This window comes from Nelumbo lutea, chromosome 3 (assembly GCF_056320005.1).
Source record: "Nelumbo lutea isolate HS-2025 chromosome 3, American lotus-T2T, whole genome shotgun sequence".
In the NCBI taxonomy this organism is placed as follows: domain Eukaryota; kingdom Viridiplantae; phylum Streptophyta; class Magnoliopsida; order Proteales; family Nelumbonaceae; genus Nelumbo; species Nelumbo lutea.
Genome location: NC_142686.1, coordinates 111,172,167 through 111,244,255, shown reverse-complemented (window position 1 = coordinate 111,244,255; position 72,089 = coordinate 111,172,167). Strand labels below are relative to the sequence as shown.

The following is a 72,089-nucleotide window of genomic DNA, read 5'->3' as shown; positions in this document are numbered from 1 at the left end:
TGTAAATAAATTCTAATTTATATTGATTATTGAATAGGGAAAATTTCTAATTTTTTTATTAGGTCAGGCTTCGGGCTTTTTATCAAGGTGGGGCTCGGGCCCAAGTTGTAGGCTCGTTGTTCAGGCTAGGCTTGGGCTCGGGCCTAACATATTTCCATTAATGAAGAGTAAAAGCCTGGCCCGAGCCCGGCCCAGCTCGACCCATGAACAGGTCTATTTATCACTAATACAAACTTGATTATGGTACCATACTTAACATCATGTTTTTTAAAACCAACCCGGTGATCGAATTGGTCAGGGGTTCGAATGGTCTGACCATCAAACCGAACGCTTGGCCTGTTTTGACAAAAAATAAAAAAAATCAGAAAAATAAAAAATGGTCAAAACAATTCGAACAGTTAACCACCCGATTCAGCGGTTTGCTGACCAAAATCAATGGTTTTAGGGGGGAATCCGGTTTTGGGGGAAAATGGAACTAGTCACCTGATCGGTTCCTGATTTTTCGATCCAACTGTCTGATTCGGTCCGGTTTTGAAAACCATGCTTAACATGTGTTCCATATATCATACAGGACCAACATGTTGTTCGTTTTGTGTGAAAACATGTCCTCAATGACCCATATAAATCGTCTTCTTTACCCGTTCAATCAAAACATGTTTCTTACAACCCGAATACCCACAACAACCATATCCTCAATGGCCCATATAAATCGTCTTCTTCCACTTGCCAAGTCATGGTTGTTGTGAGGACTATTTCTATCTTTATCTTTGATTAGATCTCTGGTTAGCTTTGAGAGATAAAAGAACGCATTAGAATGGGCATGCATGCACAACCCAATTCCAACAAGCTTTTCACATCTTTTGACAAAAAATTATGCATCTTTAATTAAAAGCTAAAAAGTATCAGCATGCTCTGGGGTTGGTGCCTTGGTTGGAGTCTAAGAGGTTTTAAAAGCCATCAAAACACACTATGTGGAATTATGTAGAATTTATAAAATAAAAAATAAAAAAAGGAAAAAAAAAGATAGATGCCATGTCACACCATTCCGTTTTAATATATAGATATAAATGACATAAAGAGAGAGAGAGAGAGAGAGAGAGAGAGAGAGAGAGAGAGGACTAATATTGAGTTAATGTAAAGTGTTAAAAGCTTTAAAAGTGATTGGTTACTTAGTTAATCTATTCAATTCTAAAATTAGAAAATTAAAAAAAAAAAAAAGATAAACATTTTTTAGAAAAAAAAATATAAAAAAGAAAAGAAAAATGCCAAGAAAAAACTATGAAGTAGGGAAGTGCCAGTTTGGCACATTGCCTTTCAGTGTGTGTATATATAGATATAGATATAGATATATAAGATATGCACATGTGTGAAAAATGAGAGGAGGAAGAGGTATGTATGAGGTCTTTGGTGAAAGGACCCCTCGCCTCCCCCTCTTTCCTTTTTTCTATATATATAGATTATGGGAAAATTGTAGGTTAGTGCTTTCATTAGATAGGATTCAATGCTCATAAGACTGTTCTCACAACCTTTTATAATTGTGCATTGGGAATATCTTCGTATTTTGTATGCTTTTTTCATGAGTAGATGTTCCCAATGCAAGGCTACAAGGGACTGTGTGGTGTGAGCATGGTCTTGTGAGGATCAAATTTGATTATGCTTTTGATTAAGTGTAATCGATATTGGATGGCATGTTAAAGGATACAAATATCCTTCTAATTTGAATAGTTAAGAAATGTATAATTTTGAAATGGTCAAAATAGCCATATTTAGATATCTTTTCCCAATGATCAAGCACCACTCTTCACTTTATGCCTTAAACTTTTTGCCAAAGAATTGGTACTTCTTACCAAAGAAGTTGCATGAAAAAATGACATTGGAGAAGACCACACATTCCTAGAGAAGAGGGATTTAGATTGTCGTCATTGGAATCCCTTTTTAGTTATTCAATCCATAACAAAGAGGGATTAAACTTTTGTTGTTGCTGGAGAAGCGAGTAATTCTTTCCATTGTCGGGGAAAACAATCAAGGTAAAATGGTCTCAAAAATATTAAAAAGGATAATTTTGACATTTTAAAAATTTAAGTCACACATATCATCATGTAATACAAATAATTAATAGACTACTAACGATAGGTATTAAATTGATAGTTTTCCAAAGTCAGGTACTAATTTGAAATTCACCCTTTATAAATGAAAAGGGAACTATTTATAAGAGATCAAAAATGGAAATGGGGCAGATTTGGGGAAGATTTTATAAATTCCAAATCATAATTGCCTTACCCCCACCTCATTGGACCTCTTAACTTGTATCCTCTAAACTTGTAACAATTGGATTTTCACAATCTAAACCCTTTCCACACATGAAAATGCAAAACCTTTCCTCATCCTACTCTCTCTGCATTTGAGCGTGGGTGGGTCGAGTTGGCAAGTAAGGTTAAAAACCCACATCTAATTTCCTTTTATATAAGAATAAACAAATAAAGTAACATGAACAAACATCAAAATTTTCAATTATTTGATTAAAAAATGTATACAACAGATAAACTATCAATTATCTTTCACATAAAATTCAAAATATTATTAAATTTAACACTAAACACATAAGTTCATATTGCCTTCAAAGAATAAATTAATACCATATCCTATCCGTACTCGTATGAATTGTAAAATATCAAGACCCATTCTACCCCAAAATCCATTTACAAGAAAAAAAAAATGATCAATTGAGGTGGGTAGGGGCAATACTGGGAAGGATAGAAATTGCATTCTTACCATGAAACAAGTGACATTATAAGCTTCCTTAGAATAAGTAATTACTATTGGTTTGACCTTCTTAGTTAGTCCAAAATTGTCTCATTTAAATTGTTCATATTCTTAGAACATACAAAGTAAGAAATTTATACTATATATAAAAGTGTGGATGTAGAGTAAAAAATTTTTTAGACTAAAATTACCCTCTTTTTTTTTATAAAAGGTATAAAAGTCATCTTATTACAACTTTAATGTCAGTTTTAATGGTTATTAAAATGTTCATATTTGTCTATTTATTCCATCTCAAATTGTAGGGGTTGAAAATGTAACTTCAATTACTATTACTTTCCACCTCATTTAATCCCCTCTCGTTAAGTCTTATACTTAAAGGTATTGATGTAGGGTGATTTGGCCCAACCTCGTAGCATGGGAACACGTGGACATGACCTGGCATAAGTGACAACTCAGCGTGAGTGGCCCGATAGCTTGGCCACAACTTGGTGTAGCGAACTCGCCAAGGCCCGACCAAACGACTCGGCGAGTGCGACAGCTCGCCGAGAAGCAAGGCCCAGCTCGCCCCGAGCCTAAGGGTGGAGCACCCCGAACTCCCCCTGTGCAAAGGGACCCGAGCTCCTCCTAAAGGACTCCGAACTCCCCCCATGCAAAGGGACCCGAGCCTTCAGTACGAGCACCTCGGCGTACCTCAGCACCTCGGTGCAAGGCAAACTTGCCCCGACAGGTTCGGTAGCTCGACAAACTACAGGGGAGATCTGCCTGACATCCATACCTGTCAGATCCAATGGCAGTGCTCGCATGCCTTGCCAGGCGGCGTTTCGCCTGCCGTCTCTGAAAAGCATGGAACGCCTAACGAGTTTGTACCTACAGCAGCAGCTTGTGCCTGCCACCCCAACCCTGGCAGTAACGGCTAGGGCAGTGGCGGTTACGCCTGATGTGGCCGAGCTCCGGTATAAAAGGACCACGATCCTCATGAAGCAAAGGTATTGAAGCTAGCACTTTCAGAATCGATACTATACAGAGTTTTTCCAGAGTTCTAACTTAACCATCGGAGTGTTCTCATCGGGAGAGTTCCCCAAGAACCCTTCACATTCCTCTTCATCTCAGGTGCCGTTGGTTACAGTTAAGAGCTGAGTTTCAGCTAGCTAGGAGTGCCCAGATCGCGCAACATCAGGTATTAACCCCCATATTCTCTTATTAAATCCTATATTAAAATTATTTTTCACTAATAAATGCTATTAATTATATCCAAGGTTCAAAGAATCGATACGATACGCTCGATACAAGGCGTATTGTATCATATCTTTTAGCATACGATACAAGATACGGTATGAAATCGAAAATGCTATATCTTTTCGCCCATATCGGTACCGTATCAATACGATACAATGCCTTGTCGTGCATTTTTGTGCCGATAAGGTGCCGCATCAACCGATATGGCGCTAAAATGATACAGGTGGAAATATAATTCTTTGAACTCAAGAGAGAAGGCTTCTTTCTCTCAAAAAAAGCCTTCTCTCCCTCCCAAACAACTCCAAATCGCTCTTATACTTGTCTACACTACTAGGTCTGAAAAAAAAATCAAAAACACATCAAACTTGAAGATTTTGAAAGATTTTTGAGGTCTTAGAAAATATTGCGAAAATAGGTGAGCTTTCCAATTTTTTTTTCATCTAATCTCTCTGATTTGTTGTTTCTTTCTTGTTTAAATGCTTTAAAATGCTCTAAACCTACCTGATCTACATTTTCCATGTCAAAAATCACATTTTTTCATTGTATGTGTGGATCTATGGATTTTTATGAAGAAATATGGAAAAATAAAAATAAAGAAAAAAATTTAAACAATTTTTTATTTTTTATTTGAATGTAAGCACTTAATATGTTAGAAACCTATGGGTGATCTACCATATCCATGTAAGATTTGAAATTTTCTATGTAATATTTATTTTTTTTATTTAAAAAAATTGGAAATAAAAAATAACTATTAATTAATTATTTTTATTATTTTTTGTCCATAAAAATTGAATATATTGTAGATATATAGATGATCTATCATATCCATAGATCATTTGGCATTTTGGCATTTATTCTTTAAATATATGATTTTTTTGATTTTTTTTTGTAATTTTCAGAATTAAAAATAACTATAAATTAATTATTTTTTAATATTATTTGTCCATAAACACTGAACGTATTTTTAATATATGGCTGATCTATCATATCCATAGATTATTTGACATTTATCATTCAAATATGATTTTTTTGACTTTTCTTTTGTAATTTTCAGAATAAAAATAAATATTAATTAATTAATTTTTAATATGATTTGTCCATAAACACTGAATATATTCTTAATATATGCCTGATCTATCATATCCATAGATTATTTGACCTTTATCATTCAAATATAATTTCTTTTAATTTTCTTTTGTAATTTTCAGAGTTAAAAATAAATATTAATTAATTGTTTTTAATATGATTTGTCCATAAGCACTGAAAATATTCTTAATATATGGCTGATCTATCATATCCATAGATGATTTGACATTTATCATTCAAATATGATTTTTTTGAATTTTTTTTTTGTAATTTTCATAATTAAAAATAAATATTAATTAATTAATTTTTAATATGATTTGTCCATAAAAACTGAATATATTCTTAATATATGGCTGATATATCGGTTTTAAAATTAAAAATGAATAATAATTATTTATCTCTTATTGTAATTTTTCATAAACACTGAATATATCCTTAATATATGGCTAATTTATCTTTTCCATAGATCATTTGTTTTTTTTTATTTAAATTTGAATAATAATTTGGAAATGTGGATTATGAATAAATATGACATTTATATTAAATAAATATGAATATGATTATGAAGTATTTTCTAATTTATTTTTATGGTTTATGTGAATTATGAAGTGCTCTCTACCGAGTATTCGATATGGCACTTAAAAGGGAAGAAGACCCAGATATTGGATGGAGATATGGTATTAGAGTAAATAATAGTAAACTCTATACCAAATGTAATTTTTGTGGGCAAATTATGAAAGGTGGTGGTGTAACTCGTCTTAAACATCACTTGGCTAGAGGGTATCTGAACATTTTTTGTTCTGATTGTCCAAAGTGCCCAATGGAAATTTCCAAGGCAATGAAAGAACATCTCAAAAAATAGGAGATGTTGAAGAAACAAAACCGAAGAGAGAAAAAAATTATAGGAAGAACATTGAGGCCCAGAGGGGATGATGAGGATGAGGAAGAAGAAGAAGATAATGATGATGAAGAAAGGTCTGGGTGCAGAAAATGTTGTACAAGTTATGACTGGTAATGGAAGTGCTTATAAAGCAGCTGGTAGAATGTTAAAACAAAAAAGAGAGCACTTGTATTGGATACCGTGTGCAGCTCATTGCCTTGATTTAATGTTAGAAGACATTGCTAAATTTTCTATGGTGTCTAGAGTGAGTAAAAGATGAAAAATGATTATCAATTTCATTTATAATCACTCAATTGTTCTCAACTTGATGAGGAGCTTCACAAACAATAGAGAATTAATACATCCAGGGCCAACTCGCTTTGCTACTCACTATATTGAGACACATGATTGACTAAGATGAATGGAAATCACTGCCACAAGCAAGAACAAAAATGAGAGAAGAAGTTGAGAAAATTATCAATAACAACAATTTTTAAAAATTAGTTCAACAATATGCTTTGATGACTGAGCCCTTTGTAAAAATGCTTCGAATTGTTGATGGTGAAAAAAGAGCAACAATGGGAATTGTATATGAGGCAATGCGTAGAGTGAAAAAGATTATTGAAGATAAATTTCCAAATTCAAATAAATACATCTTGGACATTATAAACAAGAGATGGAATGCACAACTCGTTCACCATTTACATAAAGCATGTATTTTTTTACTCTATTTAATTATATCATTAATTTCTAATATTTTATATTTTTATGCTAATTGCTAAATGAGTTTTCAATATGATCATGATCTTGTTATGAATGATGATTTATTGTCATTTTTGAGAAAAGTCATTACAAGGTTAGAGCCAAATGAAACCAGAACTAGCCTTGCCTTACAAGAGGTAAAGTGAAAATGATTGTGTAAGTTGATAAATTATATAATAAATATATTTTGATAATATAATACTAATATATTTTATTTTTAATTTAGGCAAAAATATCTTGTAAAGTAGTAAATGGTTTTGTAGATCCTATGGCCGTTAAAGCAAGAACAAGAATTGACCTAGGTAAATTAAAGTTTTAATATATTCTTGATTTGTCTATTTTTTAATGTTAATTATCAAGTTGTTAACTAATTAATTTTATTTTTAATGTTATACATTATATATATATATATATATATATATATATTCAGCTGAATGGTGGTTGATTTATGGCCGAGATGCCCCACATATTCGTAAAATAGAAATAAGGGTATTATCATAAATGGCTTCTTCTAGTTGTTGTGAACGAAATTGGAATACCTTCGACCTTATTCATACAAAACAGAGGAATCGTATATCATATGACACTTTGGAGAAATTGGTATATGTCCACTATAATATGAGACTGAGAGTTAGACATCTCATTAGAGATACAAGGTATCCAGAATGTTACTTCAACCCAATTGATCTTGATGATATATATATATATATAATGAAGAAAATCCAGTGATATCTTGGTTAGAAGATAAAGACATAGAAGCAAAGGTCCTAGATGAACCAAGTAATCCTCCAAGACCTGATCCCTATATTGCAAATCAAATGGAGATAAATGTTGATGATTGGGTCAAAGAACAGACCGACAATAGTGGGATAGGTAATGGGAATGAGTCTACTAATGATGATGGTGGTAATGGTGGTGGGACAGGTAATGGGAATGAGTCTACTAATGATGATGGTGGTAATGGTGGTGATGGTGATGGTGATGGTGGTGAATATGATAGAGGTGGCTATGATAGAACAGGTGGTCACAATGAAAGTGATGCTATTAGTAGTTTTGTCAAATATATACCACCTATGGATGATTCAATGCCACTTAATCAACAACAATACCATTTATATCACAATGACATGCAATTAATGAATAGTTCCAGTTATGGTTCTTATGATTATGGAACATCAAATGAATGTAACCAACATTATGGAAGATCCATGGAAAGTAATGAAATAATGCATGGATTAAATCGGATGAGTTTGAGTTCAACTTCTAATTATGGCTACAACTCTTCTTAGTATGGATATGAATCATATGACACGGGTCATACAGCTACAACCCCTAGAATTACAATGAGTTATTGGCTTTCTGGTGATTTTGCTGAAGGATATGGATCAAATTATCAAACTCAACTTTATTATCAACAATGTTGCACTAATGAGCAATTTGAGCATTTTAGATAGATATATATAACATCATACACTAATAGAATGAGTTTGGGCAAATATTGTGCTTTGGTTAGAGATCAATACAATGTATATATAAGCAATCATGAGCCTAGAAGAAACTCCCTATGGTACTAAATTATTGCTTGTCATCACATGATTTCATGTATATAAGTAAATAATTTATCAAATAATTAGTTTTTATTATGATTTTAATATTTGTTTATTAATTATTTTTCAATTATATGTTATATAGGTTATTCACAGACACCATCATTCATAAAGGTACGTTTTACACTTCTATTACTAGATGCTTTTTCTTTAATTGTAGACAATATTTTGTATTGAATTAGGTTATATGTGTTGAAATTGAATTATTAAATACTGATGTGATTATAATTTTAATAAACATTGTTTAGATGTTTCACATATGTTGAGTGCTCAAGTATGATGTGGTTACTTATAAATTTTATTAAAATTTATTAATTTAATGTATATATCTTATTAAATCCTTATATTTAGTGTTATTGGTGTATTTTTATGTTATATTGAAGTTTTTATAATATTTCTATGCGTATCTTAATTTTTCTCTAATACGCATGTGTATCTCAAGCATAACTCGATACGTATCTTAAAATTGCCTTCCCGATACGCTAAGCTATCCGATACTTTGAACCTTGATTATATCTATGTCAATATTTTTTAACAAGTTGATTAATAATAAAAAATAGGGTAAAATACAAAAAACCTCCCCTAACTTTTCTTATAATCATAAAAAGCTCCCTATAGTTTCACTTTAGCAAAAACCTTCCTTGAATTTTTAAAGAATTCAACAAAAACCTCCTTTCCAGTAATGACCTAGACGGAAAACATCAGATCGGTGCATCAATTTTGTTCCAAATTCTCATTTTACCCTTTTACAAATTAGTTTGCATACATTTTTACTGAAATACCCCTACCAACCTATTATCCTCTTTACCTCTCCCGTCAACCTCTTTTATTCTCTGTCTTATCCCTGAACTCTATCATCTAAAGAGGAGGAAAGCGGCAACTCTTTCAATCTTTCATCCAAACCCAAACAGAACATAACTCTTTCCTTTTCTCCCTGAAATTTCTTTGTCGATTTCTTCCTCCTCTTTTAATCTCCCATGAATCTGTAATTTTGTGTTCAATTATATTTCTTTTGTTTATTGCCCTACTTGAGTTAGAAAAAAAAAATTATTTAATGAAGCATAAAATTTAATGTATTTTGGAGGTATGGACCTGTTGAATGATATGGAGTAATTTTCTTATAAAAAATCTTCAAACCAGCAGTTGTTTGTGCTAATGGAATGTTGTTTTCAGCACAAAATTAATTAATGTTCACCATTCATTGGCCTGGCCGCCTGACATTGACAGATCCAAGGTGATGCAAGATACTTATGGTGGGGAACATGATGATATTGATCATCCGTATGAGGTTCCTATAGCTAACGATCCACCATTACCAGTCAAGGAAGCTAATGGGAATGAGGGCCCATTCTCATGAGTTTTTTGTACACAGGTTTCCAAATCATAAAGCACACAATGTGTGGTATATTTTTAGCCCTAGAATTTTCTATATACAGGTTTCCAAATCATTCTTTTGTATAAATGCACCACTATAAGTCATTTGTATATAGACTTCACTTCTAGGAAGGAAATTATTTCCAAAATTGGGTCCTTTAAATCGAAAAACATCTCATATAGCCATAATCCACTCTCACAACTGAAGCGTCTCTCTTCCAAAGTTCTGTGATTCCAGGTTTCAACTAAGATAGAGGAAAACAGAGCAAGATGAACAATTTGATAACAAAACCCTTAGCTACGTGGATCTAAAGAAAGAAGCCATGAAAGATCCAGAAGCTGGCAATGTCAACTTGGAGATGGTAGTGATGGCGACGCAAAATCAAATAGACCATAGGAGGCCGATATGGTGAAAGAGATTAGTTTAATCAGAGACATCCTTGGCCGACTACAGCAAGCCAGCGAAGAGAGCAAGTGCCTCCACAAATCGAAGGCCCTAAAAGCCCTGTACACACGGACCAATGCCAATATCGTGTCCGTGCTTAAAAGGTGAGAAGCATAAAGTCTCAACTCGATGATATGGAATGTTCCAACGCTGCCAATAGGAGGCTCTTTGGATACAGAGAAGGGATGCTGGTGGACCGCACAAGGACTTCGGTCACCATCGGGCTGCGGAAGAAACTAAAGTAGCTAATGGACTTCCAAGAGTTGAGGTAGTGGATGATGGTGGAGTATAAAGAGATGGTGGGCCATCAATATTTCATGGTAACAGGGGAGTACCTGAAAGAAGAGGTGATATAGAAGATTATATCAAGTGAGGCAGGAACGAGAGGGGGAGGAGCTACTGCTAGGGGTGGCAATGAGCCGAGTTTTTCCCGAGCTGTTCAAGCTCAGCTCGACTCAGTTTCAATCGAGTTTGAGCTCGAGCTCAAGCCTAATTAACTGGCTTGATTATTAAACAAGCCAAGCTCAAGCTTACTAGAGCTCATCTCGTGAGTATATATATATCATAAAAATATTATAATTATTATGATTCTTAATTTTTTAAATATCAAATAAAAAATATTTTTATATATAAATTTTTATTTTTATAAAATATTTTTCTCAAAATCGAGCTCGAACTCAAGCTACTGCAGAGAGCGGTGTAGGAGCATGGGAGGGGAAGGTTCTTGAGACGGTGTTGGAGATACAAAACAGGCATGACACGATGAAGGAGATTGAGGGCAAATATGTTACTTTATAAATTAATTGGCGAAAGGGAGATTTTTGTTGAATTCTTTAAAAATCCAGGGGAGGTTTTTGCTAAAATGAAACTATAGGGAAGGTTTTTATGATTGCCATAAACTTCAGGGGAGGTTTTTGTATTTTTCCCTAAAAAATATAATAAAAATATAACAAGGTGATTTATGTAATCAGATTTGGATTTTGCAATCTACATTTGATTAATAATAAATAATAAAAAAATACATAGTCATAGAAATTTTTAGATACATTGTTATTATCATTATCATCATCTAGAATTGTCACATGTACCTAAGGGTGTGGAACTCCCATTTTCCTTTTTTTTTACAAAAAAAAAAGAGAGAAAACTTTCATTCTTTCTCATTAAATCTTGTATTGAAGTTTTTTTCCTCACAAATAAGTTCTACTGATTATATCTATATCCAATACATTCGTTTTTTGGGCAAATTTCTTAAACTACCCCTACTATTTAGCTAATTGACAAACTATACATAGGGGTGTCAATTGGACTAGATTTGGTCCAATCCGATTCAGTCCAATGTGAGTCCATTATAAACGGACTAGGTCCAATCCAGTCCAATGAATATTTTGGACCATTTTGGACCAATCCAATTTGTTCAAATTCATTTTGATTTAGATTGGTTTCAACCCAAACCTGGTCCATTGACACATGTATTATTATCTTATATCAATGGACCAATCCAACCCAATCCAATATAAATTTATTACGGACGAACCGGGTCCAATCCAATCTAATAAATATTATGGACCGGATCGGTCCAATCAAATATGTCTTGGTGATCCGTCCAATCTATCCAAATTGATTTGGGATTGGACCAAAACCGGTCCATTGACACCCTTAATTGTACCCTTATTGTTTAACTATTGTCTTAAACCACCCCTATAGTTTTTAACAATTAACTAATTCTATCATTGTCATTAGTGTCCGTTAATATCCTGCTAAAATCCGTACGCATGTGACATCGTGTATAATTTTTTTTAAAACCCAATATTACCCTTCAACTGAAACCAAAGTTCGTCTGAAAATAGGTTCCAAAGGTCGCCTAAAACTTGTTTGAAATAGGGTGTCAAAGCTCATCTGAAACTCATTTGAAATTAGAGATCACTTGAAACCACACATTCTCTTCACAAACCCATCTTAGATTGGATATGGGTAAGGCTTATTTGGGAATCTCGAAAGGAAGAAGCAGAGACGGGTTTGGCTTCACATCCAACCTTCTCAAGGGAGAATCTTGCATATTAGCGGCGTCGGACACCTGAAACCACACATTCTCTTCACAAACCCATCTTAGACCAAACATGCATAGGGCTTATTTAGGGAATCTCGAAGAAAGAAGCAGAGATGGGTTTGACTTTAAACTCGACCTTCTTAGGGGAAAATCCTACAAACTAGCGGTACCATATGTAACTACTGTGAAAAGGAAAAATAGGGGAGTTAAGCTATGAGTTGAAGAAGAAAATAAAGAAGAGAGAGAGAAAGAGAGAAAGAGAGAGAGAGAGAGAGAGAGAGAGAGAGAGAGAGAGAGAGAGAGAGAATGGTCTGGTGAGGGAGGTTTGCTACGAGTTGCAGCAGCGATGGTAGGGGAGGAAAGAAGGTTTGGATTGCCACTAGTCTCCATGATTATCAAGATGACAGTTCGATCACTGCAAAAATTGCATCATTGGGTTGGGGGAAGACGACCGTCGGCTGGGTTGCTAACGGCAAAAGGTAATTTGGGTGATTTTGGTTGGAGGGGGAGATTGGATGACAAAAACAAACTTGTCAAACAAAACAAATAGAACGCCAACAATGTTCTCCAAAACTCGTCTCACCTTTACTATTGTGGTTTTCAGCCCCTTCACCAATAATGGTGGCGGCGATGCTGCCTTCATAGGCGAGGGGAGGGGGAATTAGAGGAAGTGGAACCGCCGACAGTTTTGTGGTGGTTACCATTGGCATTTTGATTTCTTTGATAACAACAAGGAAGCTGACAAGGAAGGTCTCGGCAGGGGTTCTGCATACAATGTTCTAGTCGTAGAATTGGAGAACGGAGAGAGACCAAAGGCAGAGGGGTTGTTGTTGCCATCACTCAGGAAACCAGATAAAAATGCTGATTCACAACCATCTCAAGACCTTTAAGATGAAACCTTTAAGACCCATATCAATCCCTGGTTCATAGCCATCACCAGGAAAGGAAGATGTGCTATAGGACGCAGAGAGAAATAAGAGAGAAGAGAGGAAGAAGAATAAGAATAAGAAGAAGAAGGAGAATGAGAAGAGAGAGAAAGAGAGAGAGAGAGAGAGGTCGGAAAGAGACTAGAGGCAAAGGGGGTTGTTGTTGCCACTCGGGATCATGAATTCAAAGAAGATGAATAGTGATTTTGTTCGAATTTAGGGTTACTTTAAGATAATATGTAAACAACAATGGTAGAGTTAGTCAATTAGCTAAACCATAAGGATAATTTAAGAAAATTGCCCTTTATTTTTTTTTAATTTATAGTCCCTCTCTAATTGCAAGGGTTGAAAATATAATTTGAATTACCACTTTCACATCATTTAGTAGTTTAATCTCCACTCATTAGGTCTTATATTTAAGATATTAATTCTCATTCTCTTTCATTCAAATCTATACTCAAGGTATTATTTTCACCAATAAACTATACTAATTAGATCCATATCCAATACTTCTAATAATATAAAACTCATGTTTTTTTAAAGCTAACTTAAAAATGAAACCCTTATTTTGTTCAAGTGGCAAATAAGCAATTCAATCATACAAATCAACCCATAATGTCATAATTAAATAATAATTTTTAAAAATAGAAATAAATACACAAATTACAAAAGAAAAGAACACATGTACAATGTTCTATGTAGGTATTGTAGGCTCCATGTTCACCATGGCTTGGTCAAGCCTCCAAAGGTCTGGAGAAGGCGACGGGAAAGAGAGAGGACGTGGGGAAGAGAGGAGAAGAGGGGACAGAAAGGAGAGTCCTTATGAGAAAACCCTAGGTCTCAGTTATATTGTCCCCCTCTGCCCAGTTGCTCTCCCCTTTTATGGAGAGAAAGCTATGGCTATATGGAGAAGGACTTAAAAGAAGATTTTTCCTGTTAAGAAATGAGATATTTCCTTTTCATTTGATTATTAAGGGAGCATTATTGGGGTTTCGCTATGTGTCCAACGACATCCTTCAAAACAAGGTTTTATTTCCCTTAAGGATTTTCTATGTATGCTACATCTTTTTGTGACCCTTTTATACTAACGTGGCACAAGTGACGACATCATTCGGCAGACGCGCTTTTACTAAACCCATGTGGCGTCTTATCACACGTAATTTAAAGACACACGTGTAACTGGCATTTATTTCCGGTTTTTTACAATAGTTCGGCATTTGAACTATTACTTTTCACCCCACTCAACTAAATCTTAGATTTAAGGTATTAAGTCCAAATCTCTCTCTCTTTAAGTCTTATATTTAAAGTATCCTTTTTTACCAACAAATTGTATTAATAATATTTATATAAAATACTTTTAACAATATAAAACATTTTTTTTTTCTTTAAACTAACTAAAATACAGTTATTTTGTGTAGGTGGTAGATAAATAATTTAACCATTTAGGTCAAATTGGTCCGATGTCTCAATTAAATATTAAAATTTAAAAAATATAATTATAAATAATACATAAAATTTATAAATATCTAATATTATATATTCACCATATTAAACTAAAATAACTATAATAAATAAAAATTATTTGTATACACATAAAAATATAAAAAAATATTACAAAAAATCAAGCTGAAATTGCCACGTACAAGGCATATGAACATTTGTTAGTTGTTCATAAGGATATCGACAACAATTAGAAGTTAGACAAATTTTTTCCAAAGCATGTTAATTATATCATTATTTATAATAATGTTAATATTAAATTGATCTCAACCCTTATTGTTGGAAAAAAAAAAGATTAACTTTGACTGATGAGTAGAGAAGTTGGACCAACACGATTCCGACCCGACCAGTCGGATCGGGTTAGAGTTGGGGGTTCAACACTTCGGTTTGGGTTAGGTTGACCTCAATCCGATCTAACCCGATTCGACTTGCACCACCATCTGGGACTTTCGTCATTCATTTTCTCTTCACAAAGTCCGTGCGTTGCACGGGTCCGGACTAGTGAAAAAGAGCCTCTGAGAGCGAAGGTTGCTGGAGCTTTCTTTCACAGCGACTTCTGTGTTCTTGGTCATTTTTTGAGGAGAAAATCAGGGAAAAAGATTGTGAAAAGTTAGAAAACAGTTTTCTCCTTCACTCGTTTTTCTCTTTTCATTTTCGTTTTTCTCTTTTTTTCCCCATCTATATTTCTAGGGTTCCTATTTGCTCAGTCAAGCGGGGAGAGGTTTGGAACCAAACATTGCTCCTGCTCAGTGATAAAAAGTCAGTGGCTAGGGTTTCTAAAAAATCTTAAATTTCAAAGCCAAAATTCATGGAGGCCGATTCGTGGAGTGGTCGTGTTTCTACTTCCTTTAGGCGCTATCAATCAGCTCTTCAATCCCGTTCGGGTAAGTAAAAAAAAATGTATTCTTCACTCGACAAAAAGATCTTCTGGGTTTCATTTTGGTTCTGTAGCAGTTCAGACTTTTGATCATAAATTTGTTCTGATCGAATATGGGGAAATTTATTGATCAGATCTTTACTTCGGGATTGAAGAAATCGACGGCGATGGTGACACGCGAGAGGAATTTCCTTGCCCCTTTTGTTCAGAGGATTTCGATATCGTTGGACTATGCTGCCATATCGATGATGAGCATCCTGTCGAAGCTAAAAATGGGGTATCTACCCGCTCTCTCTCTCTCTCTCTAAAACTTTTTGACGTAGCCTGTGTGATAAAGAATCGCCTTATAAGAACGTCTGGTAATGCTTTTGATGTTTTTGACTTGTTGAGTGCTATTGGATCATAAAATTCGCTAGTTAAATTCCTCTTACCTTCCATTAAGTGCGTCAATGGTTTCGGGATTTTTTCCCCCTCCAGCTATACGTTAGGCACAGTGAGGTTATAGGAAATACCCCCACCCCGGCTCGATCTGCTTATGGGCGGAAGAGTGTGTGCCCAAACGCAAAGGAAGTATTGCCTTCTTCATTTAGTAGGAGCTCGTCTGGAGATGTATTTTTAACGTATATCATCGGCAACTTGGTTGTATTTGCAGGTATGCCCAGTATGTGCAATGTGGGTGGGGATGGACATGGTTGGACACATAACCATGCAACATGGAAACTTCTTCAAGATATCCTTTTTCGCCCAAGTCGACAATAGATATATTTGGAAATTGCACCGAGTTTTAGTTCTCCTCATTGTTTTGAACACCTAATAGTTAGAAACCATGCATGTTTTTTTGGTAAGTGAAACCATACATGTTCCACGGCCATTTGTCTTCATATGCTTGATCTTAATCATGAGCTGTTGAATAGATACTCTTCTTATTGCAATAGTAGAAATAACTGAAAAGAAAAATAGAACTTAAAAAAAAAAAGAAATTTCAGGCTGTTGAACTTTTTTTTTTTCCCTTTCATATCCTCTACACGTTTTACTCTTATTTTTTGTCACCTTTTATTCCTTTTAATATTTTGATCAATACCTCCCCCCTCCCCTCTGAAAGTCCTCTTGTTTGTTTCTGCTTGATAAGTGACTAAAATTTTGCCATTTATATGATATGGCTATAATGCAAAGCTGATCTTACACACTGGATTTCTTGACTGGAGGTTACATGCAACGTAGAAGGAAATTCCGGAAAGGTGGATCCCATTCAACCCTTTCTTTATTGAGAAAGGAACTTCGTGAAGGAAATTTACAATCCCTTCTTGGGGGGTCTTCCTATGTAGTTTCTTCCTCCAATACTGCACCTGATCCATTGTTATCCTCATTTATCTACAATTTGCCCATGATTGATGAGCCAAGGACTGTACCATCTAATTCTTCTGCTGAAGCAAGCTCGGTCAAAAAAAGTTTAGATGAGTCGGTATTAGAAAGGTATGTGGTTGTCATGTTTCTTTTTATGACATTTCTGGAACTAGAATTCTATTGTTCATAGAAATGAACAGTATTTTCATTTGCTGCACAAATTTTATCTAGTTCTTGTGATGATCCTCAGACAAATCAAGAAAATTTTCCTACTTGATTTGTTTGACAAGAAAATGGGCTAAATGTCTAAAGAATAAATTTATGACAAACAACTAGAACTTGGGCTGTTGAGTAAGTAAACTAGTTGTATTTCACTGTCAATCTTTATCGCCCTTGACAAATAGTTAAATTTTATTCTTTTTATTTGGATGTTTTGTATTGAAGGGTTTAACGCATATGCTTGCCCTTGGAATATGTATTATTACTATAGAAAAATACATGGATTGGATTAAAAAAAATGAAGTGTCACATGTCTTAACTCTTAATTACAGTGGGCTGGCTTCTTGAGGGGGATGGTTGGCTGGGTCCTTCCTTCAATACGAAGTGTTTTATGATATGAAGCATCAAGGTTGCTTGTGATCATATTCTTTTTCCCAGTGTTAGCATTCTTATGATCATGCAATTTTAGATACTTTACTTTTTTTCCAGTAATAAAGGCAGTAGTTAGTGGTATTGAAACCTTGAGCGGTTGATATTTTATTTACACATTCAATTTGCTAAAGATAGAACTAAATATGCGCCAAAATTCTATGTTTTGAGTTAAAGAATGAACAGGCAATATAATATAAAATCTTCTGAAAGAAATGCTTTAATCATCAAGAAAGGGTTTCTTTGGTTATGTATATTGAGGGAAAAAAAGTGAAAATGAATGACATACATTGGTTAAGCTATGGATGAATTTTACTTGGTTTTATTAGTTTCCTTTCTTACATGTGCATCAACAAAGTGAAGGCAGAACGCTTTTTACTTGGAGTAAATAATTTATATGTTGTTTAGTAACTGGTAGATTGATACTGTGGTTTGATGAAGAGTCGACCAATAATGTGATTTTTACTTTTTATTTATCAAAAAATGGGATTTTTACTTTTTGAGTAATGGTATACTCAAAATGTTCCAAGATTAAATGAGTGAATTGTATTTTAGATGGAGTTATCAAAAGAGCTACCTCAGCCAAGTTTTATGAGATAATTTTGGTTGTTTTTAGTAAGAAGGGTCACATTTATCAAAAGCGGGTACAGTTGCTGCACTTCTTTCTTTATTTATTTTTTGTAAAATTGATTCAGTGGTTGTCACTTGGGCAATTTTTGGTTTTCATATGGCAATAAATTCGATAATCATGCCCACTTAAAGTTACATTTTGTCAGATGGGAATATATTTGATAACAATACCCATTTAAAGTCTCTATTTTTTTATCAGCAAAGAAGAATTAATTTTATTAATCAGTGAAAAGCCGGTTACAATACAGTCAACATTCCAACAAAGCCAAAAAAACTACGATTGTGCCCAAAACAGCTGCTGCCTATGGACCCCCTGCTTAGTTAATGAATTAGCCATTCCATTTGTAGTCATTCTGATCCAAGTGAAGGAAGCATTGAGTCCCCTTGCCAGACTTTCTATCTCTCTCAGTGTGTGTCTATATATCCAGGGACCATTACACATTGTAGTAGTCCAAGAGATGACCAGTTTTGAATCCCCTTCTACCTCCAAATTTTGAAAGTTTGCTTGCTTAGCAAGTTTTAGACCTTGTAACAGCGCTAGCAGCTCAGCCTTTATTGAATCTCCTACCCCTAGCGGACCCCTGAGTACATTGCCAATACTTTCCATGAACAATCTCTAAATACACCCCCCTATGCCTGCCAGTCCTGGGTTTCCTAAAGAGCTCCCGTCGAAGTTCAGCTTTATTTTATTGCCATCTGAAGGCTTCCAGTCCATCACTTTTTTTATCTTTCCCTTTAGTGGAGTGTGCAACATAGTTTTCAAGGCGCCAAGGCGAGGCTAGGCAACAGGGGGGCGAGGGGGGCGCCTTGTCACCTAGTCGCCTAGGCGGTGGATTTTTTTAAGTAAAAACATGTATCCTATGGTAGTTCTCTAGGTTCCATAATCATATTTCCTTAATAAATATCCATAATTTTCATAGGAAAAGTATAAACTTCATGTTGAAGTATAGAAAATCAACATATTCCAACATAATCATGAGAGAAAAATAAAAAAAATATAGGGGCTGAACCCCTATTTCTGTTATAGGAAAAGAAGAAAAGAAAAGGTGGAAGAAGAAATTAGTAAATAAACACACAAAATTAGTAAAGAAAAAGAAGAAAATGTGTTGATTGGACAACATTTTATGTTCTTCCTTATTGGTTCAGGTTTTGAAGTCTTTGAGGGTTCAATACAGCATTTAGCAATGTTTATGTTGATTAAACCCTAACAAATAAGAAAATAATAAACAGAAATTAGTATATAAACACACAAAATGAATATTTTAGTTTAAAAATGTCTATTTTATAATTATAACCTAAAAAAATAAAGAATACAAAAGTTATTTATAACACGCTATAGAAAACTGCTTGGCGATTAGGCGAGGCAAGCCTCCAAGGACGCCTTGTCTCCTAGGCGTCGCCTTGACAACTATGGTGTGCAACTTCATTCCATTCTCTTGTAATGTCAGTCACTAAAAAGCTTTGAAAGAGCTCTAGTGTTTTTAGCCAGCTTGCAACCTTTATCTTTATAGAATCCACAATTTCTTCTTTTGACCTTCACTTTTCATTGAAGATCCTTGCGTTTCTTTCTGCCCAAACAGTCCACACCACTGCTGCCCTAATTGCTTTCCACATTACCCCTCCTCTTTTCATTGGTTGCCTTAGGAAGTTTGAGTTGAAGAGACTCACTATATCTTGAGGAGTAGTCCACCTGCAACCAAAGAGAGAGCAAAAAGAGTCTCAGACAAAGAGCACAACAGGGCAATAAAGCCGTAAATGAGGTAGGGATCCACCACTTGCCAAGCAAAGAATATACACACAAGGAGAGAGGCATTTATTTGGCCTCCTCTTTTGAACCATGTCATAGGTAGGTAGGTATTCACCTTTCCAAGGAAAACATCCCAGCACAATGCTTGGACCTTGGGTGGAATAGGCTAACTCCAAATCTCTTTCACCAGGAAGTTCTCCCCCCCCCAATAGGTTGAACAAGAGAATTGAAAAAAGCACAGGCAAAAATACCATCTGAAGTGGTAGACCATACCACTTAAAAGTCTCATTTTGATAACAATCTACTGGTTGCTTCATGTGATAGATTCCTGTCTGAATTGCTACCCTTTTCTCATAATGTCCTTCTTAGGTAACATCAGAGCTCACAGATAGAAGACAAGGTTGATGGGTAGCATTGCTTTAAAAACCAACAAAGTATGATCTGAATCTAGGGGAAAATCTGGGAACAGTTGCTGGTTTAGACAGATTTACATGTATATATAGACTCATCAAAGCTTAAAAATTTGGCAATTATTAATATTTTTGATCAATTACAGAAACAGAATTCATTAATTATCAAAGAAATAAGTACAGTTAAGAGAATGGTAGAGATAAACTCTCTTAGCTCTCCCTAAAAAGATATAGTATTACAGCCATGTCCAAAACAGTCGATCCTTCCCACCCCATGTTTAGCCAAAGAATCAACAAAAGAATTATCATCGCTTTTAACCCATTTTAGAGTAACATCAATGCCTTGCTTCAGCCACTTTTGCAATAGGAAGAATCAAGTGGGTTGGTGGGGTTTCTATTTTCTGGTTTCTACATTAGAAGTTTATACTTTCTAATGTTCTACTTTTAGAAAGTGGATTGGTGGGGTGTCATCTATGAGAAGAGAACCTTAGAAAATAGAAACTTCAATGTAGAAACCAGAAAATAGAAATTCCTAAAATAGAAAGCTAAAAAATAGAAACTCTTCAAAATAATAGTTGCCTAATAGTTTCTTAAATGACAGAAAGCTGCTAAAATATGTAACTACAAACAGAAACTTTCTAGCAGGCATAAAAAGAAACAATTGCCACAAAAACTATCTTCTTCCAAAGATATCTTTTTTTCCCTTTTCGAAAAGTAATCTGCTTCCAGATCTTGGTCCTGCTTTGGTGCAGTTATTGATTCTTTTTCCTCCTTTCATATGTTTTGGTAACTTAGGGATGCTCAAATCTTTCCAAAAATTGTTTCCATGGATCCTAGGAAAATTCCTAGGTTCCATTAGCTAGTAACAATATTATTAATTGTTTATAATCTTCATACAAAATGTATAATCTTCACTTAAACATAGAAAGTCAACATTTCAGAAAACAGAGGAGTTGAGCCCCTATTTTTGTCTTAGGAAAGGAAGTGTCGCAGTTGTTTGAACAAATCACTTAACATGTTAGCCTGCCTTGATATTTCTAAATTTCCATAAGTAGTAGACTCTTGAGGGAATTTCTATTTTTTTCATGTTTTAGTGGGTTGTGTGCATTTGGGGTTACAACAGCAAGATGCACTCATTGGATAATATCATAATTTATTTTTTTTGTTTGATTAATAGCATTTCTGTGTTTTATTAGAGGATCACATGTAAGTTTCGTGACCATGTGAACACATTATAACCAAATCACTTAGGCAAAATACTTGCAGGGTGGTTTGGTTGATAACATATGTTTTATTGGAGGGTAAAAAAAAGTGTTGTGACCATGCAAATGCATTGCTCCACATGTTAAGCTATCTCTGTAGTTCTTGATTGTCAAAGGCAGTGGACCCTAGAAGCATAGTTTTAAAGGTGTCATGGTGAGGCTAGGTGTTTTTTTTAACCCGTCTTTCACTCTTTCACTATTAATTGTTGCCTAGGTGATGGGATTTTTTTGGTGATTTTTTAGGTTCCATATCAAGCAGCAACCATCTTTCGCTATTAATTGTCTATAGTTTTCATAAAAGAGTATAAATTTCATTTGCAACATACAAAATGAACATATACATAAAAAATTGGAAGAAAGAAAAGTAATTTTAGAAAATACAGGAGCTGAGCTTCTATTTTTGTTTAGGTAAAGAAGAAAAAAAAAGGGTGAAAGAGGAAGAAAACTGTCAGCTTCCCAATCTTGGCTTAGCTTCAGTGTATCTATTGATTCTGTCTTTCAAATGTTTTGGTTACTTAGGGAATGCTCAAATTTTTCAAAAATTGTTTTCCTGTATCTTCTATTACTGTAGAAGGTTGCGCTAAATATTATTTTTCTTTGGAAAGGTTTGGTCCTGTTTTAGGCAGTGTAGTTCCTACACCAATTGCTCTATGCACCGGTGATTAGATTACCCTTACTTTACCTATGTGAATATACAATGGTTCCTAATTTACTGCATAAATTTATTATCATCCAAATAGAACAGGTATATCCAATGTTTTTGAACTGTTCAGCCCGGAAACCGTCCAAGCAACCGGTTCCGTTTCACCCCTAACCCGTTCTTGGGTCAAAAACTGTTGACTTTGTCAGAAAACTGCTGATCCGGGCGGTCAAACCGTCGACTCGTTTGACCCGGCCAGCGGTTCGCAATATAGAGTTGCAAAGAGGAAAAATCGGATCTGAGATCCAGTCTGAGACACAAACTCAGATCTGGGATCTAGCACAAAGAGGAGAAGAAGAAGACTACAGGTGTTTTAGAGAAATCGATCTCAGATCTAAGATTCGAGAACTCAGATCTCAGATCTAAGATTCGAGAACTCAGATCTCAGATCTAAGATTCGAGAACTCAGATCTCAGATCTAAGATCCAAGAACTCAGATCTCAGATCTAAGATCCAAGAACTCAGATCTCAGATCTGCATCTGTTGCTGCTGCCTCGTCGTCGTCGCCGGTGAGCTTCGAATCCTCCTCTTCCTTCTTCTTCCCTCCTCTCCTTTTTTTTTAAATTCTTTCTCAGCCATCTCTTCTTTCTTATATGAGGTTTGCATATTAGGGCAAATCTCATATAAACATTTGCCCTAATATGCAATCCGTCTTAACCGTTCGACCCAGATGGTTGAACCACTGACCTGGAAACCAGTAGCTAGAATGGTTCCATTTCCGGGTCGGTTTTTAAAACCTTGGGTATATCTTGAATCAGTTTCTGTTGTCAATTTTGTGTCACTAAAACGAGACCTGTTCATAGGTGGTCATTGTGGAGCTTAGCTACTGAACTTCACAGATTTTTTCCATGTACTAGGTAATGAATTGCCCTTACTCCTTAAGTATAACTCGATAAAGAAGAGTAGAATTGAGTAGTGACTGAGTCACCCGTAGTTCTATGTGGCCACATGGCAGAGCAGAACCTGTAAATTTTGGTACCAATCATAGATTGGAACATAATCCAACATTGTCGACGTGGCAGATCATAATAACTTGTACCAAGGCTTGTTCTCTGAGGAGGCCACCGATAAACTTTGGTGCAAATCAGAGGTTGGTACAACAACCAACATTTGATAAGTATGATTTTACCAAGGTTTAATTTACTGTCTAATATGATTGATATTCTGGAAATTGAAAGGATATACTGGGGACTCGGTTTTCCAGGTCACTGATTCTAATTGCAAAATAGTGCTATCTCTTGGGCCACATTGGACCATAGATGATGACGCTAATTTTCTGGTAGTATTTCACCTCTCTCTCTATTTATTCTCCAGTAGTATTTTCATTAGTATAACATGAAATAGCACTCCTAGGGTGAGTAGTGTTTCTTTTGGAGTAGCCAAGATACATGGGTTTGCATATATCTAAGAAAGATGAACTGATTCATTGATAGTAACCTACCCATCATTGTAATGTGGCATTTTTTGGAACCCTCATCATGTTGTACTTAATATTGCCTCATACCAAACACACTGCATAGTAGAATGGTATGTAGGCGTGGAACACAACTTTTGCATTGGAGACCGTTTACCATTTGCTAGGAGGTGCCACATTTCATGTGGAGTGTTTGATCATTCGTTTGTCATTTGGTTATGTTCCTAGACCAATAATCAATTTGAGTTCTATTTTGCTACTGCTGTTGAAATATTGTGTTAGAATCATGCGTAATTCATACATTTTGCTCTGCTTGAATTGAATTTGGCATTATTGTGTGGTGACAGAAGCGTCCAACTATCATCTCCTGTATCCATTAAAGACCAAGAGGAGAAGGCTCGAAGATGCGAGTTTGTACAGGGGCTGCTGTTGTCCACAATTCTTGTTGACAAATTGTGAAGCGAGAGCATTGAATATAATGTCCTTTTACAGATGGAAGTATGTAGGTAGTACAAAATAGTCTAATGTGATCCTCTGTTTCATCTTATTGTGCATAATGGAAAGATAATGAATTTTATGCTTATTGTCATCCATCGATTCCATCCATCCCATAAACGTCATAGGTAGATGGTTACTTTGCTTCATGAGATCTATGCTCTCCTGTCACTGGGAGACTTTTTTTCCCATGTTAGGGTAGCTTGGGTTGGGGAGGAGGGAGCAACAGTTGCTGCAAAACACCCAAACCCATTCCCAAAGGACCCAACACAAAAATAATTTCTAGCTTGATCTTGGCAGTTGGCACGATAGGTTAATCGGTAGCAACTCCTTTGAGCCAGGCTAAAAAAGCTTGGATATTTATCTATAAGCAGCTGCCCCACCCGTTGGGGAGATGATAAAGGAAACTTCTGGTTGCAGCATTTCCTCCCATCAACTGGTTGGATTCTACACGATTTCTATAAGCGAAAACATGAGTTGTCAGCCCCAAGCCAATAAATTAGAACTTAAAAGTGAAGTCTTGCTTATGATTATTAGAATTTGAAAGAAATAACCACTTTTGGTAAATAAAAACATAATGTCAGCTGAAATTAAGCATTCATCGGTAGGGGTGTTCACGTCTCGGTTAATTGAACCGTGGTTTTTTTGTTTTTTTTAATCGAAACAACCTGATTGATTTTTTAAAAATCTGAACCGATGCAACCAGTTAATTGCGGTTCAGTTTTTTTAGTTTTTTATACACTTAAAATTGAAGAAAAGGAAAAAAACTTCTCTCTTGCATCCCTACTTCAATTTAATAACAAACTTGTATAGCTGTATCAATTTACAAATTAAAATAAATAAACAATGAAAAATATACTACTGTTTAGGCAAAAAACAAATATAAAACATTCATTCATTCATTCATTAATTCTAACAGTCTCAAACAATGAAAGGGAGGTTTGCCGGTTTGCCGGTGCTAGATTGGTTGGTGATTGCTGTCGCTTGAAGTGAGAGATTGAGAGAGAGAGAGTCAGAGAGAAAATAAGGGAAAGGGAGAGCAGTGAGACGGCGACCAGCGTTGTTGCTTGCCCGCTCAAGCTCAAGCTTAGTTCGAGTTAGAACCTTGAGCTTGAACTTGGCTTGAGTCAAAAGCTTGTAAGCTCGAGCTCAGCTCGGCTCAAACTTGACTTGAGAAAAATGTTTTATAAAAATAAAAAAAAAATATATATATATATATATATATATATATAAATAGTTTTTATTTGATATTTAAAAATTAAGTATTACAATAATTAGTTATTATTATATATTGGTGGTGTTGTTATTGTTATTGTTATATAGCTATTCGAGCTTGGCTCACGAGCCGAGCTTTATTAGGCTCGAGCTCGGCTCGAAGCTCAGTTGAAACCAAGCCAAGCTTGAATAGCTCGTGAAGAGCTCGGCTCATAACCACCCCTACTTGGTGCGACGGAGATGATAGGTGAGCCATGAGTAAGAGACAAAGACATAAGGATTCAGGGAAGTCTTGCAATCGTAAGAAGGGAAAAACTGGCCACTAGGGGAGAGGTCGTTAGTCGGAGGACGACCAACGCCAAAAGAAAGCAAGGGGAACTAGCGATTGGGGATTGGGGAAGACGAAGAGAGAGTGAGAAAGGGTATTAGCCTATAAGGTTTATTGGTTTAGGTTTTTAAAGGGGGAAAAGGTAGACACTGGACAGGCGGTTTATTCAATTTAAAAAAATAAAAATATAATATATATTATTGTATATACACTGGTCGGTTCGGTTAACCGTCGATTTTTTTAAAACGTTAACCGAAACTGAACAGACCAATTCAATTAACTGATTTTTTTATTCGATTTTGGTTGGTTTTTTCAGTCAGTTCTGTTTTTCATTTGTTTTTGCTCACCCCTATTCATTGGTCCTAAATTAGCATTTGGGAGGGACCATTTTGTGCAAAACCGATGATGCATGTCATGATCGGTAAATCCGGATAGCTCCTATCTAGACCTGTTCATGGGCCGAGTAGCCCGATGGCCCGGCCCGCACCTCGATCGGGCTTGGTCATCTAATTAGGCCCGCGGGCCTGACCATGGGCCTAACATAGTAAGCCCAACTGTGTTTTGGGCTGAGCTCAGATTTGTCAAAAAAGCCCGACTCGGCTCGGCTCAACATTATATATTTTATAAAATACATAATATGTATTTTATATATTATATAAATAATATAATATTTATTGAAAAATATATTTATAATTTAATATATACATTTTTTACTCTCTCTCTCTCTCTCTCTCTCTCTCTCTCTCTCTCTCTCTCTCTCTCTCTCTCTCTCTCTATTCAGCCGCTTCAGCAATAGTAACAGCATGGGCTAAATTTCAGGCTCGGGCCCAAGTTATAAGCCCGATGGTCGGACCAGACTCGGGCTCGGGCCTTGAAAAAATCTGTTAATACAAAGTGAAAGCCCGGCCCAGCCTATGAACAGGTCTACTCCTATCCTATCAGACGAAACGCCAAATTAAAAAAGAGTCGGTGATGAAATAGTTTAGTTTTCATTCCTTCAAATGAACGGTATATATTCAATAGAAGTCATCTTTCACAATTGAAAAGAGAGAATTACTAAGTTCATCAAAAAAGAAAAAGAGAGAATTACTAAGTTCATCAAAAAAGAAAAAGAGAGAATTACTAAGTTCATCAAAAAAGAAAAAGAGAGAATTATTAAGTTCATCTAAAAAGAAAAAGAGAGAATTACTATGGATTTTTTTTTCCCTAGTAAACAAATTCTTCATTCATAATTCATAAGAGCATGGGGATAGATGATCCCTATAATTCATTTTGTACGTCATTCATCAGACATCAGCAAGAGTTTTGCTTAGTCACGCGGCCATACCATTTTTATTTCTATGCTTGTATTGGAACGTTTTTAAGTTCAGCATATGCTATCATCAATAAGTAAATAAATAAATAAAACCTAACATGACTGCTGTAGAGTGTATGCAGATAAGTGAAACCTTCTACCTAAGGTCCTATTGTCCTAAGCATCTCTCCTTCAAAACCACCGCTGTCCACGAGGAGGACCCATCAACCAGGGCTTTCAACTATTCGGATCCCTTCAAATTCATAACAAAATCAGTTTAAGGCCGTATTTGGTTTGACAGAAAATAAAACCTTCCCTCAACTTTGTTTTTCTATCAAACCAAAAATCAGAAGACTTAATCCGTACGGATCATATCCAAATTATTCACCACACAGGGAGAATAAGTTCATTCGTTTAATCCACAGTAGCCCTATTCCCCTTGTATTGGTGGCATTGCAAATTAAAGGTTTACATCAAATATACGGGAGAATCTGGTCATCAACATTGACTATTTGGGGTCTCCAAACTCATTAGCCACTTGGAGTATTGTAGGGTAGGCAGGCAGTTTAATCTTCAACCCATCCATCCATATGAAATAATCCAACATTGTTTCACAAAGTTACAGTCATAGTTTCGCTAACATTTTTGATATCACTAACACCTTCAGAACCCACACAAGAAAAAAACAAGGTCATTACTCATTAGGTCCCAAATCTACCAGTTATTGTTCTCGCAACCCTACCAGAAAAGTAAGCAATCACGTTGCGATCTGCCTTAAACATCCTGTGCACTCACTCACCTTAAAAAAACCGGGTCACGTTGCATCAACAGAATCCCTTTTTGATTCGAAGTCTGACTTTGGCAATGATGACTTGTAAAACCAAAGGATGACATTGCTGAAGCAACAGGGCACAAGATTCATAACCGTCTGTAGGAGAATTGCGTGGCAGGTATTCTGGCTTTTGCCAAGCTTAATTCCAAAACTCACAACTTTGCCATTTCTCTTAATAGAGGCACTACACTGAAAACCCTTCCCTCATCTCCGGTAAGTATTATGAGAAACAAAGAATCGGTAATCAGGGTGATCAACTTGTAAGAGCCGGAGCCAGTTGTCAGCTGCTTGTAACAATGAGCTTGCTTGCTGGCGTTCATAGACTCCATTTGGGGTCCAAACTGAAGCCTTAAATTTGTAAGATGCAAGCCCAAATGTCGGAAGTGATAGTTTCTCATTCCCACGAATTTCTCTGTTGATTTTTCTAACAAAGCTCTGTTGAAATTGACCATCTGTACCTGTCACAAAACCATGGCAACTACATAAATTCAGAACACATGTTGGGGGGTGGGAGAGGGAGGCGACACATACACACAACATAGCACACGAGAGAGAGAGAGAGAGAGATGAATACTCTTAAATGGAGTAGACAGAGAGTGGAATGTTAAAAAGCATGCATCCAGATCTCGGAGTGTTGGACCTGTCGGTATCCTATATATTGGATACCTAAACCAAAGTTCCAATTTATGAATGTTAAGTCACAGTAACTTCAAATGTAAGGAAATAATTGTAAAATAATATTGCAAAGTATTTATTATAATTAAAAAAAATGGAAGAAACATATACCAAGCCACAGAAATCCAACTTGCTGGAAGTAGATCACAACTCCTGTATGCCCGAAGTTCTGGAAATCGAGAAGCAAGAACTGAAATCTGTAAAAGACAACGAGATACAAGGTGTCATTAGGACAGCAAATATCATGCCTAGTTCTGCAGGTCAAACTGAGATGACATGGCAGCATCAGCAATCAAACATACAAATTCACTAAATATAATTTTCTGGGCTTCTAAAAGCAAGTATTAATACAACTGAGAATCCCATCCCATGATGAAAGCCTTCTGATGGCAAACATCTCTTAAAATAATCATTACACCAATGTAGGCAAAACACTTGAAATTTGTTACCACGTGTCAGTAGGCAAAAAACAGCTCTACCCCAAAGGGTTACTGGCTTACTGCTGTGTTTGGTTGCAGCACAATTTTATTTGCACTAGTACAAATGCATGGGAGTGCAAATGAAGAAAATACAAATTCCCGTTTAATTTTGTTTTCAATTTTACTTTATTCTACTTCATGTCTTAATTTACTTCATTTTTACTGCAATCAAACAAAACAAGCTAAAATTTGAAACAAAAATAGGTCAGAATTTACACTCAAACCATTTGCACTGCCATAGTTTTGCATCAGTACAAATTTATTTGCACTGCAACCAAACACAGCCTGATGTGCATTTCCAAGGCTGCTTTTGGTAAGAGTGCAAATGCAGAACTGAAGCAAATTTGCACTTTTGTTTCAGTTTTGCAGGCATTTGGTAAGTACGTTTTTTAAATGAAAATGAAAGCAAATTAGTTTTTTCAGTTGTTTTGCACTTGACTCAAAGTACAAGGCAATGTAAATTTATGAGTACAAAATCAAACCGGGTTTGTATCCTTCTATTTTAACAAATTTCACATCTGTGCATTCACTTTTTGCACTCTGAACCAAGCATAGCCCAAAATTCAAAATGTGTTACCATGCAGGCAAAAAGATCTTCTCTCCAGTTACAAAAAGGGGAAGATTTCTTTTGAAATGCACGCCAGACAGTAATAACCATTTGGAGTGTTTAGGAAGAAAGAAACAAGAGTGCCCTCAAAACCACACTATCGGTTATAGGTTGGATCCTAGAGCAATAGATATTAGAAGTCCCAATAGACTTATCATTAAAGGATGGCAAAGGATAGCAGATCTTGCCCAACAAAGGCAACCTCGAGGGCAATACTGGGAACAACTATTGACAGGCAGAATCAAACTGAATTTTTGTTGATGCTCTATTAGTAGCCAAGGATTTTAGAGGTCACTCAGGGGAAAATATTCTTAGTTTCCTAGGGATTTACCAACAAAGGGAACTTTTAAGAGACAGTTTAAGAGCAAAGAATTCTCTCGCTGTAATAATGGCTCAAGATTGGCTTCTCCCTTGGGTCCAAAACCTTATGGTGGAAGGCAACTCAACGTGATCAATAGTTGTTGGATTCTCTTATTTTCAGATGGCCTATGAACCCTTCAACACAATATAAAACGAGCAAGGTCAACTGCACCTAGAATGGACAACTCGTTCAGAAGGATTCTTAGATGGGGAAAGTCATCAACTCATGCCCTAACAAGAGAAGAAAAGAGCTGTATTCAGTGTATTGGGGGGCTTTAAACCTGGTCAGCTCTAAATGAACAGTTCATGTAGTAGCTAATTCTTGGGAAAATGGAACAGCAAGAGAAGGGGGAGAGGAGGGGATGAAGTGTATTGAGAAGTTTTAAACTCAGCAGTGTTTTTTTGGATTCATGATATGCTTGCCACAGTCTGTGTCTTAACCATCCACCTTCAGATAGGACGGAATGAATGTATCTCTTTTATCTATTACGTTCTTCAGCAACAAATCTGTTTATCCATTTTATTCACAGAGCAGTATAAGCTCACCTTATCTGCCAGAGGTTCTCGGCTGTATGGGGGATCCTGCTCCAAATATTCAAATATTAACAGCCCTGGTGGATTGCCAACTTCACCTTCATCACTTGATGAACCAGCAAGAGGTTCATCTCTCAAAAATATCCTGTTCATTCTTTTTGTGTTCAAGTCCATCAAGTTATGGTGACCCCACAAACCCTCTGAGATGTGCTTGCCTCTCCGTTCTAGCTCACAATCACTGCTTCCCTCACTACTTCCTCTAGAGGACTCAGCATCACTCTCATCACCAGGCCACCTGTCACAAGAATGGAACCAAGAACAATGGTCATATGCATCCCCATATGATATGATGCATTGAATTTGACATGTGATATTAATGCGACAGTTTTCAAGAGAGGGTGGGAACTCTACAATGAAATGAATTGCATTTTTTATCCATGGGAAGAATCACAAGGTCAGAATGAGACCAACTTTCAAGAAAGAAAAATACTGTTGTTTCAAACCATACAGCTCAAAGAGCTAAAACAGTGTTCCTCACCATCTATGTCTATACCATTGAGAGTGCACGCACACACACACACACACACAGCTGTAAAGTGAGAAAACCTTAGTCATAACCAGAAGTCTGGGTGAGCCCAGTCAACTTACAGGTTCCCCAGTTGGGTCTCTAGGGCTGGGGTTGGATTGGTCCCAAAACAATATAACCTAGCCCAAGATGTAGCACTACAAGTGCCACTCATGTTTCTGTTGTCATACAAGCTCCACCATTTAGGTTAGCACAACAAATATTTTCAAATACTACAAAAGTTACTTTCAAATGCTCCATAATAAAACTGCTATACACAAGACGGTTCAAACAATGTACTGTAGAACATAACAACTGCTCCTGAATTATTAACCAATCATTCGTCTACCATGTTTTGAAGATTCAAAATAAAAGTTACTCATCTTATGTACAACACGAACACACTTAAACCGATGCTTTCACCAACCATTTTCTATGTTTTGAAACAACATACTACCATATTTTGAAGATTTAAAACAAAAGTTACTCATCTTATGTACAACACGAACACACCTAACCCTATGTTTTGAATCATACTGGCATATTGATATCCTATACAGGTAGCAAGAACATTGCGCTTGCTCATGTCTGATCAGAATGGACCAGTACTAGGTTTTCTTTTTGTTTCTCTTTTAAAAATAAGAACAATAAGAAAGTTAAAATGCAAGAATTAAGATTTCAAGTCTTAATGAGATTGCACTAGAGTAACACTATCATAAAGGATTTCTGTTTCGAATTTGGTGCCTTCTGGGGACAGTGAAAGTACTCTTGGAAGAGTGGTAGATCTCAGGAATGAGAATGGGAATGTACGCTGGTCAACTATCCCTATGGCAATCCTGTGGGCTATATATGTGGTATGAGAGAAGTAATAGAATTTTTTAGAAGAAATCTATCTAGATCTGAAGCAGGGGTGGTCAATCTGGTTGTTAGAGAACTTAGAAACTAGCCGCCTATTCATAATGTAGTTAAAAAATATATATAGTTTTTTCCGGTTCTGTTTTGAGGGTAGACTTTTTTTGGGTCCTTATATGGTTTATACATGTACAGCATCTAATTGTACAGAGGACTTGTACTTTTTCATTTAATACAATATACTTTACCTTCTTCCAAAAAATATCATAAAGGTTTTTGTAGCAACATTGGAATGAACACCTTAGATGCCTTCAATCATAAAATCTAAAATGTGAGAACCATTAATCCCATGTATATGCAGAAAAACCCATGTTAACTTTGCCAATTAAAGTACTCCATGACTATAGAGCCTGTGATAGCATTGCTCAATGGTTAAGCAACCGTCAGTAGTTCTCAAGTATTAAAAAAAAAAAAAAAAGAGCCTTTTCCACTTCTTAATACAAGTTAAAAAATCTTGATTACATTAACAGCATCCTACACTTTTAGTATAAACTATAGAGAGCCTTCAATCATAAAAACTAAAATGTGAGAATCATTAACCCCATGTATATGCAGAAAAAAACCATTTTTATATTTTGTAACTTTGCCATTTAAAGTACTCAATGACTATAGAGACTTTATAGCATTGCTCAATATGGTTAATCAAAGTAGTTCTCCTTAATTAAAAATAAGAAAAAGAGCCTTTTGCACTTCTTGATACATGATAAAAATCTTGACTACATGAACACTGTCCCACTTTTAGATCACCATGAACATATATAAAATGCATCAGCCAATACCAATTAAGCTTAGATGTTGAAAACTGGACATAGTACCAACTCAAATGGGAGTAATGCCCTTGAGAAAGAACTTAAGAAAAAGATATGGGTAAAATACAAAAACATCCCCTAAAGTTTTTGACAGTCATAAAAACCTCCCCCCATAGTTTCATTTTAACAAATACCTCCCCTGAACTTTTGAGAAATTTAACAAAAACCTCCCTTCGGTCACTTTTCTAGACAGAAAACGTTAAACTGATGCACCTGCTTTTTACAATTACCAATTCTACCCTTTTATAAATTATTTTACATGCAAAATTACTGAAATAACCCTATTTTAATTTAACAAAAACCTCCTTTAATGATCATCTTCTAACATTTTTATCGAGTTAAAACAGGGTTATTTTAATAATTTAGCATGTAAAATAATTTATAAAAGGGTAGACTGGGTATTTGGAACAAATTGGTGCATCAGTCTAACGTTTTCCATCTGGAAAGGTGACGGATGGGAGGTTTTTGTTGAGTTTCTCAAAAGTTCAGGGGAGGTATTTGTTAAAATGAAACTATAGGGGAGGTTTTAATGACTATCAGAAACTTCAGGGGAGGTTTTTGTATTTTACCCAAAAGATGTTTTTTTTGATAGATACTTAAGAAACAGAATTTGTTCAACTTGAAATGTCATATTCATCCAAATCAAACCCAACAAAACCAAACAGCTAAAACCCTACCATTACATACCAAGGAAAAATTTCTACCAGATGCAGAAAGAAGGATCCCCGACATCCAATAAGAGGTCTGGCAACTCTAGAAGGAATAGGTTGGCAGATATGATAACGAAAGGTTGCTGGTTAATAGCAATTGCTAGACATTCTGAGTTACCTTGCTGAACAAACAAGTCATTTGCAGTTTGTTGGTGACGCAGCCCTTTATGCCTGCCCAGAGTCCCTTATCCACCTCAAAGAAATAATAAAAAGGGCATACCAGTGCATGAGGCTCCCACCAGTGCAGGGTGTGGGGAGGGACAGATGCACACAGCCTTACCCCTGCACATACAGAGAGGCTGTTTCCAAGATTTGAACCCTGGTCACCCAGGTGGAAATGGAGCAACCCAACAGTTGTGCCAACTGCCAAGGCCCACCCTCACCTCAAGGAAATAATCCCATGTTATAAAGCAAATCAAGGTCATTGTATGAACTGCACTAAAAGCAGCTTATTGGGCATTTGCCTCTTTATTAAGGATGTTTTGAATTCAGGAGGATATTCCATGGGGGAAAAGAATGGCCTACTAACCTACATAAATAGCTCTCTCTTCCAGATCCAGCTAGTATTTAACTATAAAGGAACTTCCTTTACGATGATGGAAGGAAAAGTGGAACCAGTTGGTGCATGGGAAAGTAGTGTACAAACCCAAGATGGATTGAAAGAAGTTGGGATTTGCTTGGAATGCATCTCTAAAAGACTCAGCACTTCTAAAGAAATGGTAGGACAGCAAGCAATTTATAGGCCGTTATTATGGGCAGAAAATACAAGATGAATGTGGGACAGCAACCTTCTTTTGGACAGATTATCTTCATCCAACCCATGGAAGGGTATTATAAAAACCTTGAATTCCTTCGTCCCACTGTTCTGGACAGTCTGGTATGACTTAGTAATAGAAACCATATCAAATATTGGTCTGATCTCTGGTGAGGCAATCATCATCAAGAGATTGTATTCCCCATAAATCCTAGTTCTGCCTTGACAAAGGGACTGTAATGACCTCTATTCTAACGAGTAGAGATCATGGTCTGTCCTGGAACTCTATCTGGTGGCCTGAACTGGAAGAAATCACTTTCCAGTTCCCTCTTGGAGAATGGAGATCCTCAAGGATGAGTATTTCCGTTCTGTAATGCCCCTATTTAGTTGGTCTGGATTTCCTACTAACTCGATTCTACCACCCTCTCCACCAAACCCAGTTAAACATTGACACCTGTTCCTAAACAAGTTTAGAATCCTACGTGTGCATATGATTAGTGGATGCCATTATTGCCTTTCCATCAGACATCTTTTCCTAAAAAAATCCTTTTTTTTGCATGAATCCTTTTCTAATTCCTCTCCCCTTCTCTCCTCTCTATTCGTTCACGGAAACCTACAGTGCTACGGGAAATTGCTATATTCACCGGACAACAAATCTTTGGCACCTAAGGTCATAATTTTTCTTATTATAATCATCCATTTATATGTACGTTAGGACAATCCCATCTTAGATGCCCTCTCAAGTTCTCCAAAACCCCTTAAATATGAGTCAATCACTGATTCAAGATGTATGGAAACCATACAAGTTCTAATCCATGTTCAAATCTGCAGCAACTGTGTTTGCAGCTAGTTTTGAACTGGTTATAAAAGACAAGCATCTCTACTAAAAAACAATGAAGTTCAGTCGAGTTTTGTCTAATTTAATACATAAGACTTCCTAGTCATCCTCTCACTCTAATCCCCATTTCAATCTTCTGACATTATTTTCTTTTATTCTCTTACATTTACTTCTGTTTTCATTCTCTTTGCCATTGCAACTCAAATGGGGAGCACAAACCATTACTACTCTGTCTTCTGCAACTGAAACAGGGACAAACTAGCTCATTGCCAGTCATCCCCCTTCCTCCTCTTCTCCCCTCTTTTTTTTTTTTTTTTTTGATAATAACAGAAAACTTTCATTAAAATAAAATAACAATACAGACAGGCTGGTGATGAGATAACACCAAAGACCAATTACAGCATATTGCCAAGATTACATTTCTGAACCTCAATAACAATCCAGAAATTAGATCCTAAATCTGAGACATTCACTTGAGCAAATTCAGGTAAGATGAGCACCCACTCAGTGACAGCGCTTCCAATAGATACCACAATTTTTTCTAACTCCCACTGTTTATCTTCAAACTCCGCCCCCACCCCAGCTGCCTTAAAGTAAACAGATACTGATAACTCCCCCACCTTCTCCCCTAATTTCAACAGTGCACTAGGATCCCACATTATGATCAAACCCCTGAAAGACCAACTGCATTAAGTTCCAGCCATTCCCTACAACTTGATCCTTAAATTTCAGACTTCTCCAGCTTTGTTTCTTGTAGACAAACCATGTCTGGCTTGAGTTTTCTAATGAACTCTCTCATCACCATCCTCCTCGGATCTTCCCTCAAACCCCAAACATTCCAAGACAGAATTCTCATCATCCTATATGTCATTCCTAAGCTTCTCTGTAAGTGCATGTAACAGAAGGCTCAGTCATGGGGTTCAGTTCATTAGAATGCAAATCCCATACCTCCTTTGAATTGCAGTCTACCTCTGTATATGGAGGCTATTGGACGGCTAATTCCAAGCCTAGAATCCAAACCGTAACATCTCCATTATGAGATTCGTTCTGGTCACTATTGGACCTGAACTTCCCTTAATTGATCTTTGGTGGTGACCTGTATCTGCATTAATTCTAGGGACACCATTGGCATTCCACTAAGCTCACAGTTAGGTAAAGGACACCCATCTTCACTTTGGTTTTAGCCTTGTGGCCATATGAAGACAGAAGGTAACATCAAGCAGAAAAGAGAGGCAGAGTCATGCACATTTTTTTAGGAAAAAATGTCTATTGGAGGGCCAATAAAACCTTCCGTGTTATCTACACAAGTTAAGACTCCAAAGACATTAAGGGACAGGTGGCATTGTTTAACTGAGTTAGTAGAGAGGATGTAAGGATTTTGATTCTCAACAGAACAGATAGAATAGGTTGCATGGGGAAGTTGGGAACCATAAAAAAGACACTGCTTGTATGTGGAGGCATTCCCACTTCAGTTGTCCTATATGCCATCTAATGGAAAAATATTGTACAGTGTATTTTGTTCAAAAACATCTCACTTTGTCTATTATTGATTTCTTGATTTAAGTTGAAATGTTCTAAATTAAAACAACATGGTACCAAACATTGTGCAAATTATCTTGGTTGTGATTCTAAAACCAATACTATTGCTTCCACTTACCAACTCCTAGTTACAAGCTTTGACATCTTAATGATAAGACAAGGAGAAAAGTCCTACTAGGGTGAACATGGTGCATAAAGAAGGGGAAGAAATGAAAGGAAAAGAGAGGAAAAAGAAGAAATACAGCAAATTTTTCACTATATTAATTCAACTTTAAAATTCCAATTACAATGACTATTTATAGACTAAACATAAGGGCTTGGGTTTCCCCTCCTAGATTCCAATTTAGACTAAAAAATAGTTCAACTCTAAAATTCCAATTACAAATCTACAATGCTCTATTAATAGACTAAACATAAGGACTCAGATCTCCCTTTATAGACTTCAACTTGGAGTAAAAAAACGATCCAAAACAACTTCCAGTTCACAACTAAGGCATGTCCATGTGCTATTCATAAGGTTTAAGACTCTAAAGTAACTCTATGAATCCTACTAAATTTAACTTGTTATAAAGAAATCATAAGTTACTGAATATAGCAAATTGTAACTTTACTTAAATAGTGAGTACAGAAATTATTATAATAAGTCCAAAAAGTTATTACAAATATCCAATTGTTAAGAAAAGTAAAATTCTAAGAATAAAACTCTTCCTACAACCATGGATTAAAGTATCAATGTACCCAAATGTATCGGGCCTATCGGCAGGGGTGTATCGATACTTTTTACCGCACGAATTTTATTTTTTTAGTTTTTTTCAAATTTTGATTACATATATGTTTTTATATTATCTAATAAATAAAAGAAGCGGTATCCTGAAAACACTTTAAAACAGGTGTATTGGAAACATAATGATATGATACGATATGCCCGATACAGAGCATATCATATCGATACTTTGAACCTTGTCTACAACCACCTCCATGCTTTCTCTTCCATTGAAGCTCTTTCAATTCTTATAACCTAAGCTTCAACATTGTAGGTAATCATATTTTATCAAGCATCAACATAGAAAAAAGAAAAGGAAACAAAAAGTTATGTCACTTAACAACATCAGATTTTATTTGTGTTTATTACTAACATCTTTTATTAGAATCTACTAATAATGAAAGAGAGAGAGGTAGAAAAAAAGGCAAATGGAATTAAAAGATCAAAATGGATACAAGAAAAAACAACAATTGCAAAGTGAAAGCACAAAGGAAAATAAAAATTGAAAGCATAAAAGGTTGACACCGTTGATTAAAAGAACACAAAGACTAAATCTAGCACAAAATAGAGGAACAATAATATAACTCAGCTCTCTATCCATGCTATTCCTAGCCAAATCATCGTATAAAGAACTAGCCAACCTGGATCCTGTTAAAAAGTGGGTTGAAGTAGTGACAAATGATTTAACAATATATGGTGCTGAACAGGATTCTGTAGCTGACCCCATATAGTTGGGACAAGACTTGTTTCAGAAGAGTTAAGTTGAGTCAATACAATTAACCAACCTGAAATCCATGTAAGAGGGGGTGGGGGGAATTTCTCTCATGGTAACTAAAGTTGAGCTCTGTACTCATGAAACAGACATAGATTCATTGATGTAAAAGCTCCATTTAATATTTTTCCATACTTCACAGACTTCAAACAGTGTTTTTTTTTTTTGTGGGGGGGGGGGGGGGGGGGGGGCTCAATTGAAAAACACAGAAGTCAATCTGTTGCACACAATCACATGGAGAATTACTGTTTGGAAAAAAAATGCCAATATGATTACTGCATAGTACATATAATGCATTTTCCTTCAGTTAAACTTTGGATGGCATTCACAACTTCAAATTATCAGGGCAAAGACAATTTACAAACATGACATAGTGAGTACTATGTCAACACCCTGATTACAAGAATGGCATTGTTCTCCCGGATGACAATAATTCTTTGTTCGTATAAAGAAAAAAAGTTGTTCTTGCAATAAAAAATTAAAGATCCCACCAACACAACCTTATAAGCAGAAGAAAGCTCATTATTATCATCTTCCCCGTAAGATGATGCAGTAATAATATTACTTAAAAATTATGTTAGGAATGTAAAATTGACTGAAGGTCATGTAGATAGGTTCAGTCAAAACTTAATACATGGATGTTGGCCAAAACAATTAAGGAAATACATCTCTCTGCCCTGTTACCCCCACCCCACAGGAGGAAAAGTAAAGAAATAAAGCAATTAAATTACAATAAAAGGTGGCAAACAAATGTGAAAAAACACAGATTTTAATTTATTAAAGTAATCCTTTTTTAGCAGTTTATTACTTCTTAGGTGCATTAACCAAATGCCCCAATTCAAGCCTATTCAGAGATCCCATCTAAAGAAATAAATATTAAAGTTGCATTCACCTAACCCACTTAAATTACTAATAATGCAGCCCAATTAATCCTTGTACCCTCAATATTTGTCTAAAAGTTAGAAGTTCAGTTTAAATACAAAATTCAACACTGAATTTTCCTCTGAATAACCCAAGAATCAAATATTTGAGAAACGCTGAAAATAATCAAAGAAATAATATAACTAAAAAATGCCGAAGTTACCAATGCTACTGATAATAAAATGTATAGCTAAATATTAAATAGACACATGAAGAATCCAAAAAAGGGATTGAATAGAACATTACAACTCACAAAAGAAATAGCAGCGTGGAGAATTTCTAAGTAAAGAAAAGCTAACCAAGAAATAACAGTATGGGACTTCAAAAAATAGGATATCGTAACCTAACTAAACAACATAAAATCTGGCACTCTTACCTCGACCTTGAGGAGGGTTTGGATGGGTCTATGTACAACTGAATGCCCGACAAGTATGGCACGTAGTACTGCACAACAGAGTCACTCCCGTTTAACAGAAGAGGCACACCTGCACCGTACGCGCTCCACTCCTTGAAAGACTCCCATAGATCCCCCAGGCTGAAGTACGGGTGAAAATCGGTCTCGCAGGTTCTCCATCCCCTTATGCTAGTCTGTAAATTCCAAAAGTCACCAATTCAAACCCAATTTTTTTTAATGGGGTTAAAGAAGCAAAGAGTCGGGGACGTCGAAAGGAAACTCTTAGAAAATACCACGTCCGATGAAAAAAACCAATACCTTGGAGAAATACTGCGCCGGAACGACAGGAGTAGTTGACTCCAAGAAGCGATCCAAGTTGGTAGAACTTATCTGTCTCGTCGGAGACGACGAACGAACTGAACGTTTCGACGATGTGGAGTCGTCAGACTCCATTTTGTTCTCAGCCTTGACTGGGGCCTTCGGCTTTGTCGGCCTCTGAAGCTGCTGTTGCAAGTGTTGCTGATGCAACAATTGCTGTTGATGTCTTCGCATTGGAGGCGGATTATAAAAGCGGTCTCCGTCGTGACTACGCGCGAAAGCAAACCCTCCCGAACCAGACATTATTGGGAATTACAGATGATTCACTAGGGAGATGGATGATGGATCAGAGATAATGGCTCCGATTGAAAGCCTTTCAAGATCAAAGATTAATTACAGAAATTGTTCCATAATTATTCTCTAGGGTTTGGTAGCACCCGAGATCCGTTAATGGCGAAAAAAAACGAATGAAGGAAACGACTGATTATCTTCTTCGTCTTTGTATTTTCTCTTCTCTTCCTTCTTCGAAAGGCCGGTGAGATTGGAATAAAAGAAACGAAGAGTCGAGAGAAGGATATGAGTGAGACCTTTGTAGTGATCAAAGGTGTGTGAACCGTGTGGGAGAGAAGTACAGCCATTTCCTCTCGAAATTTCAGAAATAAGTCTTACTTTTTTCAAAATTACGCATGTATCCTAGCAGTATATACCACATGATTCGTTCTATCTAAATACCCTTTTTATATTACCTTTCCTTTGCTAGCTCTCGTCTAACAATTTTGCCTCTGAAAATTTGATAATAATAAAATGAAAATATCATCTCAATTAGGTGTTAAGGCTTCATTCTTAGTCGGGTAAATATACTGTTACATAATTGTTTTCAAATATTTATCTCGCGAGTGTATTTATGTATGCTATTTTATTTTTTAGAAAATTAAGGTAATAGTCATTTTATTTATAAAAATTCATTATTAAGAATGGCATTTTTGTCCTGTTAAAATGTTTGATGACTTTTTCTTTAAATGGAAAAGCTATTTACTTTCTCCCATTAGAAGATAAGGATAAGTGATACTTAAGAAAATAAATTTTTCTTTGATATTCACATAAATCTGAATAAAAACATGGGATTCTTGGTCAAATCTCAACGGGTGTGGAGTTGGTGAAGAGACTTCTTTTCTCTCAAGTTTTTTTGGAATCTGACTATTTTAGTCTGGTAAATGCGATCTCAAGTGGAAATCTGGAGTTGGCCAAGGATGCCTTTTTTTATCTGCATGTCAAGAGATTGTGGAGTTGTGTAAAAACTTACATATCAGCTTTTGTTTGGTAAAGAGACTTGTAAATCAGGTAGCTCATTTGTTAGCTAGAAAGGGTCTAACAGAGTCTGGTCTCCTTGTCAGGAACTGCCCAAAACGGCTTGAATCCTTAGCAAGGCAAGACTTGAACAAACCTATCTAGGTTGAACTGTTTGCTTGTTTGTTTTATTCTTGTTGTGTTATGTGTTGCTTTGTTAACCTTATATATCAAAAAAAAACAACGCCTTTGGCTTTTAGAAGAGTGGGTTGTTACAAGTTGAAGGGACTAGAAGAATAGGAGCTCAAACTTCAATGAAATAATAAGAAATGATTTAAGTGCCCACGGGTACTAAACAAGAAAGGTTCAAGTGTTTATGATTTAACAATGGATATGGCACTGAAGGGATGATGAATCAAGATTAATGTAAATGACCCCATATGGTTGGGACAAGACTAGTGATGGTCATAATCTAGCCTACGACTGCAACTTGGTTTGGATTAGATTGAATGTAGGACCAGTTAGGGTTGAGACTTTACACCCCAACCCACACTCAACATGTCTATTCATATTCATATAAAATGTGTATGTTTGTATGTATATAAACATACACATACAAGTTGAAAGGGGTTAGAAGAGTTAGGGAGCAATTAAGAAGTGCTTGCATGGAAATAAGAAGAAACAATTTAAGTACCCATAATTTAATGGTATGGCATTGAACATAGCATAATGGTGAAATAAGATTCAATGGTTCATGAAACCAACCCCAACCGGTCCCCATATAGTTGGAAGAAGGCTTTATGATGATGGCATCATCATCATCTAACCTAAGAGTGCAACTTGGGTTGGATCAAGTTGAGCATTGGACTAAAAAGAGCAGTTCATTGCACGAGGCTCCCGCTAATGCAGGGTCTAGGGAAGGACAGATACACAGCCTTACCCCAGAAGGGAGGCTACACTCCAACCCAAACTCAACATGTTTATTCATGTCGCTAAGGAGTTTGCATCTCTGCCCCACAATGCCTCAGCACATCATCGCCATGTATTGCAAACATCTCCCGATAATGGTATCAATCTCGAAAATGTCATCATCAGGAATGTTCCCAATATACGGCGGAGATGTGCTAACTGTGGGGCATTGTGGGGCGAAGATGTAATATATCGCTAAGATATTTTAGTGTGACATTAGTATAAAGCAAAGCACTGTGACTTTGCTTCCATGTACATTCCAATGTTAGAGCTGATCAACCCTCATTAACCGGATCTCAGTTGTATTAAATGAGGGTTTTTTTCGAAAGTAAATAAGCAAAAAGGGGGGGGGGGGGGGGAGCTTCAATTAATGGATGGTATGAATAAAGCATAAAAGTCAAAGTCATAGGGTTAAAAGAATTCAGCAATTTAACTTGTATACTTGTACATTTTAAGTGGCGTGACATGTTGATCTATACATGAAACAAAAAACATTCAATATATATGTAAAATGTTAGAATATAGTTATATTGTTTTAACTTTAAGGAAAAATTCCCGTACTTTGGGCCTAGTGTTACTGTGCCATTTTGGTCCCTGAACTTTAAAACACAATAATTCAGCATTTGAATTTTTAAAACGTGCCAATGCGGTACCTACTGTTAATTAATCATTAAGTGGCATTTGAAAAGATACAAATACCTTTTGAGCATCAGCTAAATTTCTTTATCAACAATCCAAGTATTGGCAAAAATGAAATCCCAAATCATTGTCTCTTCTATTCAATAAAGTTGGGGTCACCATAATGCCCACTAAGACATGACCCCAACTTTCTTGAAAGAAGAAGCAAGGATTTGGGACTATTCATTTTTTGTCAATGTTTGGATGATTGATAAAAAATAAAAATAATAAATATTACTTGAAGGGCATTTATGTATTTCCAAATACCACTTAAATAACAGTCAAAGGGCATTTGATTATAGAATTGATTAACAAAAGTTATTAGATTGACATGCATGTTTTAAAAGTTTAGATATTAAATTATCATATTTTAAAGTTTGGAGACCAAAGTGACAATAGGCCCAAGATACATGATACTACTCCAGAATTTTCCCTTACTTTAACAATGGCTGTTAACATTTATTAGGCCAGTATTAATGTATAGTAAGTGGTTTTTTAACTTTCCATTCCCAATACCCAAACTTTTCATTAGCATACAATAAATTTATTCCTTTTTTTTTTTCTCCATTCTGGTAAGTTCTCGCTCTTGGCCATCATTTTTTTCTATCGGATCTGAGTTATGAAACGTGTGAATTATCTTTTATCTCACCTCCCCATTTGTACACGCAAATGCATGTTCAATTAATGCAGTAATTAGATTGTCTCTCGCGCATAATGGGGTAGGTCAGTTGGACAAATAATTGCAAAATAAAAAAAAAAAGAAGATTAGATGCAGCACAAATGCAAAAAGATAATAGTGAATGGTTAGAACGGCCCAGAAATGAAGTCATTCTGGCCAATGATTTTTGGGCTGATGGTTTAATTATCTGGTTTGAATGGATGAATCGTTCTGATAATAAAATTAAAAAAAAATAAAAAATAATTAAAAATAAAAAATGATTAAACTGTTAAATAGGTTGGTGAGTTAATGGTTTAATCATTTGGATCAAAATTAAAATAAAACAAAACTAATTGACTGAACAATTTATAGGCCGAATGATGTAACCCAAACATGTTATCCATTCAACACCGCCCATCGATGTAGGAATGATTTAATAATTACTAATACCATGTGCATAATTTGGTTTTAATCGTTTTTTTCTTTTTTGGTTTTTGAAGCCTAAAAGGCAGTTCATTATACTGATGTCGTTGTCTTGGATATGGTGCCACGACAAGTCCTATTAATTGATTATATATTTTTTCAAAAAAAAATATTTTCTCAGAAAAGGGGAAATATGTGGTTTGAGAAAATGTCATTTTTTTGTTTTTATTTTTTATTTTTACTGTTGATAACAATAATATATTGATGTGGAATTGAAAAAAAAATGCCTATATGGCGATCACCAACAATGATCCCAAATTAAAAAAAGGAAAATTGTTTTATGAGAACACGATATGCCAATGCATCACTATTTTCTTAAGAAACGCCTCCAGATGGCATTGATTTCAAACACGGCCCATATCTTATACAAGAATAGGATATAGGAAAGAAGGCAAAATATCAAAACTATTGGAATTAATGGGAAAATATACTCACCTTCCTTATCATAACATGAGCCACCTTGTTAAATGAAATATGGAAAATCAAAGGGATTTATCAGTTATTACTCAAAACTAAAGCACGATGTGTAAATAACTATAAATGTGATAGATATTGTTCTCATAGCTAGAGAAAGATGGAAGAAGTGCTCCCCTTGATCCCTAATGACAAATTGAACGTGTCATGTCGTCATTATGTCATTACCTCTAACAGGGTGTTCGGTAGTGTGAATTGTGACCATTTTGGGTCACGTCCCCCATAGAATGTAGGGTTTTATGTCACCATTCACAAAATAACGTGGACAGGGATAAGGTATACCTCAATTTATCATTCATTATACTTTATCGTGGATGGGCCACATTATGAGATAGACAATTTGTGGGAAAGATTCGGTGTAATGCACTTGTGATATATTGAATCAATTATGCTTATTTTATTTAATCTTTTAATATATTTCAATTTATATTGAAATTATTTTTTAAATAATTTATTACTAAAGATGATATTATAATGACAAATATATTTATTTTATATTTATTAGTAATTATGTATTGGTGTTTTATTTTATCCATTATTATTTTTATATTATCACTCCAATTTATTTTTGGCTTTAAATCATGGTTCTTTTTCATTCATGATCAATTTTGTAAATTATCCCACAAATTGTTCACACTACACCTATAGACCTGGCAAAAAGTTGACCCAACCCGCAAGCCCGACTCGAAAAAACTAGGTTGGGTCATGGGTCAACCCGTTGACCCGATTATCAAGTCTAATTGGGATTATTTATGCATTGTTGGAAGTTTCCACTCTTTAATTTGATGGAGGGAGATTTGACCCGACCCCTTGGCCATGCGACACGTGGAAGCAACCGAGAGTGACTGGCAGAAGCGCCAGATCAGCACGGCAGCGGGCCCACAATCCGAGCTCCGAGAAAAAGAGTCCCGAGCTCCCCAAAAAAAAGGAACCCACGACCCGAGCTCTCCCTTGAAGGTCCCGAGCCTTACAAGGAGCGCAAAGGGCAAAAACCCGAGCTGACCCACCCCGGGACAATTCAGGCCACACTTCTATCCGAACTCAAGACTTCACCTCGCACACCACTTCGGCTCCAAGTCGCCTGACTGAACAACTGTACCTGACGCCCAGGAAGCCCATATGCGGAGATGACACACCTGACTGATTAGGGGTCCGACACATGACAGCCGCCCTCCAACGGCCACCGCCATCTCAGGCGTGGCAGAGATGACCCTAACAAGGGCAGTGGCGATTATGACACCCGAACTGACAACTGGCAGAGGTTATGACACTCGAACTGGCAACTAACATAGGTTATGACACCCGAACTGGCGTCTAACAGGGATGATGATACCCGATCTAGCGGAGGTGATGATGCCCGATCTGGCTGAGGTATGGGAGTGAGTGTACAGGGTGATTATAAAAGGGCCCCATCTCCCAAAGAAGGAGATATGTGATATTTTGTGCTTTTTGGTCTTTAAGCCTCTCATTTCCCTTGCCTTCTCCAAAGCACTGACTTGAGCTTCGGAGTGTTCCAACCGGGTTCCTCCCCGGAAGTCTCAAATTTCTTCCTTGTTTCAGGCATCTTCGGCTCTGTCAAAGGCAAGGTGACCGGTAGCTAGGACCGACCGGATTGCACATCATAATTGATGGAGGGAGATTTGGCCCGACCCCTTGGCCATGCGACACATGGAAGCAACCGAGAGTGACCTGACAGAAGCGCCAGCTCAGCACGACAATGGGCCCACAATCCAAACTCCGAGAAAAGGAGTCCCGAGCTCCCCCCAAAAAAGGAACCCACGACCCGAGCTCTCCCTTGGAGGTCCTGAGCCTTACAAGGAGCACAAAGGGCAAAAACCCGAGCTAACCCACCTCGGGGCAGTTGGGGCCACACTTCTATCCGAACTCAAGACTTCACCTCGCACACCACTTCGACTCCAAGTCGCTTGACTGAACAACCATACCTGAAGCCCAGGAAGCCCATACACGGAGGCGGCGCACCTGACTGATTAGGGGTCCGACACATGACAGCCGCCCTCCAACGGCCACCTGTCACTGCCATCTCAGACGTGGCAAAGACGGCCCTGACAAGGACAGTGGCAGTCATGACACCCAAACTGGCAATTGGTAGAGGTAATGACACCCGAACTGGCAACTGATAGAAGTTATGACACCTGAACTGGCGTTTGGCAGGGATGATGACACCCGATCTGGCAGAGGTGATGATGCCCGATCTGGCAGAGGTATGGGAGTGAGTGTATAGGGTGATTATAAAAGGCCCCCATCTCCCAAAGAAGGAGGTATGTGATATTTTGTGCTTTCTGGTCTTGAATCCTCTCATTTCCCTTGCCTTCTCTAGAGCATTGACTTGAGCTTCAGAGTGTTCCAACCGGGTTCCTCCTCGGAAGTCTCCAATTTCTTCCTTGTTTCAGGCATCTTCGGCTCTGTCAAAAGCAAGGTGACCGGCAGCTAGGACCGACCGGGTTGCGCATCATCATTTGGCGCCGTCTGTGGGAAGACTTCAAAAAGCCTCCCCTAACCTTTAACTCTCTCTCTCTCTCTCTCTCTCTCAAAGAAACCTTAGCTTCTATGGCTTCCTCCAGCAGCAACAGGCACAACGCCGACTTGAATGGTGTAGGGGAACACCCTCAGCCCGCCATTGTATGTATCAGACAGTTCATTGTCTCCCTCTTGACGAACAGAATCCCTAGCCTCAATGCACCGAGTGCGGTGGCACCTGTGAATGTTCCCCTTCCCCCTCCCCCCTATCGAGACAACTTTCACTGAACCAACTGCTGTCCCTCTGGCGACCAGCCAGAACCAGCTTGATGACTTGATGCAGTGCATGCAGGCAATGCAAGCCCAAATGCAGTAGTTCCAGTAACATCAACTCCATCAGCAGCAAGTACTGCACCATATTTCTCAGTGTCACTATCAACTGCAGTTCCCCCAACTGCCTCGGAACCAACCACAGCTCCCACCTCGGCACCCTGCTCCAAAGTCGGTCAAGCCCTCCCCTCAGGGCGGGTGCCTTCACCGAGGGGAAGCCTTCCAATTTCATAACCCCTCCAGGAGCCAGGCCTCATCCCCGAGCAAGAGGGAAAGACCAATTACCCCCGCCTCACAGCTCGCCGACGGATCAGGAACCTCCTTGCCGAAGTCAGCACCTCGACACTCTAAGTTCGAGCTCCTGCTCGTAGAGAACCAATTTGGTGTCCTGGCCGTGGACTACCAACAATCCGGGCCGATCGAGCTCGGCAACACCGAGGCAAGTAGTGCCAATACCGGGCCTTCTAAGCAGTAGCGAAGACGCCGGCGAAGTCGCCAAACTACCACCCGCATCCTGCCCAAGCTCCGAGGTAAGGAAGAAACAAGCTCAGACGAGGTAAAAAGTTGCCCATATTCTTTCAGTTCCTTCCCCCCTGTCATCAGAACTCCTTGCGGTTCCCATGCCCAAAGATTTCAAACTCCCTCCCCTAGACAAGTATGATGGGTCCTTTGACCCTAATGACCACATCGATGCGTTCCAGTCCCAAATGCACCTGGCGAGGGCCAGTGAGTCCTACATGTGTGTGGCCTTCACTACCACCTTCAGGGGAGTGGCCCACACCTGGTACAGGAACCTGGCCCCCGGGTCAATAAGAAGCTGGACCCAGTTCATGCAAGTCTTCACCGCGCACTTTGTTACTAACAAGCGGTGCCCTCGAACCGAGGAGAGCCTCATTGGAATAGTCCAAAGGGAAGGAGAGTCCATCTGGGGCTATGTCAAACGGTTCAATGACGCGTGCTTGTAGATACCGTGCCTAGACCCCGTGGTACAGCTCGTGGCAGCCAAGAGGGGTGTGACACACAAGGAGTTCAGGTGGCACATGATAGTCAACCAACCCGCGACCGTAGCTGAATTCCTCAAGCTCGCAGACAAATTCATAAGAACAGAGGAGGAGATCAACCAAAGGACTAAAAGCGAGATCGAAAAAAGGAAGAGGGAAGGTGAACCCTCCAACCCAGATGACATGAGAAAGAAAGACCCAGCTCGGGGGACGAAGCCAAGCCCGCCGTCTGAGCTCCCTTAGCAGGTCGGACGGACTACACGCCCTTAAACACGAAGCGGGCCGAGATCTTAATGACGATCAAAGACGCCTCGTACGTGAAATGGCCACCTCGTCTAAAGGGAAACCTGAATGAGAGGATTAAAAACTTGTACTACAGTTTCCATAGAGACCACGGTCATAGCACCGAACATTGTAATAATCTCCGCGACGAGATAGAAGAACTCATCCATCGCGGGTACCTAAAGAATTTTGTACAGCATAATAATAATAATAACAATAATAGTAATAAGACAGGTCGGTAGGGAGAGCACAACAGAGATGCTCCCGAGTCTAGCAGCCGGTCAGCCGAACCGCAGAAGCAGTCCTCGGAGGAAAGACCAGTTTGGGGAACAATCCACGTGATCGTTGGAGGGTCGATCGTAGCAGGATGCACCTCGACAGCAGCTCAGGCATCTACCCGGGAAGCCGCCAGAGAAGAACAAAATCCCCCAAAGCGGCCTAGGATGGAAGACCTCATATTCTTCACCAAAGACGATGTGCATGGGGTCCACTACCCCCACGACGATGCACTTGTCATAAAGGTGAAGATCAATGACTTCGAAGTCCAGAGCATACTCATTGACTCCGGCAGTTCGACAGACATCATTTTTAAAACAGTCGTCAACAAACTCCAGTTCCAAGAGAGTGATTTGAAGCCCGCGAACACCCCGCTGGTCGGCTTCAGCGAAGAGGAGGTCAGACCCCTGGGAAAGGTCACAATACTTGTAGAAGTCGGCACGTGGCCTAGCACGGTAAGACTCAGGCACGACTTCTTGGTGGTTGTAATCCCCTCCCCCTACAATGCCATAGTGGGTCGGTCGATCACCCACGCTTTAAGGGTCGTGGTGTCCACTTACTATTTAGCTATGAAGTTCCCCACGGACTTCGGCATTGGGGTAGTGCGGGGTGACCAGCTCGAGTCCCGCAAGTGCTATGTCGCCGCCCTCAAGGGAAAGGCCAAGGTAACCAATGACCTCGAACTGGAGCGACTGGTGGAACAGAACGAGGAGCAAGCTGCACCCATGGAGGAAACTGTTCGCATCCCTGTCTCGACAGAGGACCCAACTAGATCGCTTCAAGTCGATGCTTCCCTGGAGGAGCCCTTACGATCTGAACTGGTACGCTTCTTACTCAGTAACTTAGATGTTTTCGCTTGGTCCGCGACAGAAATGCCCAACATAGACCCTAAGCTTATAACTCACAAACTCAATACTGACCCTATAGTTATACCCATTAGACAAAAGAAACGCAACTTAGCCCCAGAACGTTGGAGGGCGGTCGATGAGGAGGTCGAGAAGCTCCTCGCAGCAGATTTCATAAGGGAAGTTCACTACCCGAGCTGGGTTGCCAATCCCGTTTTGGTAAAAAAAGGCAAATGGCAAGTGGCGCATGTGCATCGACTACACCGAGCTGAACCGAGCTTGCCCAAAAGATTGCTTCCCTCTCCCCAGGATCGACCGCCTAGTGGACGCGACCTCAAGACACGAGTTGCTAAGCTTCCTGGATGCTTACTCGGGCTACAACCAAATCAGGATGGACCCAGCTGACAAGGAAAAAACCGCCTTTGTAACCGAGTTCGGCCTGTACTACTACAAGGTTATGCCCTTCAGACTGAAAAATGCTAGGGCAACCTTTCAAAGGCTTGTGAATAAGCTGTTTCAACCCTTAATTGGCACAAAGATAGAATGTTATGTAGACGACATGGTCGTCAATACACAATTTTCGCATAAATTGATACAAGATCTGCGTTTTGTCTTTCAAATTATGCGTCAATTTAACATGAAATTAAACCCAAATAAGTGTGTCTTCGGTGTCACCTCGGGTAAGTTCCTAGGATATATCGTCAACCGATGTGGTATCAAGGCCAACCCGGACAAGATAAAAGCCATCCTAGATATGAGACCACCCCGAAAAGTGAAAGAGATAAAGAGGCTAAATGGCAGAATACCTGCTCTGAGTCGTTTCATGTTTAAGTCAGCAGACCGTTGCCTGCCCTTCTTCAAGGCAATAAAAGGCAAAGGGTTCGAGTGGAACCTGAAATGCCAGCTCGCATTTGACAAGCTCAAGAAATACCTCGCCAGTATCCCAATGTTGACCCGGCCCGAAGAGGGCGATGTTTTAGAACTGTACCTCTCGGCAAGCGACGAAGTGGTCAGTTCGGTACTGATAAAGGAAGCAGATCGGGTCCAACGACCCATCTACTATGTACTGGTCATTGCGGTTAGGGGTTTGACATATGACAGCCGCCCTCCAATGGCCACCTACCACCGCCATCTCAGACGTGGCAGAGACGGCCCTGACAAGGACAGTGGCGGTTATGACACCCGAACTGGCAACTGGCAGAGGTTATGACACCCGAACTAGCAATTGACAGAGGTTATGACACCCGAACTGGCATCTGGCAGGGATGATGACACCCGATCTGGTGGAAGTGATGATGCCCAATCTGGCAGAGGTATGGGAGTGAGTGTACAGGGTGATTATAAAAGGCCCCCATCTCCCAAAGAAGAAGGTATGTGATATTTTGTGCTTTCTGGTCTTGAAGCCTCTCGTTTCCCTTGCCTTCTCTAGAGCACTGACTTGAGCTTTGGAGTGTTCCAACCGGGTTCCTTCTCAGAAGTCTCCAATTTCTTCCTTGTTTCAGGCATCTTTGGCTCTGTCAAAGGCAAGGTGACCGGCAGCTAGGACTGACCGGATTGCGCATCATCAAAATTTTTCTATTTAGTCTTTACTTTTTATTGTTTACTCTTTAAATTGTTAAATGTTCAAGTTTTTATTTTATATTTGGAATTTTAAAGTTAATTATTTTAATTTTGACATTTTTCATTATTTTTTTTAATTCAATTATTTTTTGGGATGACTTGAATTGACCCATGGGTCAACCCTAACCCGAACATTTAGGGTTAGGGTCTAGCATTTGACAACCCAACCTGAAATCAACCCGAAATACATTAACTCAACTTGATTGTCAGGTCTACCTATAGAACACTCTTGTAGGTGTAGACACTTTTTGTCCACAGTTCAGAATAGTTGTAAACAATGGTGTGGTGTGGACTGGTCTCTATCACATGGTGTGGTGTGCTCCACCAATTTCTCATCCACATTATAAAATACCCCCTAAGTTACAAAAATTGTATTGGGGATGTTAGTTACCAATCATTGATTGTCTAGCAAATAAAAACAATATAAAAGAAAGGCTTCCAGTGTTGGTTGCTAAATCGAAACCTACTTCTTTACTATAAGGGCCGGTTCATTTGCTCTAACATCTAAAAGTGCAATAATTACATTAAGAGGTATATTGGTATTGGTGAACTTTTCTTTCCCACTACAAGAAATGACCTTTAGCTACGAACAAAACCGTGGCTAAAGGTAAAAAAGAAACATAGCTATAGGTCTATAGCTATGGTTTAACTACGGACAGAAAATCGTAGTCTATGTTCGCGTGGCTATAGCCTATGGCTACGATTCAATTAATCTATGGCTATAACCCATCTATAGCTACTGTATCTATCCATAGCTAAATGGCGAACACAAACCATATGAACCTTTAGCCACAGGCTGAACGTAGTTAAAAGATGCATATAGCTACGCTTTTTAAATTGTCCGTAGTTATATACCCAAATCTATAACCACAGATTTTTATAAAACTAGAACTATAATTCTTCTATTTATAGCTACAGTTTGCTACAAAACCATAGTTAAATGTACTAATCTATGACCACAGTTTTTTTTTCTAAAACTGAAGTTACTCTAACCTATAATTACGGTTTGTCAACCGTAGCTAAAAGATGCTATATATGTCCACAATTTCTTGAAAAACATAGCTAATTATTTCAATTTATAGAAAAACTATGGCTATATTCCAAATAAAATAGTAAAATAATAACAATTAGGACTGCCGCCTTAAAGCAACACCTATTTCATTTATACATCGCATAAAAATTATATAATAACTTCTAGCAAATACTTATATTTTTGTAATAATTCAATGCATGCCACATAATTTGAATACCTCCATTGTTCTACCAAAAAAAATACGTCCATTGTTTAAACAATGTATTACAAATGTCAAATTCCTTCAATACATATTAAAGTCTATATGACTTAAAAAAAAAACAGAGAAATTTTAAATATAAAAGAATTATCCATTGTCTTCAACTATTCTTTAAGAGTCGCTCGTTGCATCTTTAACATGTTGTAACATACCAATACTAAACTTGTTGAATCATACTCTTGTAGAAACATACCAATACCAAACAATATACGACGAACAAGAAGTCACGTTGCACCCAATATACATCATGCTGCAGTTATCAATGAGATTTCAATGTAAATACCTGTATCCATCGCAACAGTCGAACCTTTGCGGAATGAGTGATGAACGAAATCCCTTTTGGTCGACAGGTGTGGTTTTCCTCAGTTAAATCCTTCATTCTTCCTTAGGTTTTTTCAACTCTTTGACTCTAATGGGTAGAGCAAGGAGGGCGGTTGAATGATTTAACATATTGGGAACCATAACCTAGGAGTCTTTAGTCTTTATATTTTGACCTAATAGGATCCCATTAAGCCTATATGGGTCAAAATGTGGTATCCACCCATAACCCTCATACCCACTTATCAAAGTCTATGGACTTCACATGAATGAATCACTTAATTAAGCCCACTTATAAAAATAGCCCATCAATGCAATTGTTTCATTTAATAAATGTAAACCCACATAATAGAGATTAAAACCTAATAATCTCCCACTTGGGCTACATATTAAATTTGAAACAATCATATTGAACAAATTCCTTATGTGTACACTTTTCAAGCTATTTTCCTTTAGACTTTGCCTTAGTTTCAATATGGTCCATCTCCTATACCAATATGAGATCATGATGGCTTTTGTCACATACAAGCGTGACTAAACCTTTCATGTTCACCATATCAATACATTCAACGACATAGATCAAGTATGGATGAGTGGCATGGAAATTGCATGCAACGTGATCTCAAAACATGCCTATTTCCAACTGGTTCTACTTTATTCTTTATAGAGATCATTCGAAAATTCACAAACATATTCAGAGATGTAGATGATGAAAAGAATCATAAAGCTTTATTATGCATAAATGTAGACATGTTAAACATGCCTTATTCCATAGAGCATCCAAAAGTAAAACAACAAAAACTCCCACTAAATCAAGGTATCACAAACATGCCTATACCCATACGAGCAGTGTGCTCATGAAAGACCTTTGGTGGCAATCCCTTGGTCAACGGATTCACTATCATGGAGTTTGTCCCTATATATTCTATACTAATTTGACCACTCTGAACTCTCTCCTTAACAGATAGAAACTTGATGTCAATGTGTTTTGACTTTACAGAGCTTCTATTGTTGTTGGAATACAGAACTGCAGATTTATTGTCACATAATAATTTTAATGGTCTCTTAATGCCATTAACTATACGCAGCCCAGTGACAAAGTTACGCAGCCATATCCCATGATTTGATGCCTCAAAACATGCTATGAACTCTGCAGCCATAGTTGATGAAGCTATGAGCGTTTGTTTGGCACTTTTCCAAGATATAGTTCATCCAGCTAACATGAAGACATAGCCCGAAGTGGATCGTTTGCTGTCATGGCATCCCGCAAAATTAGAATAAGAATACCCAATGATCTCCAAACTGTCCGATTTCCTGTAGATTAACATGAAGTCCTTCATTCTCTGTAAATACCGCATGACTCATTTGGATGCTTTCCAATGATCTAGTCCAGGGTTACTCAAATATATGCCCAACAGTCCCACTATAAATGCTATATTAGGACGAGTACAAATTTGTGCATATATCAGACTTCCTATTGCCGAGGCATAGGGAACCTTTTGCATCTCCTTTATTTCAATGTCTGTTTTGGGGCACTGATTGAGACTGAACTTGTCTCCTTTAGCAATAGGCGTATCACCCGGCGAACAACTTTTCATGCCGAATTTGCTTAGCACCTTTTCAATATAGCCCTTTTGTGATAATCCAAGAATGCCTCGAGAGCGATCTCGTAGTATTTGTATGCCTAGCACAAAAGAGGCGTCCCCAAAATCTTTCATCTCAAAATTCTTAGTGAAAAATTTATTGGTTTCGTGCAACAAGCTATATCATTACTCACCAGCAGTATGTCATCGACATATAGCACTAGGAAGTTAAACCTGCTCCCACTGAACTTGTGGTATACACAGTCATCAACCACATTTACCTCAAAACCATATGAAGTAATCACTTGATGAAATTTGTGATACCGTTGACGAGAAGCCTGTTTGAGACCATAGATGGATTTCTTTAATTTGCAGACCATAGACTTTGAATCTTTGGATTCAAAAATTTCTGGCTGAACCATATAAATCGTTTCATCAATGTCTCAATTGAGAAACGCTGTCTTTACATCCATATGATGTAGCTCTAAATCAAAATGATCTACAAGTGCCATTGTTGTCCTAAAGGAGTCCTTCGAAGAAACTGGAGAAAATGCCTCTTTATAATCAATGCCTTCCCTTTGAGTGAAACCTTTGGCGACTAGACAAGCCTTATATATTTCGACATTGCCTTTTGAATCCCTTTTAGTTTTAAATATCCATTTGCAACCAATGGGTTGCACACCTTCAGGCAACTCGACAAGATCCCAAACATCAGTGTCTTTCATGGATTTCATTTATTCTTGCATGGCATTGATCCAGTGTTGAGAGTTAGAACTTTGAAGAGATTCGCGAAGGTTGATTGGATCATCTTCCGCTAAGCCTACAGAGTTTTCTTGCTGTAGGAGGAACACGATATAATCATCATCATCTGGAATCACACTTCTCCTTTGTTTGTTGGATCTCCTCAATGGCACTTCTTGAGGTTGTTGAGTTTGCTCTATGGGAGGAACGTCATTGTTGTCTTAAATCGAAAATCGCTTCATGAACAGTGTCAGGGATTGTTGTCTAATCACGGTTAATAATAATATTAGGATTCCAAGACAACTGTTTCGTCAAAAGAGATGTTCCTTAATTCTTCCCCTCCAAACTCAACATCCTCAAGAAATCTCGCATTTCCCATCTCAAAGGAGCGGGTAGTGGGATCATAGAACTTGAACCCTCGAGAACGTTCTGCATATCCAACAAAGTAACAACTAACTGCCCTAGAGTCCAATTTCCTTTTGTTGGGCTTATAAGACCTCGCTTCAGCTGGACATCCCCAAATTTGTAGGTGCCTTATGCTGGGCCTTTTCCCAGTCCACAATTCATATGGGGTTTTAGTTACTGCTTTGTTGGGTACTCTGTTAAGGATATACACTGCAGTTTTTAATGCTTCTCCCCATAGTGATTTAGGTAAAGAAGAATGACTAATCATGCTTCTTACCATGTCCTTAAATGTCATGTTTCGTCTTTCAGCAACACCATTCATGCTGGGTGTACCCGACATAGTGTACTGTGGGACGATACCACATTCCTTTAGGAAATTAGCAAAGGGCCCTTGACGTTGCTCTCCTAATCCATCATATCTGCCATAGTATTCCCCGCCACGGTCAGATTTGACGGCTTTAATTGTATTACCAAGTTGATGTTCAATTTCAGCTTTATAAGACTTGAAAACGTCTAGGGATAGAGACTTCTCACTTATCAAATATAGGTACCCATACCGTGAATAGTCGTCTATGAACGTAATGAAGTACTGCTAGCCATTCCATACAGGCGTAGGGAATGACCCACAGATGTCCGTATGTATCGGTTCTAAGACTTCTGTACATTTATTGGCACTAATTTTCTTTGTGTTCGTTAATTTTCCCTTAATACACTCAATACAGACTTGAAAGTCCGTTAAATCAAGGGAATCATGAATTTCGTCCGACACAAGCCTCTGAATTCTCTGTTTAGAGATGTGGCCTAAGCGCTTATGCCATAAGGAAGCAGAATTCTCGATTAATTTACGCTTTGCACCTTTAGTAATTGCATGCCGGATTTCATTATGGGAAGCAATAGTTTCTAACATATAAAGACGATCAATTAAAATACCAGTACTAATAACATTTGAATTTAGAGAAATACTAACTTTATTATTTCCAAAACCACAAAAGTAACCACATTTGTCCAAATGGGAAATAGAAATTAAGTTCCGTTTAAATGGCGGAGCTACAAACGTCTCAACTAAATTCAAATAACAACCAGTTTTTAAAATTAATCTAAAATGTTCTACAGCTTCCACTGGAACTTTATTGCTATCGCTTACATAGATGAATCTTTCAGCATCAGTTGGTGGTCAGCTCCAAATGCAACCCTGCATAGACACACTTATCTGAGTAGTAGCGCCAGAATCTATCCACCAAGTGTCTATAGGTAGAAAAGCTAAATTAGCCTTAGAACAAACTAAAGTGAGAGACGTACTGTTCTTTACACGCCATGCGGCGTATTTGGAACACTCTTTCTTCATGTGTCCTCCTTTCTTATAGAAAAAATAGGTGAATCCATCACCTTGCTTCTTCGTCTTTTTCTGCATGGGTGTTCCATTTGTAGTATCCTTAGTCATCTTCTTTTTATTATTCTGAGAGGTTGATGCTAAGTGAGCACTTTTCGTCTTTTCTCTCTGGATCCTTTCTTCTTTTTGCACACATTGAGAAATGAGTTCATTAAGAGTCCATTTCTCCTTTTAAGTATTATAACTCACCTTAAATTTCCTGAATTATGCAGTAAGAGAAATGAGAACTAAATGCATGACCAAATCATCATTTATCTCTAACTTTAGTGTTTAGTTTACCGGCAAGATTCGACATCTCCAGTATGTACTCCCTTATATTTCTTTTTCCCTTGTACCTCATAGAAATTAGAGTAGCTAAAAGGTTGCTAGTTTCCGCTTTCTTATTTTTGGCGAAATACTGTTGTATTGCCACAAGGGATTCCTTAGCATTATTTCTCTCAGAAATAGAGCCACGAAACGCTTCCGGTATGGAATGTTTCATAATCATCAGACTCATGCGATTAGAGCGATCCCATTTCTCAACTTTGGCCTCATTGGAATTGTCCTCAGCCGGGATGGGTCGCTCCGTCCTTAATGCAAGGTCTAAATCCGTGCAGCCGAGAACTATTTCCACATTCTCTTTCCAGACTTAAAGTTTGTACCATTCAGCATGGGAATGGCACTGATTTGAGCAGAAACATTATTTGCAGCTGTTGAAACTGAATAGAGAACAAAAACAACATATAATCAATAATATAAATTACAAAAGAAAGATACCCAGCACAACTTGACATTTAGTATTTGCATAGAAATATCAATTGTAAATGGTACTCTCAACGCAACAATCAAACATTGATAATAAATCCTATCAAACAATAGGCTTTCTTTGGACCGAATACTATTCACATGGATAATAGATTTACATTATCAATATTTATCATCGCATGTGTGTTCATTGCCTAGCCAAAAATCAACCTTCCTTTGGGCTAACCAATGTCCGCATAGACAACGAACACACAAAAACTATATATTTCAAATCAAATTAATTTTACACTGCAGAGACTACTTTGGTAACATGCTACTTCAATCAACTTAATTTGAAAAACTGTATCCATCCAATAAAATAAAATAATAATAAAAAAAAAACTTAGCTTCACATGCATGGCAAAGTTAAAACAGTTCAAGGTTACTCCCATGCAAAACTGACGCACGTAAATTGCTTACGTAGAGGTACATCACGACCCAATTTTTTTTTTTGGTTCTAGAGACGCATCGAGCCGTTGATGCGTTTATATATATATATATATATAAATATATTAATTTTTTTTTTGTACTGAAACCGCATTGAATCATTACAATGCGTTTTTTTTTTGTACAAAACAACCTTGCTTCAAGGCTGTTTGGTAAGCAAACAACCGAACGACTGTGCAACCTCAATCACAAACATAAATTTCGTTTCTGACAGAAAAGAGAATAATCCTAATAACCCAACATGATATATGGCTCTGATACGACTTGTTGTAACATAGCAATACTAAACTTGTTGAATCATACTCTTGTAGAAACATACCAATACCAAACAATATACGACGAATAAGAAGCCACGTTGCACCCAAAATACATCATGCTGCAGTTATTAAGGAGATTTCAATGTAAATACCTGTATCCATCGCAGCAGTCGAACCTTTGCGGAATGAGTGATGAACGAATGCCCTTTTGGTCGACAGGTGTGGTTTTCCTTAGTTAATTCCTTCATTCTTCCATAGGTTTTTTTCAACTCTTTGACTCTAATGGGTAGAGCAAGGAGGGCGGCTGAATGATTTAACATATTGGGAACCATAACCTAGGAGTTTTATATTTTGACTTAATAGGATCCAATTAAGCCTATATGGGTCAAAATGTGGTATCCACCCATAACCCTCATACCCACTTATCAAAGTCTATGGACTTCATATGAATGAATCACTTAATTAAGCCCACTTATAAAAATAGCCCATCAATGCAATTGTTTCATTTAATATATGTAAGCCCACATAATAGAGATTAAAACCTGACATAACCTATAAAGAAAAACAAAAAAATTAGAACAATGATTACTTTGATGATCTAATTAAATATGCAATATACAATGAAAAATGTGAAGAAAGATAGGTAACAAAATCCACTAGTATTTTGTTTAATGCAAGATAAATTTTGAAATTCTAATTAAATGGGCTTGGCCTGCACTTGTTTGAAGATTTTCTTATAAGTACATTGTTGCAAATAACTCCCATGTATTTGAGATGGTGCTGCAAATAATTTTCTAAGATGCCTTACTTTTAGCTCGAGCCAGCAAATCAATGGTTGCAAGCCCTCAAGAACCCTTGCTAGGATTTACACCACTCTTTACGTGAACATACAAAATATCCAACCATCTTGAACACTAGATTAGAATCAAAGGAGCTCCACTGAGTAGAGTATTAAGCACCAACTGAATGGACACTCTCTGAGAAAGAGACAGAAAAGAGAAAAGACCCTAAATCAATATAAGAGAAAGAGACAGAAAAGAGAGAGGACCCTAAGGGGGTATCTAGACTCATTCTAGGTTGTATATAGATGATTCATCATCACCAAAGTTGCATAAAAAAATTCACTCAATAAATCACCATCACCAAACTAGAGGACATATGTATGGGGGTTGGCCAATCATAGAAAACCTGAGAAAACACAAACAGGAGAGCTGCCACTTCTACCTTATAAAAGAAAAGCATACTAACTCCCAATCTACAAAATTAATGACAACTAAACTTTAAAGACAACTAAACAATGACTAAAGTTATCAGTCTTAGGCTGAACTGGACACACTTATAGCTTAGGCAAAATTACCAAAATATCCCTGCTAAAGAAACAGTCCATTTCCTAACTATTGCCATCATGCCAAACCAGGGCCTGTTGTTAGGCCTTTTTTCCTTTCTAAAAGTCTTTAGTTTGCAGCTGTCTTACATGATGATGATTTTTTTTTTTTTGAAAAGAGTATAACTTGATGTAGCAACCAGATTGGGGCCTACCCAAGCAAATTTTTGGTGGTAATGGGAAGTATCTATACATAATATATGCCTACATGATCAATTGATTATGTTAACATAATATATGTGAATCTCCCATAACAGTGAGAAAATATCAACTTGCCTTCTGATTCAACTGCAACAGAGTATCTATACCATGATTTAGTATTTCCTGTGGAAGAGATGAAAGAACTAAATCCTGAAATGAGTCTTTGTCAATGCCTTCAAGGTAATTTTGCAAAGCATCTATTTCTGTAAACCCTTTAGCCAGTGCATCTTCCAAGGCAATTGCTCCCTGTAAAATCCCAAACGTAGAATTAATGCATAGAAGACTGTATGTATAACTGAAACAACATATTTCATCAATATGCCCATTTGCATCCTTTTATGCTACTGGAACATGAAAGACCTAGAGCTCAGAGCCCATTTGCAACTTGGATAGGCTAGTCCAGGTTTTGGGACAACCCAAGCCTAATCCCAAGACCTAGAGCTCAGAGGATTAAACCAGTCACAACCCAAAGTTAATGCCCAAGCCAGTCTGAGCTAAAATTCCCACAACTTGGGTGGACCTAGGTCATACATGCATAATTGCAAATCATCTAATGCCTCCTCTAAAAATAAAAGCCACCAAGATGTGCAGCGGTTAGTGTAGCAGGACAAAGCCACCAAAAAGTACTGAAAAAATAAATACAACTAAATGAATAAATAAATTACCAAAAATCAAGAATGTCAAAAGAGAAAAATCAAGAAAATTATTGTTAAAGGGAAATATGGAATGGAAAAGGAAACTAACTAATCACGGATTAAAAATGCTAACACCAGAAAATGGAAAACCCTTAAACACAAAACAATAATAAACTTTCCCCTCTCAACCTCTACCCCCTATAGAAGATCCTCCCTCCTTCCCCCCTCCCTTTGCCTCCTCCAAAGGTAAATATGCATGCCTTTTTAATCTAAGAAGTATAGAACAATCCCTCATAATCCTTTATCTAGCCTTGAGTGACTATTCAAACATACCAACATGTCTTTCCTTAATGCAATTGCTCATTGGGACACGGAATTTATCGATTTTTTTTAAAAATATTAATTTCAAATATTACCATCTTTTTTAAAATATTGATAAAAAAGAATCAGCATTGATGCCAAACATCACCTTACCTAGCGTTTGTTTGGCATTGATGACATTGCTCCAGAAAACAGTGACACATCAGTGCCACGTCGGAAAAAAACGGTGCTCCAAGAAACACATGTTTGTTTGGAACCGTTTTTCCATAAAAAAATGGTGCTCCAAGCCATGCCTTCGAAATCGAGAAGGCGTGGTTTGGAGCAACAATGAATTTTGCATTTTCTTAAATTGCAATTATTTGCTACCAACGAGGACGTGATGTGGACTTCCTATAATGGGTACTAGCGCTGAAAACATGCATGTAGCACTAGTACCAAACATGAAGTATTGTTATTGCTCTAGGAAATGCCCTAACTGACAACAATGTTTCCAAATAGAAAAAAGACACCGTTTTCTCAGAAAACAATGCTTCCAACCCACACATGCTAAAAATGGTGTTGTATCTACAACATTGATGCCAAACATATACCTAGCGTCTATTTGGAATCATTGCCATTGCTCTAGAAAATGGCGCCACATTAGTGCCATGTTGAAAAAAACGATGCTCTAGGGTACGAACATTTATATGGAACTGTTTTTCCATAAAAAACAGTGCTCCAAGCCATGCCTTCACAATCTCCAAGGCATGGCTTGGAGCAACACCAAATTTGGCATTTCCTAGAGCTACAACTTGTTGATGCCAACATGGACATGAGGTGGTGGTGACATGGCATTGGATAATGGGTATCGGTGTTGAAAACGTTTTCCTGGAGCAATGGTGCCAAATAGAAAACGTTGTTGTTGCTCTAGGAAACAGTGCCACATTATAATGCCAATCATATACCTAGCGTCTGTTTGGCATCATTGCCGTTGCTCCAAAAAATGATACCACATTGGTGCCACGTCAAAAAAAAAAACGGTGCTCTAGGAAACGGGCATTTGTTTGGAACCATTTTTCTATAAAAAATGGTACTCCAAGCCACGCCTTGGAAATAAGGAAGGCATAGCTTGGAGCAATGTCGAATTTGGCGTCTACAGCTTGTTGCTGCCAACATAGAAGTGAGGTGGCATTGGATAATGGGTACTAGTGCTGAAAACTTTTCTTGTAGCATTGGTACCAAACAAAAAATGTTATTGTTGCTCCAGGATGTCTTACGTGACAGCAACGTTTTCAAACAAAAAAAGGCATTGTTCTAACCCACACATCAAAATGGTGCTGCATTTGCGGCATCCATGCCAAACATATACCTAATATAGTGGCACTTTTAAAAGTTCCAGCAAAACCGGTAATAATATGCAATTTATCCTAAAAAGTAAAAAAAAAAAAGTGTGAATCGATGATTTCAAGATGAATTTCGATCATTACAAAGACCCCTGTAATTTGTTTTACTACAAATACACCCTGTACTATGAACGTGAGACAAAAACACCCTTGTGTTTGCTTTCCGTTTAAATCTGCCCTTGGAAAAAAAATACTGTTCATATTCCCCAACTCACGATACATGATACATGAATAACATATCCACATCCCCCCCTCTCTCTCTCTCTCTCTCTCTCCGATCTCTCTTCTTCCTCTATAAGGAGTGCTCCAAAACCCAAATGCTGCAGATTCTACAGAGTCCTGTTCTAGTTTCCACTGGACTGATGAAAGAATGTGCGAAGATGATGAAGACGGACTGGGCTGGGGGTAGCGACTGATTCGGCGGAAATACAGAGGGGGGTAGCAACTTGTTCGGCAGTGACAGAGGGCGCGATAACTGTGGGAAGGAGCAGAAATAGAAAAAGAAAATGAATAATAAGAGATGGAGAGAGAGGGAGAGAGGCCGGTGGTGGATTCGCCGTTGCTGAGTTCGAATCCGCCATTGCAGTCGCAGCGGTGGAAGTCGGTGACGGGTTTGAAGGCAGAGGTGGCGGTGGAAGTGGAGGAGGAGGGGTTGCTCTTCCGACGGCTATAGGGGAGGAGAGAAAGGGGAGAGAAGGGAGATCGACAAGTTCTCTATACCACCGCTCTGCATCGTCACTGAGATATCTTTTCACGACAGGATATCCAACCTCGCGGCTGTCCCAACAGTTGTTAGAACCCAAATCAAACATCAACCCAGTAGAGGATGAAGAGGAAGTAGGTGTTTGGATCTACGTGGGGGTCGAGGGTTGTTGGGTAGTCGAAGTGCAACATGTATCGACAGTTGGGTTCTTGTCAGTTGTGTTATCGCTGCCAATGTCTGATTTTGTTGAGCAACGAGTGAGATAGGGAAAACCATTTCTAGATATAGGACTTGGGCACTCCTGGCGAAGAAACACAGTACCAGTGCCGGTGATGCCACAGGCACAGAGAGCGAGCATACCTGGCCTGGTGGAGGCCCCTGGAGGAATCGAAGTTGTTGGCTTCGCTGTTCTGCAGGTGGTAGAAGAAGCAAGTACCCTGAGGATTTTGAACGTTGTTGCTGTTGCGTCCATCGTAGAAACATGGCCACGCAACTAGAGATGGGGTCAAAAAGGATGGCCTAGGTCGTTGGGGGCAGTGGTTTCGTTGCCTCTCTTCTTGTCAAATGCAGTTTTCCATTCGATAAAAAGTTGAAAACAGAAAAATAATTTAACTGCAATTTACTTTGAAATGGCCCCAACCCCAAAAGTACTTCAACTTACAGCTTCAGTACTATAGTACATAAAACTTCAATTGAATTCAAGCAAACAACTACAACAATTGTCCGAAATAATTGGAGATTTTTTTTTTTGAGTTTCTCACACCAACCATTCGCTCCACTTTCCTGTTCATTATTTTTTTTTATGTCCCCAGACAGTGGGGCGAATCCATCATCGTCGCTACCCCAGCCCAGTTTTTCACACCAACCATCACAGCAGCGGCGGTAATCCCCGATTTCCCCTTTCTCTCCTTTTATCTTCGCTGTGTTCATGTATCGTGAGATCGGAGAAGATGAATAGTGTTTTTTCTTATTCAAAAATAGTATGAAAATTAAAAAATATTATAAAAGCGATTTTTAATAAAAAACTAACAGAATGAGGTTTTTGTCTCACGGTTATAGTAAAGAGGGGTTTTGTCATAATCTTCATAATATAGGGTGGTTTTTATAAGTTATTCTAAAAAATTTAGGTTTCGTCGTTCGTTTATGCATGATAAAATTGATCGATGGGTAACTTTTTCCGATCAACTTTCTTACATAAAATTTACCCATTTTAAGAGTTACTTGGATGGATAGAAATGTTACTTTATTATTTATCTGAAAATCCTAAAATGAAAAAAACATGGTTAAAAAGAGCACTTGATAAGCTGCACTGTTACAAACGAACGGGGCCTTAGATATACACGTAGCTTCATCACCGTTAATTACAGAAATCGGCATTTCATCATCGAAATAACGATATCTAATATTTGCCGTTAGATGAGCATCATAGACGGTGGTATCATGTTGTATAGATTCAAGTCTGAGACTCTGAGGATGAGGATGGGTCATGGGACTCATGGCCTCATGGGTAGCTTATAACTCTTCGGTGTTACTGTTGTAGTTTTCCTCTGAATCATTCTCCACTCTCCGATAACAAAATGTATCTGTTTCACACTTGAAGCGACGGGTGCGATTCCGGGCGAACCAGCCGTCCAAGAGAGAAAGAGAGGGAGGTAGGAAGGAAAAGCGACCATCTTCTTTGTCTTTGCATACCGTGAAGATGGGGCTTCCGTGGCTAGCTTGTACTCTCCTCATATCTCATCGAAACCCTAGTTTCCTGTGACAGTTTCTTTCGTTCTTTGACGGGCCCCAAGTCGTTCTTGTCGATTGCTTTTCAGGAGGAAATCACAGCTCTGTCTTCTGGCCATGCGACCCTGGTTCACTCAAATCACCCTCTGGAGAGAGGACTCCCAAGATTTCGCTTACAAACGCAACTTTTCTCGATTTTTGTATCCGGTTTTCAGCGATGACTGGCGAGTCTCATGGCTCTAATACAAAGGGCCTTCTATGCAATGCTGGCGCTGGCGCTGCTGCTGGTACCTTGAATTTCTCCTGTTCTTATTCTTCTTCTTCTTCTTCTTTTTTTACCTTTTTGAAGTTGGACACGAAGGAGTTTGATTTGATTCTTATTTTGCTTTTAATTCTTATCCTATTATTGGATTGGGAAAACCATGTAGGTGCTATCGCTGCAACATTTGTTTGTCCGCTGGATGTCATCAAGACAAGGTTTCAGGTCCATGGGATTCCTAATCTTGGTGGTGGAACCACTAAAGGTACGTAATTTGGGGACTCGTACTCAAATTGTTATATAAATTTTTTTCTAAGTTCCCACTTAATTCTCTCCTTTGCAGCCGTGGTGATCACGCATGGATAGATATCAGATGATCCAGTTATGATGTTTATTTCTTATTTTTCAAATAATCGTATATACTGTTCTAGTTAGAAAGTAAAATGTTTATACTCTTTATTACAATTTAGGTTATGGATCTCCCCATTCAGTAGCTTAGAAACTTCAGGTAACCCATGATAGTTCAAGATCCCATCCAAGGAGTATTTCAATTTGCAAGTGGATACTATTACATAGCTGTATTTATCTTCTTTTCTTTACGCGAGTGTATCTGCTTTTTCTTTTGCTTCTCCATTAGCTTCTTAAAGCGTGGTTAATGGGTGGCGATCTACATGTACCCAGGTAGCCTCATAGTACGAAGTTTGGAACAAATATTTCAAAAAGAGGGAGTGCGTGGCATGTACCGTGGGCTTTCTCCCACTGTATTGGCTTTACTTCCAAACTGGGCGGTCAGTCATCCTCCTCCAATATATCTTCGTGCTATTGGGGCAAAGCTACGTAAATAAGGACAAAAATAACCATCATTCACTTCACTAATTATGCTGATTATTATTTTGTTTTTGTTTTTTAGAGAATTAGGACGGCACTTGTGATGTTGGTTTCATATTTTGAAAGGCCTTGATGAAAGGACTATATCCATCATTAACTTGTTTCTACATCTAATATTATCTCTGTATCATGTGGTGGACATTCCCCTGAAACTCTAATGAATGTTTTTTTTTTGGACTGCTGGAACATGTTGATCTGCCTCATACTATTATGTGTCAGCTATCTGCTTGTACTTAACTAGGAAAAATGCTTCTTGGGGAATCTTGGCAGAATCGTTGAATTTAGGTTCTTAGAGGCCCTGGAGGCTGTTAGAAGACAGTCAAAAAGAAAAAATAATAAGGGGAAAATAGGGTATTGAGAGGAAATTTGGAACACAAGGCAAGCTTGGATATGTTATATTGTTAATCTCATATTTCATATTTGAGATTGTAAACCATCTACTGCTGGAAACTTTTATAATTGTCTTAAACTGTGTTGCATCAAATTGATACGATCCTGTGGTCTAATGAGGAAATGTTAGAAGTGCTGTATGGATAAAGAATGCATTCATAGACCTGCAAAGTTTATCTTAGTGGGACTGTTGGCACCCACTCTATTTAGGATGACACAGAAGAGGATAACAAGTATACCCTTGCACTCTTACAAATACATATCACAGCATATATTATTTGTTCTACCTATTTATGTATTTATTGTGGTTGTATATATAGTACATACTTGATGCAGTATACCATCAACTCTGTTTCTAATCTATTCACTTTGGAGAATAGAGTTAATGATGAGTTTGCAATAATGGCATGCCTTGTGGAATCTTTATGCTCTTTATTATATCTTCCTCCAAAGTTATTCACCTTATTGATTTTGTTTCTATTTAACATCTAAAAAGGTTTGATAAAGAATTATGTGTAGATTGCATTGTTTATTTTGTGTAACCTGCTGCCATATGATTTTTCAGGTATATTTCACGATGTATGAGCAGCTTAAAGGCTTGCTTTACACTGATGGTCAGTGAATTTCTCCTTTAATTCACTCAAGCTGCATAGCCTTTCTTTTTCATTACCCCTCAGGATGTTTTTGCGTCCTAATTTCTGTTGGCTTTGGGAATTATATTTCAAAGATTTCTATTCCAAAATGATGGGATCTTTTTTTTTTCTTCTTCTTCTTTTTTTTTTTTTTTCTGGGATGCTTTGCAGAAAGTGGTTGGAGTTGATATGGTCAATTCCTAGTACATCACAAAAACCCATCCCTTTGAGATAAACATTCCCTGATAAGTTCCTTCTTCAATCTGATTTGATGAGAATAATGCAATAGAAGGAACTCTCGCTTGCATATGTTGCATTTGGGATTGTCATGACTGCAGTGTTACCTTAGTATTTGGCATGAGTGCCAAGTGTTCAGGTGCCCACAGGCATCCAACATGTCAATCTTCAGAGCTAATGTCCAGGGGCAAACCAACAAATAAATAATTTTATATAAACATTGGGAGGGGGGTTGTTGGCTTCAGTTTGGAGCATCACCAATATTCAAGAATTTTATTGTGCCAATGGACAGGTGTTGCATGGCTGGACCCATTGGTCTTGAGGTTTCCTGGTAACACTGGCCAGTAGAGTGAAAGTGAACTAGATCCATGTTGAGTAATTCATGGCGTCAATGACAAACTACCATTAAGGGGAGCAAGAACATAGCTCAGCTCATTTGCAGTAATGAAACTCTGATCTGTATTGGGTCAACTGGGGCTTTATTAGGAGCAAGCTGTTGTAACTTGTCAGAAATGTAGGTCACCAAGCATTTAGGCATGGTGGGCAAGGTTCAAAATATGGAAACAATATGTCCAGTACAGTGTATTTTTAAGTTTTTGAGGAGACGGAGACGTCGAACGGTTGGAATGGTTCATTTTCAATGCCATTCACTTACATCCAATGCATCAGCCGATACATAGTGCTAAATCCCCCATATTTAATTGCATTAATTACACTTATATTTACTTCCATATTTAATCCATCAATTACCCTTTCCCTTATTAAACTCTCCTATTCAAATCTGTCATATTTAAAGCACTAGTGACACTATATTCCTTATCAAAACCTCCTATTAATAGGTTTTTTTTTTTTTTTAATTTGAAACTCCTAGTAATATGCATACCTTGTTAATCTCTAGCAATTTCCTTATTTAAGGCCTTATTATACTCTAAGCTCTCCTATTATAAAGATTTATGTTATGGCTTGGATTTGAACACAGGTTTCCTATATGACTTGTAAGCATCCTCATCACTACACTTCACCACCACTACATTCCAAAAATAATATGGGCTTTAATTTTCAAAGTGTTAATAAAATTTGTGGTGGTTTCCTGAGCTATACAATTAAATTTTATTTTTATTTCGTCTACTATTGCAAATGGTAGTTTGCACTTAGCATAAAACATTTAAGTATGTGTTTTTCATGAATTTGTGCCTTATCATAGTATTTTTTTATCAACAACCGAAAATTTCATTGGAGAAAATTATGGATACAAAGGGAGGAGATAAACCTCTCTTATCTCCCCCAGCAAGAAACAAACAACACGGAAAAATTACAGTTGAGCCCAAAACAAAGTACCCCTATTTACCCCTTGTTTTGCTAACCCATCAGCAAAGGAGTTTGCACATCTCTTAACCCAATTTACTTTTACTTCCATGTCTTTTTTCGGCCACTTGAGTTTTTTCTTTTCATTGCTATACACCCACAGTCCATTTTTGTCTCCTTTCAGCCAGTCCACCACCAGCTTTGAGTCTCCTTCAATGATCAACTTCTTTATATTTATGTCTATAGCTCTCTGAACCAGTGTTTTAAAAGCGCAAGGTGCAGGGGTCAATTTGCACCTGAGGCACAAGGCGCAAGGCGAGGCGTGCACCTTTTTTGAAGCATGGCACAAAATTATAAAAAAAAGTCAGAAAATTCAAAAAAATGCAAAAAAAAATACTAAACATAATATTAATAAAAAAATATAAACTTAAATTTTAAAATAATGTTTTAAAAAACCTATTATCTAAAATTAGGATACATAAACATAAGATGTAATTATGTAAAGCATATTCGGATGAGAATTTAAAAATAAAATCAAACATATAAAACATTTTCAATCATTTAAAACCTCTAATCTCTTTTTTCATTCAATTCCATTACTTCACGTAGCTAATGTAATGTAAAACATATTACATTCCTGATTCTACGAGCCGCCTTTGTGCCACGCCCCTCGAGGCAATCCTAAACAAGTCCACGTTAGGTCTTAAATTCTTAGTTTTCACACAAAAAATAATGATTTTGTAGTTTTATTTGCTTTTTAAGAAGGCATTTTATTAGGATGAATGAATGAGCAACATTACCAAATTGGGGATTCTTGGAGCTGAGGTGCAAGGCACATCTAGGCGTGCGCCTAGGACCTAGGCGAGGCGCATACCCTGAAATGCGCCTTGCCTGTGCGCCTAGGCGCACCTTTTTAATCACTGCTCTGAACACCTTCCGATGCCGCCAAAGGCTCAGCTCTAAGGAAGTCACCAGCTCCAATTGGGCCTGAGAACAAGGCAATTATTTTCCCTTTCTCATCCCTTAAAATGCCCCCAATACCTGATGGCCCCAGGTTACCAGTACTGCTTCTATTGAAGTTCATTTTGTAAAAGCCACTTGGGGGGGGGGGATGGAACTGATACCTCCTGGAGCTGAATCAGCAACTTCTTTCCACTTTCTTGATAGATCATCCATTGACATGTTGAATAGCTCCATAGATTTAAGCCAATGTACTACCTTGATAAAAATCATCTCCTGGATGGCTTCCTTGCTTCTCTCCTTCCCTGTAAATATTCTGGAATTTATTTCTTCCCAAATGGTCCAGCTAACAGCAGCCCCTACACCTTCCAACATTAGTCTTCCCCTTTTCTTTGGAAATCTGAAGAAAGTAGGAGCAAACAAACTTTTCACATCTGGTGGCGGGGTCCACCTGCATCAAAACAAAGAGAAGAACCATTCCCATAAACCTTATCATAGTAATTTGAGCCTTAGATTTAGCATTGTTGATGTATTTTTGTGGGATTTTTTGTGAGTTCCCCAAGTGCACAATCATTCTACTGTATCCACAGCTATGCAATGTGTATTCTGATATTTGTATTTTAAATAGACTTTGAATAGTCTTTGCAATACTGGTACTTTGAAACTTGATGGTGCATCATAATTATGATAGCAAGCCCCACAGAGAAAAGCTTTTTCCTGCAGTCAATATTTTTATAAATGAAAGTTGACTATAGTGACCACAGAGTTGCCGGTCTTTTAAATGGTTGGAGTAGGTGATTCAGTTGATTTCTGGACTGCAGAGCAATTGAAACTTTTTTCTTGGGTCCCAAGTGACAAAATTAGCAAAAACACTTCTTCTCTCATTATTTAAGATTCTTCAGTTTATGTGTGGAAAAAATGAATTGTGTCAAAGGTTGGAGTATATTCCAACTCTATTCATTCAAGTTGTACCTGAATCTTCATATTAGATTCCTTGTACCAGATTCAAAGGCCAGTTTCATGAAGTAAATCTAGCCCACAGACACAGTAGATCATTTATTTTTCAAGCAGTAGTACATGAGGTAGCCAATCCCCAGTTATTTAAAAGAAGTGTGCCTCAGGAATACCAAGGTGCAAAGGTGAGGCATATTTCAAGGTCTATGCCTTGCCTTGGCCCAGGCTCAGCTCCTTTGAAAAAGGCACACACCTGGTGTGCTTTGCGCCTCAGCTCAGGTGTGCGCCTAAGTTAAAATTTGTGCTTTTTACCCTTTTTAAGCATGGTATTTTTTACTAAAGTTATTTATTCATCCTTTAATACAACGCTTTTCTTTTTCTGAAGATAAACTAAAATTACAATTAAAAACCAATATTATGTATGGTATAAAGTGGCTTGAAGAATTAGGGTAATGCGATTAGAAAGAAATAAAGAGATCGAAGGTTTTACATACTTGAATTGTTGAGTGCTTGAATATGTTTTATATGTTATCTTAATTTTAATTTTACATTTCACTCACAATATGTTTTGTATGTTTTAATTTGAGCTAATAGGCTTTTTAAAACATTTAATTTAAAATATGCATTTTTTAAGCCATGATGTTTGTGTAGATGGGAACCATCAACTCTCAGTTGGTGCAAATATGATAGCTGCTGCTGGTGCTGGAGCTGCAACAACCATTGCTACCAATCCTCTTTGGGTTGTCAAGACAAGATTTCAGGTATGTCATGAACCATGCTTATATTATATTGGTAAAAATGAGTAATTTCAACATACTAGTCCTTCTCTCTGAACAAGATGCATTATGATAATAGCATATAAGAAATCATATGTAATTTATATATTTTATGTACTTATTTCAGTGCTTATAAAAGATATACCCTCTCTTGGAGTTCTTTTCTTACAAGTTAAACTGAGCCCATGACATTGTAATTTTTTTTGGTAAAAGTGACATTGTAAGTTGATTCCTGGTTTACCAAAAAAGATCCTATTTTTGTCCTTTGTTCATATCCATGCATCTCCTTTAGGTAATGGAAATCAGCATCTTTTTTTAATGCTTTTACCCTGCCCCTTTGTGATTAGGAGCACAATGTTTTTTTCCCTTTTGAGATTAAGGAAAAACTCATTGGCCATTTTCTGAATCCAGTATAGGTTCAGATTCTTTAAGCAGATCTACTCATGATTCATCTCCATTTTATTCCATTCTAGCTTATTTGATAACATTACAACAATGTCCACGTGATCAACAGCAGATGGGGTTTGTCAACTAAGAGGAATGCTTATTTGTAGGTGGTTTTGGATGAAAACCTTTTAAGTGCCATAGAGTACATGAAATCTCACCATGGCATTTGACTTGAATTTTGAGAAGCATCATTGTTGAAGCAAATTACACTTGTTACCATGTTAACTTGACAAACAAGGCAGATAACTGTTTGTGCCTATGTCGGTTGCAGATACTCTCTCTCTCTCTCTCTCCCTCTCTTGTTGTGCTACTTTATCCATATGCTTAAAAGTTCAATTCTTTGGTGGTGCGTGCTATTTCTAGCAATGTTTTGAAAACTGGACTGGGCATTGAACTGGAAAGAGGCCCAGTTCCTATTTTACCTGGTTCAACTAGCCAGGTTGGTCCAATTTTTAGAACAATGGTTAAGATTAATGTGGAAATAGCTCATGAGCAAACTTATTGAAGTTTTGGGGGTT

General features: G+C 37.5%; 3 protein-coding genes across 7 annotated transcripts in view; 2 read left to right on the top strand and 1 right to left on the bottom strand.

Annotated features, from left to right (window-relative positions):
- Positions 1-15,068: 15,068 nt before the first annotated feature.
- On the top strand, positions 15,069-24,247 carry LOC148867637 (protein DEHYDRATION-INDUCED 19 homolog 3-like). Of its 2 annotated transcripts, XR_016109746.1 has the most exons (6): positions 15,069-15,510; positions 15,638-15,780; positions 16,156-16,235; positions 16,716-16,976; positions 17,399-17,475; positions 24,006-24,247. XR_016109746.1 is itself a non-coding variant. In XM_088977191.1 (5 exons), the coding sequence occupies exons 1-5, from the start codon at positions 15,435-15,437 to the stop codon at positions 24,115-24,117; spliced, it is 672 nt and encodes a 223-aa protein (XP_088833317.1). In that variant the 5' UTR covers positions 15,069-15,434; the 3' UTR covers positions 24,118-24,247. The 2 variants fall into 2 exon arrangements, 1 of the variants encoding a protein (XP_088833317.1); XM_088977191.1 differs by lacking the exon at positions 17,399-17,475.
- Positions 24,248-27,555: 3,308 nt separating this feature from the next.
- Positions 27,556-40,447, bottom strand: LOC148867636 (uncharacterized). The gene is made up of 6 exons (XM_088979528.1): positions 39,773-40,447; positions 39,437-39,648; positions 30,490-30,772; positions 28,609-28,694; positions 28,397-28,488; positions 27,556-28,280 (listed from the first exon to the last, which is right to left on the bottom strand). The coding sequence occupies exons 1-6, from the start codon at positions 40,073-40,075 to the stop codon at positions 28,027-28,029; spliced, it is 1,230 nt and encodes a 409-aa protein (XP_088835654.1). The 5' UTR covers positions 40,076-40,447; the 3' UTR covers positions 27,556-28,026.
- Positions 40,448-64,358: 23,911 nt separating this feature from the next.
- The window catches only part of NDT1 (NAD+ transporter 1), a 9,853-nt gene continuing 2,122 nt past the window's right edge, over positions 64,359-72,089 (top strand). The window contains exons 1-6 of one of the 4 annotated variants that reach the window (XM_088976853.1): positions 64,473-64,716; positions 64,813-65,010; positions 65,152-65,247; positions 65,664-65,770; positions 66,826-66,874; positions 71,000-71,109. In XM_088976853.1, coding sequence (XP_088832979.1) covers positions 64,941-65,010; positions 65,152-65,247; positions 65,664-65,770; positions 66,826-66,874; positions 71,000-71,109 — 432 coding nt within the window. In that variant the 5' untranslated portion in view covers positions 64,473-64,716; positions 64,813-64,940. Of the gene's footprint in view, positions 65,011-65,151; positions 65,248-65,663; positions 65,771-66,825; positions 66,875-70,999; positions 71,110-72,089 lie in introns of all 4 variants that reach the window. The other 3 variants (XM_088976852.1, XM_088976855.1, XM_088976854.1) reach the window with 3 other exon arrangements.

What these genes read in the sequence shown, in the direction of transcription:
- LOC148867637 (XM_088977191.1), top strand. Translation starts at nt 15,435, where the DNA reads ATGGAGGCCGATTCGTGGAGTGGTCGTGTTTCTACTTCCTTTAGGCGC. An exon ending in CTGTCGAAGCTAAAAATGGG is followed by an intron (nt 15,781 to 16,155) that starts GTATCTACCCGC and finishes TTGTATTTGCAG; the next exon opens with GTATGCCCAGTATGTGCAAT. An exon ending in CATGGAAACTTCTTCAAGAT is followed by an intron (nt 16,236 to 16,715) that starts ATCCTTTTTCGC and finishes TGGAGGTTACAT; the next exon opens with GCAACGTAGAAGGAAATTCC.
- LOC148867636 (XM_088979528.1), bottom strand. Translation starts at nt 40,075, where the DNA reads ATGTCTGGTTCGGGAGGGTTTGCTTTCGCGCGTAGTCACGACGGAGAC. An exon ending in AGTTGGATTTCTGTGGCTTG is followed by an intron (nt 28,489 to 28,608) that starts GTATATGTTTCT and finishes ACTTTGGTTTAG; the next exon opens with GTATCCAATATATAGGATAC. An exon ending in TCTGTCTACTCCATTTAAGA is followed by an intron (nt 28,281 to 28,396) that starts GTATTCATCTCT and finishes GTTTTGTGACAG; the next exon opens with GTACAGATGGTCAATTTCAA.